Source organism: Arvicanthis niloticus, chromosome 10 (assembly GCF_011762505.2).
Source record: "Arvicanthis niloticus isolate mArvNil1 chromosome 10, mArvNil1.pat.X, whole genome shotgun sequence".
Lineage (NCBI taxonomy): Eukaryota > Metazoa > Chordata > Mammalia > Rodentia > Muridae > Arvicanthis > Arvicanthis niloticus.
The window spans coordinates 64305464-64375575 of NC_047667.1; the positions used below are offsets into that span (position 1 = coordinate 64305464).

General features: G+C 45.7%; 4 protein-coding genes across 8 annotated transcripts in view; 3 read left to right on the forward strand and 1 right to left on the reverse strand.

Annotated features, from left to right (window-relative positions):
- Nucleotides 1–4628: 4628 nt before the first annotated feature.
- On the forward strand, nucleotides 4629–10597 carry Spata45 (spermatogenesis associated 45). The gene is made up of 3 exons (XM_034512751.2): nucleotides 4629–4715; nucleotides 7461–7772; nucleotides 10529–10597. The coding sequence occupies exons 2-3, from the start codon at nucleotides 7499–7501 to the stop codon at nucleotides 10546–10548; spliced, it is 294 nt and encodes a 97-aa protein (XP_034368642.1). The 5' UTR covers nucleotides 4629–4715; nucleotides 7461–7498; the 3' UTR covers nucleotides 10549–10597.
- A 3296-nt stretch (nucleotides 10598–13893) lies between these two features.
- Tatdn3 (TatD DNase domain containing 3) lies at nucleotides 13894–28729 on the reverse strand. 5 transcript variants are annotated; one of them, XM_076941619.1, is made up of 10 exons: nucleotides 28575–28729; nucleotides 26934–26966; nucleotides 25743–25816; nucleotides 24756–24840; nucleotides 22218–22280; nucleotides 21128–21237; nucleotides 20666–20721; nucleotides 18906–19018; nucleotides 17112–17186; nucleotides 13894–14399 (listed from the first exon to the last, which is right to left on the reverse strand). In XM_076941619.1, exons 1-10 carry the CDS (start codon nucleotides 28629–28631, stop codon nucleotides 14256–14258), a joined length of 810 nt encoding a protein of 269 aa, XP_076797734.1. In that variant the 5' UTR covers nucleotides 28632–28729; the 3' UTR covers nucleotides 13894–14255. The 5 variants fall into 5 exon arrangements, with proteins under 5 accessions (XP_076797734.1, XP_034368637.1, XP_034368636.1 ...); XM_034512746.2 differs by having other exon boundaries at nucleotides 17112–17189; XM_034512745.2 differs by having other exon boundaries at nucleotides 17112–17192.
- Nucleotides 28730–28764: 35 nt separating this feature from the next.
- Nucleotides 28765–53024, forward strand: Nsl1 (NSL1 component of MIS12 kinetochore complex). Its single transcript, XM_034512768.2, has 6 exons — nucleotides 28765–29036; nucleotides 30985–31063; nucleotides 35278–35408; nucleotides 36521–36575; nucleotides 49232–49299; nucleotides 50718–53024. The coding sequence occupies exons 1-6, from the start codon at nucleotides 28803–28805 to the stop codon at nucleotides 50994–50996; spliced, it is 846 nt and encodes a 281-aa protein (XP_034368659.1). The 5' UTR covers nucleotides 28765–28802; the 3' UTR covers nucleotides 50997–53024.
- Nucleotides 53025–68458: 15434 nt separating this feature from the next.
- The window catches only part of Batf3 (basic leucine zipper ATF-like transcription factor 3), a 10502-nt gene continuing 8848 nt past the window's right edge, over nucleotides 68459–70112 (forward strand). The window contains exon 1 of the mRNA XM_034513550.2: nucleotides 68459–68691. Coding sequence (XP_034369441.1) covers nucleotides 68623–68691 — 69 coding nt within the window. The 5' untranslated portion in view covers nucleotides 68459–68622. The remainder of the gene's footprint in view (nucleotides 68692–70112) is intronic.

The following is a 70112-nucleotide window of genomic DNA, read 5'->3' on the forward strand; positions in this document are numbered from 1 at the left end:
GAAATCCAGAAATGAAAACCCAGCTGACTGCACTTTCCACACCTCCCTGAGACATTTTAGTCATGTGCATATATATTGCATTCCTAGGATGGCAATCTTAGGATTTTCCCTCCCGTGTGGTTTTTCTTGCTCTTGGTCCTTCACAGCAGTTGAAGTTGTCAGTGATGAGAGCACATTGATCAGTCCGGAGAGATGGCTCAGTGGTTAAGAGCACTGACTACTCTTCCAGAGGTCCTGAGTTCAATTCCCAGCAACCACATGGTGGCTCACAACCATCTGTAATGGGATCTGATGCCCACTTCTAGTGTGTCTGAAGACAGCTACAGTGTACTTGTATATATAATAATAAATAAGTAGTATTTTAAAAAGAGCACATTGATAGTCTAGATCTTTGAGTTACACATCAAATCTGGGGTCAGCCATTCCACACTTGTTTAACCTTGTTGTGAAGGCGACAAGGATTGTTCCAGTTTTATAGTCACCAACCTCAAATTCCCTTAAACATTTTAATTCCATTTTTGGTTAAACATGTGGTTTATATTCTCTGAGAGTTCTTAAGTATACTGTCTGACTTAGGAGACAAACAGTGTTATACTGTACCCAGCTTGCACAGGCTTAGGAGATGCTTCATTCTTCTTGAGGTCTAGTGAGGTCGCTCGTGGTAGATGAAAATTGTCCATCATCAGGTCAGAGAGATGACTCAGCAGTTAAAAGCATTTGTTCTTGAAGAGGACCTGAGTTCCAGGCCCAGTTCTTACAAGGTGGCTCACAACCATCTGTAGTTCTGGTTCCCAGGAATCTGAAACTCTCTTCTGGCCTATGCAGGCACCAGGCATGCATATGGAAAAATAAACCAAGTCAAAACATTTTTAAAAGTTCATAATGGGAGTATTTGTACAATGAAAATGGGAAATGCTGCATTTAACTATTCACTACGAAAAGTCAGTCTGTTATGGTTTGAATCATAAATATCTCCCCAGGTTTTGTGTGTTAAAGGCTTGATCCTCAGCTGGTTGTGCTGGGAGGTGGTGGGACCTTTAGGAGAACATAAAGAGAGTTAAGCCATCTGTAGTGTTAGCAGTTCTGTCTAAGCTCCGCCCCACAGTTACCTAGCAACAGCCAGGCATGCCTGACTCACTATAAAAGGGGCTGCTTGTCCCCCTCCTCTCTCTCTCTCTCTTGCTCTTACTTTCTTGCTCTGTCCTCTCACTCCTTCCCCTCTCTCTCCCCATTCCCTTCCCCCTTTCTCCTTATTCCCCTCCCTTCTCTCTCTACATGTGCTCATGGCCGGCCTCTCTTCCTCCTCCTCCTCCTCCTCTTCATCCTCTTCCTCCTCCTCCTCCTCTTCTTCCTCTCTCTCTCTCTCTCTCTCTCTCTCTCTCTCTCTCTCTCTCTCTCTCTCTGTCACCAGAGTAAACTTTCCCCCTTTAGGTGGATTTTCTCAGGTATATTGCCAGTCATGGAAAACCTGACAAACATATCATTTAAAATACTTAAAATAGTATTTACAAATTTAAACTTAGATCAAAATTATTCTTTTAAACACCAAAATAGGGGCTTGAGAAACACTTCAGCAGTTAAAAGCACTGGTTGCTCTTTCAAAGACCCAGGTTCAATTCCCAGCACCCACAGGACAGCTCACAACTGTCTGTAACTCCAGCTCCAGGGGATTTAACACCCTTACACAGAGTGACATGCAGACACAATGCACTTAAAATACAAATAAATAAACCATTTAAAATAAATAATAAAGGACTGGAGAGATGGCTCAGAGGTTAAAAGCACTGACTGCTCTTTCAGAGGTCCTGAGTTCAATTCCCAGCAACCACACGGTGGCTCACCACCATCTGTAATAGGATCCCATGCCCTCTTCTGGTGTGTCTGAAGACAGCCACAGCGCACTCACATACCTAAAATAAATAAATCTTAATAAACAAACAAACAAGAAAATAACAAATGCTTTTGGGGGGCCAGGAATGTGGCTGACTGGAATTAATCTGGTAAACCCTTGAAGTTTGGTCAGACAAAAATAGACTTTCTAACTTCTTCCCTATCCTTACCCAGTCCAAAGCATGTACTTCCGAGGAATCCCAAGGTTTCGATTTGTGTAGCATTCAGAGAATAAATATTCCCTGGAAGCTGTATGAGAGGGATTGCTGGACAGAGCTGGGCCACAAGACATCTCTTAATTCAAAGAGATCGTGGCAAAAGAAAGAAGCATACCAGTCTCTCCATGGTCCTATCCCATCATTATATCTACAGCACAATGTTTAGCATCAATAATGCATATGGTACATCAAACAATTGTTAGCTCTTTGGGGCAGAAACCATCTAAATCATATTTTTAAAAAAAATTTAAATTACTTTTTAAAATAAAGTTTTTTCACTTTTTTTTTTTTTTTTTTTTTTTTTTTTAAAAAAAAAAACAAGGTATTACTCTGTGGCCCAAACACTCCTCTCTTGTCCCAGCCTCCCAAGTGCTGGGATCACAGGTCTGTACCACCACACGCAACTCAGTTAAGTCATCTCTGAATCTCCTTCCCCAAGCGTTGGTCTAGACAGGCTGTTCAGTAGCAGTTCAGTGGATGAGAACCCCTAACACAGATGGAGATATTTATTAGCCACCCAAATGGGCTAGTTTAAGGTCAACTTGACACAAGATAGAATCATCAGAGAAGAGGGAGAGACAGTTGAGGAAAGGTTTCCAGAAGATCAGGCTGTAGGCAAGCCTGTAGGGCATTTTCTTAATTAGCGGTGATGAGAGAGAACACAGCTCATTGTGGGTTGGATTGTGGGTACATCCCTGGGATGTGGTCCTCATTCTATAAGAAAGCAGGCTGAGCGAGCCATGAGGAGCAAGGTGTTAAGCAGCACTCATCTACAGTCCCAGCATCAGCTCCGGCCTACAGGTTCCTGCCCTGCCTGAGTTCCTATCCTGACGACTCCCAGTGATGAGGAGACATAAGCTGAATAAACCCTTCCCTCCCCTAGTTGATTTGGTCATGGTGTTTCATCACAGCAGTAGTAACTCTAAGACACTACCTTAGCAAGCAAATTCCTCAGGTCCAGACCTGGGAATCTGAGGATGCTGACACACCATCCCTTTGGTCGGATGAGTGAGCGAGCTGGTGTGGCTCAGTGTGCACGCTGGAATAGAATGGTGTAAGACTGTAGTGAGGTTTAGGGTGGTTAGTAAACTGAAATATTTGGAGATTGAGGATCAGCACAGGCTTAAAGTACAACCTGCAGGGAAAGTAATCTCTAAGCAAGGGGAATCTGTAGCTTGGGATGCTCCGGGTTGGGTGACTTATCTGACGAGTTATTGCACTGTAAAATAGTGGGATTTGGGGGCAGCATGCATAACTTTCTGAATTAATGACCTAACCTAATATATATTTTAGGAAAACTAACGTTGAACGTCTTTTCAACTTTCTTAATTCCATCATATACTTAAATTTGTTATCTAATCCCACAAATCCACACTGGCTAGCCAGTCTATAGCTAGGTAAGGCAAGGCTCACAGTGTGAAAATCTTCCTCCAGCTGCCCTAGAAATGAGAGAATCCAGATAGAGCCTGGATTTAAAAATGCTGAGATTGCGCCCAATCGATACGCTTTCTCTTGATAATCCTTCAAATTATCTGTGGCGCCCTAAACAAAACAAAGCTGTTCTCATCCCTCTAAACACTCTGCACTGGTTTCCATGGTTACCATACCCCTGGCTTTTTACACTTGGGCGAGCTAATGTGTGTTTGCTGACTCATATGCTTTATGAACTGATGTGTAAACTTTCAATACTAGTCTTTCCTCTATCACTAACTCCTGCAGGAGGTAAAAGAAATTCTGACTTTTATATTTCTGAAATGTATTTCGTTGGATTTTCCTAAAAAGCAAAAGATACTCCTCTGAAAAAAGTTATCTGAGCTGGGCATAGTGGCTCACACCTTTAGTCCCAGCATCCTGAGGCAGAGGCGCGGGGGGAGGGGTGGGGGTGGGGTGGGGTGGGGGTGGGGGGGGCGGGGGCGGAGCCAGGAAGAGGAAGAGGCAGATGTATCTCTGTGAGTTTGAAGCCAGCCTGGTCTGTACAGTGAGGTCCAGGACAGCCAGAGCTACACAATGAGACTCTAGTTTTGTTTTGTTTTGTTTACAGATATCTCAATAGTCCTCTGTGTGAAATATCAAGGTAATTTTTTTTCCTTTGGAGATGAGATCATGTGATGTTACTTACGTTGGTCCCAAATTCCTAGCCTTAAAATTCCAGTGAGCTCCTAACACGTCTCTTCATGGAAACATGCTCTTGCTAGTCACCATTTTCCTCAGGAGTACCAGGCACAGAGTGAGTGGTCAAGAAATTAAGTCGCAGTGAATGGAAGGCAGACGAAGCTCACGGTTTTACATAGGTGCCTTGTGTAATCCCAGCCCTGCCCTATCGTCTGCCGTATGACTTAATGAGTATCCAACTTAATGAGTTTCCATTTTTACCGGTGACTTAATATCTTACTGATAATAAAAAACAAAGATCAAGTCATTCATCCAAGGACACCAGGTTAGGAAGTAAGTGGACTCTGGCTCAAGACTTCCTCTGTTAGCCCGGGTTCTGAGAACAGAATGGAGCTGAGGTGATGGAGCTCGGAAAATTCTATCACCAGGGCAACTGTCCAGTGGGCTGATCCTCACTGTGGACTTCAGACAGGCTTTGGGTTGGTGTTATTAAAGGTAATTTATAATTAATTTATGTACCTATAGGAATGATAATGCTGTTTCTCTCTGTATACAGTCAATTCCTACTATTATGGTACTTGTATTCATAAAAACCACTGTAAACACGAAACTAGCAAATCCCAGTCTCTTAGATGATTAAGCTCCTATAAACTTTGGTCAGCCAGTCAGTGTGTAAACTGTATGGCTGTAGTTTGTTGTTATGGCATCATACTGTATTGCCCAGTCTGTTCCTGAACTGCTGGGCTCAGATGATCCTCTGACTCAGCCTGGGGGGTGGGGGTGGGGGCATCAGGACACTAAACCTTTGTGCTGCTCTGTGTGCTTGGCTTCCATGGGCTATGAGAGCCACAAAGATTGACCCGGGTTAGCAGATCTTAATGAGGCTGAATAAAATATGGTAAAATATGGGCTTTTACAAATAAAGTCTGCTGTATCATCCTCATGTCTTCAAGCATCTTCAGTATCACAGGTTACACATATAGCTTCTAAAACACTGTGAGAATGAGCTGTGGAAACTGACCCATCCCTGTGTCAGTCACACAGAGGGCCACTTTTCTAGGCTTGCAGACTGTGCAGACTGCTGTTCACCAGGGCCTCAGACATGGCTATGTTCTCTGCTCTCAACCTCCTGAAAGTCTCAACTGATTTTTAAAAACAAGATTCCGGCAGTTTTGGCTTCACTGGATCCCACCGTTTCTCATCAAAACACACGTAAAAGAGATTAGTAATTAAGGAGACCAATATATGCTGTTTACTTATCAGATAGAATAAACCCATTCTTTCAAGGTGCCTAATTATGTGATAGATAGGTGACCATTTGTTGAGGGTGGCAAGAGTAAATTCTTCATAAGTGTCAGCTCATTTAGTCTGTACCATACTCTGACCTGGGCAATGAATGTTTTCACTGACTATGCCAGGAAATTATGGAAACTTTAGCTACACACACAGTAGGTAACATAGCTAGCATATAAACCTGACCCGACCTGCAGGTCCTAGGTTACTCGTGAGGGACAAGGAGGATTACAACCTGGAAGAACGGGAGAGAGAGAGAATGGACTCAAGGAAGCAAATGCTTATCAAGAGTCATATATTTGGGCACAAAGTGCTTATTTATAATACATTTTGCAAAGGGAGGGGTAAGAGGGATTCAGGTGATGGGAAAGTACAGAATCTTTTTGGCCTGTGCCCTGAAACAATGGCGGTCTAACTGCTTATTTCAAAAGATACGGTACACTGCTTTACATCTAAAAATCTATTTGTAACTATTAAGCAGAACCTTGTGGTTGCTAGGGAGATGAAGCTGCAGGGGACATTGTGCAGGTGGGGGGAGAAGTAGGGGGTGAGGATAAGAGGCGATGGTCCTGGCTTCTGACATAAACCCAAATGACCAGAAATCCATGGTTTTACCACTAGACTCTACAGCTGAGTGTTGGGCTCTAACTTATAGGTGATATGAAAGTTTTGATTTTGTGATCTCAGTGAACATTTGCACCGTGGTATATCTTTTGCAGTAGATTTATAAAATGGGCTTCTAACAAAATATAAATCCTATCACCATTTGTGTTTGATACGTACATATCTAGAGGATAGTGAAACTGTTAAAGCCAGGCTGAGAATGTTAGTCAGCGGTATAGTTCTTGCTTCAAATGCGCAATTCCCAGTATCCCCCCAAAAGTATTAAAGGAGATGGAATTTAGAGTTTAATTTCTTATGAATTAGAATCTCTAGTAAGAGAAAATGTGCTGATTAATGAGGTATTTGAGGTAACTGTAGGTTTATTCATAATATTGTTTGTTTAGTTTTGTGTTTTTAATTTAGGGTCTCTGTACATAGCTCTGGCTGTCCTGGAACTCACTATGTAGACAAAGCTGGCCTTAAACTCACAGTGACTCCCCTACCTCTGCCTTCCTAGTACAGGGTATATACCATCACACCCAGATAAATTGTTCTTGATAGTTTTTATGTCGCATTATTAATTGGTACTTAGACTGGTCAATTTTACTAAAGCAACTCAAAATACTCGTTAATTATTCTACAAGACATTTTAAATTCCTTTAAGTAAAAATTGCCAAATCCAATTTTGAGTGGATTTTTCTTTTCTTCTGCAATAGATTTCTAAAGAGATCTATTTAAGTCACTTGACTACCAACAGACTATTTTAGGTAGCTTATATATTACCTTTTATATGTGTTTTTATTATTGTTTTGCTTTCTGAAGCAGGGACTCACTTTAGCCCATGCTGGCCCAGAACTTACTCTGTAACCCAGGCTGGCCTTGAACTCAGTGCGATCCTTCTACCTCAGTCTCCTGAAGGCTGAGATAACAGGTGTGAGCCCAGGTTCAACTGCTTCCTAATGGGCCCCTTCATTATACTGTGTTTAAACCATGGTAGATATTGTAAAAAAAAAAAAAAAAAAAACCACAGCTCTAAGCTCACAGATTTCTCAAAGTGGATATATAAAATGACAAAGGTGGGTCAGTCAGGGAGATAGAAACATACCCTGCTGGTGGGACCATCTTAGATAGGTCACCAGCTAGCATGCCAGGAAAATACAACACGAATTGTTGGTCATTGCTGAATTTTGCAGTATTTGGGGGCAATAATGACCTGAGTTGGTTCTGAACCATGTTTTGGAACACGGTTTTGCAGAAGAGAAAGTCCTGGTAAATGTGGATACGAGGTGAAGCTGTCTTCTGAGTCAGACAGAAGACTAATAAGCATTCGCAATGTATTGGCAGGACGGCACGAATCAGCTGGCAACTGGTGTGGTAATAAAATGACATCCTTCAACAAAGTCAATGAAGTGAAGAGACAGGGAGGGAACAGGAGGCAGCTCCTAGAAGAGCTAAACGAGAAGCGTGAGTCCTACTGTCTGGTGGAAAGAAGCAACCAAGTCAGCCAGCTGAGAGTTCAGAAGAGGCACTTCAGCCAGGCCTACCAGTCCTTAGCTTGCATGCATATCAAAGAACCCGTTCCTGAAAGTGACAGGACCTCCTGGATCAATCAGGATATCTTTGTGCACAAGGAGAAAAGGCACTTCCCGCCAAAAAGTAAGATCATATGGTGAGACTCCTACCAGCCTATAGGAAGGATAAGTGGAGAGAGACTCAACAGACTTTCTGGGTTGAAAGTGGTCGCAAGGGAGTCTTTGAAGGTGATGATGAAGGCAAAAGCAGATTATTTGGGATAAGGCCCACAATAGACCAGAGATTTCTTTTCTTGAGTCTTTAGGAACCAAGCCCCACCACAGGCCAGGTGGTTCAGCAGTTAGCTGTTTGGGCGCTGCAGTCTGCACTCCAGCAGACTGAGGTGGCTCTTAGCTGCTGATGGTCTGACAATTACATTTGAGAGTTGCATTCCGATACCTCCTGTCTCAGAGTTTCTGTGCTTTACAGAGTTTTATGTTCAAAATGAAAGTAAAATGGAGTTTTAATAACAAATGTGACATACAATGTTACAAGAAGCAGTAATAAAAATATGAGGGGAGTGGACAGGGAGAGGGGATTGGGCTTGGGGAGGGGAGTGGGCTGGGGGAGGGGGGTGGGCTGGGGGAGGGGAGTGGTTGTTTTGATATTGTTTAAAATATGGATTGTGAATATCTGTTATGTAGTCAAGGCAGGCAATTGATAATGTTTTTTCATTTATTTGGAGAGAGTGTGCATATGTACTTTTATTCAATATAGCCAATACATTATTAATTTAGTTTACAAAGAATGACCCACATTGGCCTTTATGTAGCTCTGATTTTGCTTTTGGCCAGTGACCTTAGGCAGTGATATAGGGAGGTGATACAGTGTGACATGGAAAGACCAGACACTGCATTGTGATTGTAAGTTAATCTGTAACAATTGTGTTTCTTTTATGAAAACAAACACTAACCATCTTCACAAAAAAACGAATGCTTTGATATTCCTAGTTATAAAAGAAATACTACAGTCCTTCATTCTGCTAAAATTATTGAGACCAATCGTGTGTCAATTCTCAGGACTTTGATGGTGGAGAGAAAATCCACCTCTTTGAACACACATAGGCTACAACTTTAAGGAACATGCATAGTTTCATACAATGCAGAATCTAACACATCTAACTCCATAACTAACTTTCATAGTGTCAAACTGTAAATCGATAACCCCCAATAACGCCCAAATACATTAGAAAGCCCTTTGACTTTGATTTAAGTTTTGATCATCTGAGAAATAAGATGAAGATAAAAAAAAAATTGGCTTTGTTATTGAAAAAAAAAAAATCTTTACTGGAGAAACTCACCGAGAGCAGTCAGGTAGCCAGCCACCTCTTGCTGACCTAAAGAGTGATTACCTATTCCCAGAGCAGGATGGAGATCTGCTGCTCTGGTCTGAGAACAAAGGAGAGCCAGAGCCCTGGAGGCCAGCTGGGGCAGAGAAAGTTCTCATTTGTTAAATTAGGAGCTGGGACATTATGGTTCAAAAAAGGTATTCATTTGGTAGGTTTCAACACATACTATGTTAGACACAACATTTGCTACAAAGTAACAACCTCTTTTCAGGAGACAATGGTCCCCTATGCTCTAAATATTGAAGTATGAGGAGGTACAACACCCACCCTCCTGGGCAGTTCTAAGACAGCCTCATGCAGGCAGCTGGTAGACTTAGTTACTTTCTGTTACTGTGGTAGGGAACTATGACCAAGGCAACTTAGAGAAGGAATTATTTGACATGCAGTTCCAGACGGTTAGTGACTATAATGGCAGAGTAGAACAGCAGGCAGGTGTGGCAGCCAGAGCAGGATGCTGAGTTCACATCTTGAACTTGGAGCACAAGGCAGAGAGCTTTCTGCAAGGAGAGTTAAGTGTTAACTCCTCTAAGTTCACTCCCAGGACACACTTCCTGCAAGACCACACCCTCAACTTCCTCAAACAGCACCATGATCTGGGGACCAAGTGTTCCAATGCTGATGGTGATGTTCTCATTCAAACTTAACTGCTGGGGGACTTACATTTCATCTCTTTTCTGATAACCCCACATTTTAGTATCTGACCTCGCTTCTGACCTTCGGCTATGCGTACGGTCACACTGCCACTTCACTTGAAATCATCTGCGGTTTAGCATTGTTGAGACAAAACCCCTGTTACCAACTACATCTCTTACCATCACCCAGCCTCACCTTCCTGACCTGGGAAAAGTGGCCAAAGACCCGTGTGGAGCTCTGGCCCTCATACTTCTTACTGTGGCCCTGGCCCAGCCTGTAGTCACCGAAGTGGATCAGGAGCCTCAGACTACCCACTTGGCACTCTTCAGCTCCCACATTCACCTCACAGGACTGCCTGAGTGAACTGATCAGAACATGTGTTATGTTACCTGCTACACAAAACTCATCTGTGGTTGCCCACCACACTGAGGATGAAACCCACATTCTCACTCCGTGCTGCATGATTCTCCATGAACAGGCCCGGCCTATCTTTGCACAATCTCCTCTGCTCACCCAGGCTCCTGGGCTTTGTGTTCTTCCTCTTCTGGGACATGTCAGGTTGGCTCCCACCTTGGAAACTTGAGACTTCTCATATCTCTCTCTGTCTTTCTGTCTCTGTCTCTCTGTCTCTGTCTCTCTCTGTGTGTGTCTGTCTGAAATATACAGTGACTACAGTTAATCCCAGCACAAGAAGACAAGGGAAGGAGTAATTGACCCTCTTTGCCCTTCATGTTATCCTAGAAATTGTGCAATAGATTACATACTTAAGTGCATTTCTTTCTGACGTTTTGATTATGAGCCTAGCCTTCAACAGCTGACTCATCTCACCAGCCCAATAAATGTACTTTTTATCTTTCAGATAACGCCATATTTGGATAAAGTACGTCTCCAGAGACACACAAATAAACTCTCTTCCATCAGTCTTCAATGTCTGTGAATTATTTAGAAACATTACTACAAAAGAAACTGGCCCGGTGTCATGGTGAACACCTGTAACCCCAGCACTTAGGGACAGTGAATTCCAGGCCAGGCTGGGCTATGTCTCAGGACCTTGTCCCTAAAAGGCTGGGGACGCGTAATAAAATAAGATTAGAACTAAGTTGTCATTTCCCAACAGTAGATACTTAGCTTCAAGAACCTTGAAGAGCTGGGCACTGATTGGAGACACGAGACCGATGGTTCACAGCCAAAGAACTTAGGTTCCAGCTGTAGGGAACCTACTCTCTCGCTCTCCAGCCCAATGCCTCAGGACTCTCAGAGCTTGGCAAAGCTGCCAGGTAGATACACACAGGCTTGGGCTGCCCAGCAGAGGATCTCTGTTGAGCATAATTGACCTAGCCTTTGCCTGTTAGGAGATATTATCTTTATTATGTGACATAACCAGGCCTACCTCTGCTCCAGAGGGAGCTCCTTATCTCTGTCTTCTGAGGTGCTTACTTGGCCCCAAGGCTATCAGGGCCTCTGTTCCCTGGCTGGATAGAAACATGGGACTGGATCCATAGAGTTTATATCCTAAGCAGCCTAGAGAGGCCAAGGCTCTTAAGATTTAGGAATGAGCTCAGAGCAATGAGTGTCAGGTTACACACAGAGGTCACCTCCCCTCAACCTCCTTTCCCTGACCCCATCCTGATGGTATGCCCCTGCCTTCAAACAACTGGGTGCAGTTCTCCAAACTTGCCTCTGTCTCTTAGTTCCCTTCCCTGCCTGTGATTTAAACGCTATCTCCTCCATACCTTCCTGCAGCCCTGCCCACTAGACATTTCTATTTTGCCCTGTATACCCTAGAGCAGGCTGAAGCTAAAGCCGGAAACTCAGAAGTACAGTTGTATCTGAACTCTGACCCTACCTAAAACAGCGGGCGTGGAGCCTCTCATCTCCCAGGAGTCGGCATGTGGTAACACTTTTCTGCCCTGGTTTTCTGTAGTGTGCACGCTTGTGCACGCAGGATTCCTACTGCTTTCCTGGTCCTCTGGAGAGAACATTAGTGTGGCCGCATTGCCCTTGTAGCCATAGACAGCCAACACTTCCTCCCTAAGCTCCTTCAGATATCCACGCCCTTCCTCAGCTCTGCAATGTGCCGGGAGAGATGGGGTGGCAGAGCTAGAGGCCGATCAGATCCAACAAACCTTGACCTTCTAAGTGGGCCTCTGAACAAGAAGGGCCTGGGTCACGGCAAGGGCTGGGTTTCAATTCGGCATGAATGGGGCTGTGTGAAGAAGAGAGTCCACTTAGGAGCAGAGACCAGTGTGAATCTGCCGTCTCTCCCGGAGATTTTGCTGAAAAGCTCTTTCATATTATGTCCGCCTTTGTAGGTGCTTCTCCCTCCATGACCGTGAGGCAGGCAGCAGAGAACAGTCTGGACCTCAGACATTGTCAGTAGGCTGGAGTGTTGTGATGCGTTTAATCTCAGCACTCAGCAGGCAGAGGCAGGGGCATGTTTGTTAAGTTCAGGGCCAGCTTGGTTGCTGTACATAGTGAGTTCCAGGCCAGATAGGCTTACTGGGGTGGAGAGTGAGAAGCAGGAATGAAAAAAAAAAATAACCAATTACTGTGGCCATATTGGGAAGAAGTCAAGGCCATCACTATGGTACTTGCATGGCCTTTAGATTTAAACATAGGGGCAATTTAAGTGTAACTAAGTTCTCACCCATCACCGTCTAGACTATGCTCTGTCCTGTAAGGTGATCTGGTAGGTTGCTAGAACTGTGTAATCTCTGCTTGGCAGACAAGGTCCTTCTCTAGCTGGCATCAGACTAAAGCCTTTCTTTCCCATGAGGGAAGATTCTAACACCTGAGGCCCATTGCTTTAATAATCTGATAGTCAACAGGAGAGGTGCAGGTGTCTCTTCAGAACAATGGAGGGTCTTGGATATAGGTTCAAGGGGACACAGATTGTTGGGATATTAATGCCATGGATAGACTACAGCATGGCAGGACTTCTGCGGAAAGTTTAGATAACATGGTGTGTGGGGGGGGGGGGGGTAGAGAGATGGCTCAGTGGCTAAGAGCACTGATTGATCTTTCAGAGGTCCTGAGTTCAATTCCCAGCAACCACATGGTGGTTCACAACCATCTGTAATGGGATCTGACACCCTCTTCTGGTGTGTCTAAGACAGCTACAGTATATGCACATACATAAAATAAATAGATCTTTAAAAAAAACACAGTAGGGACTCTGAAGAGAGGAATTGGGACTCCTGTCGAAGAAGTGGGAGTCTTTTCTTACACCTTTCTGAGGACAGTGGAGGTTTCCTCCACAAGCCGGCTGCTGGGCTCTCTGATTCACAGGCAGAGGCAGGGAAGTGTGGGAGCAGGCTACCAATACCCCTGTTGTAACTCACTCCCCTAGATGAGATCCTGGGATGCAGTTCCAAGATCTAGTTTGTTGGTGACAGACACACAGTGTTTTCTGTAGGCCACCTGTCAGTGTCTATGAGAGGGGAGAGCTGCCGAGTGAGATACTGTGACCAGAGCAGCAGATGGATTCTAACATTGATCTTAAAAATACCTTCACTCTTGCCAAGATGTGAGGGCTAGTACAAATATCTCAATCACCCCTCTCAAGTCACCCCTATCTGGGGCAAATGTTGTATATGCTTAAACACAAGAGCTCGGGCTTCCTAATTTCCAGAACCAACTAACAAGCATGTGGACAAGTAGCGCCTGTCTCTCTTCTCCTGTTATGGTCTCCATTAATGAAACCAGCCAAGCATATCACAGGGTTGGAAGCCTGCTCAGTCCCTCAAAGGTATGTCTTTACCATCCAGGTGCTGTGGTGTGAGGCTGCAGCAATGGCTGCTTAGGAGGCTGAGCAATACTGAGCCTAGGAGTTTGGGGCTAGCCTAAGCAACATAGTGATGTTTGTCTCCTTAAGTGGGGCAGGAGATATCTCAGTACTCTCACAACTGCTGTTTCTGGCCAATGATATTATAACCCATACGGGCCCACTGACCAGCAAATCTGAAGCATATCTGCCGTGCACACACCAACTAGTAAGCATTCAAAGACAAAAACCCATGGAGCAGCTTCTATAAGCTAATTGCTAAGTGGGGGAGAGCGGGGGAGGGGCTGTCTTGAGGCTTTCTTCCCTCAAAGGCAGGAACTCCAGAAGCCACTGTGTATGTTTCTCCAGTCTACTCCGGGACTCAGCTATTGAAAGTAGCACACGATTATAGTCTGAACCCAGGGTTTCTGTATCCAAGCCAAATCATTCTTTTTCTAAAATAGAGGTTTTAGAAATCATTATTTTTATTTATGTTAAGTGTGTCTGTGTAGAGATATGCCACATGTGTGCCAGAGAAGCCCAGTGGTGAATCTTCTGAAGCTGGAGGAATTACAGGCAGTTGTGAACCATCCAATGTGGCTGCTGGGAATTGAACGTGAGTCCTTTGGAAGAGCAGCAACTGAGTGCTCTTAACGGCTGAGCCGTCTCTTCAGCCCGCATTTGTTTATAAGAGGAACATTTCTGTAAAACTGTGACTGCTAGCCATATAAAATGGCTTCTTCCTTTCAGACCACTAAAGTGAACCCTTGTTTTCCCCAGTGCTGCCCTGGGCTGACTTGGCTTGCAGGGGTTGATTCTGAAGCTATTTCTGGAGCAGGTTCTGGAGCTTGGGAAACAGTTTGAATGCATTCTGTGTCGTCACTTCTCGGACCTCGTCTACTGAGATCCCTTTCACTTGGGCAATGAACTCTGCTGCGATGGAAATGTTGCAGGGTTCATTCCGTGTCTGGAAGAGAACAGAGCGTGACACTTAGTGTGTAGATGCTTGGAGACTGTAGCTAAGACACACAAGCACACACACACAAGAATGAGCTGCTAAAACACCCGATGAGCTTCTCTCTTACTCTCTGAAGGAGCTGACATTCCTTTATTTATGCTTTTAGAAATGGGGGTGGGGGGAATGAACTTGGCAGGTATAGGCGACTCCAAGTCTATGCTGTTCCAGGAAGAACTCAGAGGCATTTGCAGCCAAAGCCCTAAGCACCCAGCAGGTGAAACAGTGTGCCAACTGAACCCAGGGAGAGCAGCTTGCCTGAAGGATTAACTGTCCTTGTTTGGTTGCATGCATGAGTTCTGGTAAAGGTTACTCCAGTCCGCTTGGCCCCTCACCTCAAAGGCTACCTTCCCAGTGTGGCTTCAAATGCCCCAAGCACTGGAAAGACTGCTCGATTAGCTTCTACCAGCTTGCTGACCTTAAGACACACTACTTTAATACCTGGGAAACAAATAAACATTCTGCTTACATTTAGTGTTGTTTCTTTTTTCTTTTTTAAAAAAATTATTTTATGTACATTGGTGTTTTGTCTGCATGTATATCTGTGTGAGGGTGTCAGATCCTGGAGGTACAGATAGCTGTGAGCTGCCATGTGGGTGCTGGAATTGAACCCAGGTCCTCTTGGAAGAGCAGCCAGGACTCTTAACCTCTGAGTCATCTCTCCAGCCCCCCTCAGTTGTGTTTCTTAATGATTAAAAAAAACAATATTTCTGCAATCAACAGCATTTAGACTTAATGAAAAACATTTCTGTAATTATTAATAAGTGGCTACTTGGGATAGCAATAAGAGGAATAAAATTATTAAGGCAAAAAACCCTTGATAATACAGGCTAAAAAAATAAGAAGTGTTTCAAAGATTTACATTCAAGTCTGTTCATCACAGTGGTTAAAACTCAGACTGGCTGAGAATGGTGGAACACATCTGAATTCCCAGTACCTAGGAGGTAGAGGCAGGATGATCAGGAGTTTAAGGTCAAACCTGGCTACATTCTGAGTTAGAGGTCAGTCTGGCTTTATGAGACCTGTCTCTCTCTCTCTCTCTCTCTCTCTCTCTCTCTCTCAGTCTGGCTTCATGAGATCTCTCTCTCTCTCTCTCTCTCTCTCTCTCTCTCTCTCTCTCTCACACACACACACACAGAGGTACGTATATACATTTATGACATACCAAGTTTTTTTCTTTATTATTTTATGTGTATGTTTTGCCTGCATGTATGTGTGTGCACTGTATGCCTGACTGCTGGCTATAGAGGCCACCAAGGTCATTGAGTTCTCTGGAACTGGAGTTATAAATGGTTATAAGCTATCATGTAGATACTGGGACTAGAACCCAGATCCTCTGGAAGAATAGCCAATGCTCTTGACCACTGAACCATCTCTCCAGTCCCTAACAACAAGTTGTAACAGTGGAACACTGTGTGGTTATTAAATTGAGTTATTAATAACTCAAAGTTATTACTTTGAGTGCTGGAGAGATGGCTCAGTAGTTAAGAGCACTGGCTGCTCTTCCAGAGGACCAAAGTTTAATTCCCAGCACCCACATGGCAGCTAACAACTGTCGATAACTCTAGTTCCAGAGGATTCAAATCTCTCACAGAAATATACATGCAGACAAAACACCAATGCACATAAAACACTTTGGGGAAAAGCACATTTATTAATATATACTAGTGAAAGAAGGTCTGAAAAAATTGTGTTCAGCCGATCCTATTCTAGAGAGATGTGTGAGTGTGTGTTTGTGTGTGTGTGTGACTAGATATAGGCACAAGAGCCAATCCTATCCTAGAGAGATGTGTGCGTGTGTGTGTGTGTCTAAATACAGACACAACACAAGGGCTGATCCTATCGTAGAGAGATGTGTGTGTGTGTGTGTGTGTGTGTCTAGATACAGACACAGAGGTCTAGAAGGACACAAGTCCTTAGTCCTACTGATTTCTCATAAAGAAGGCTTTATTCCCTTCCTGGAATGCCTCATGAACCTCAAATGGTCTCAAATGTCTATGAGAAGACAGTACCCTGTTCACAGGAAAGATGATATCCTAATAAGCTAATGATCTGGGCATGGTGGCACACACCTTTAATCCTAGCACTCAGGAGGCAGAGGCAGGTGGATCTCTGTGAGTTTGAGGCCAGCCTGGTCTACAAAGTGAGTTCCAGGACAGCCAGGGCTAAATGACAGAGGCTGTTCATTCCCACAGTCCAGCCCTAGGGAAGCAGAGGTAAAAGGATCAGGCATTCTACAGTGCGTTGGAGGCCAGCCTGGGCTATGTGAGACCCAGTTTCAATAATGAATGAATGAATAAATGGCTAAGTAGATAAACAGATAAATATAGTTTTGGAGAAATTAAGTAGCTTTCCCAAGGTCAGAGTCTCGAACTCACAGAAAGGATTTGATGGGTACTTTAATGACCCCAGACATGCTGTTATGACACTTACAACTACACAGATGGAGGCATGTTCCCAGACATGCCTTTATGACACAACTACACAGATGGAGGCATGTTCCGAGTCATGTGACATTCTCTGAAGCTCAGCAGTATTCAGAAAAGACCCTCCAGGGAGCATGGCCTCAATTTAGCATTCGAGTACTGCAGTGAGACCCAGCTGAGCCACAATGGCCCAGCTGAAAAGATGCGTCTGCGTTGCCATAGACTACAGATCGCTTACCAGCTTTTCTGGTCCTAGCGCAGGTGAATCCGTTTCTAAGCAGATAGAACTCAGAGGCAGCTGTTTCACAAGCTTCTGCTTCTTAGAGAAAAGACAGAGTACGTTTAAAACAGAGGAAGCGGAATAGCATTAACTCACACGTGAATGACACTTGTCCTGTGGGACACAAACATTCATCTTTATCACTGGAGCTCGCTGGACAGCTACCATGCCCTCGCCAGTCCATTTCTGATGGCCACATGACCACTACAAAATGGGAATATTGCCTAAAATTGCAAAAAAAATTATCCAAAGCTTCCAGGGAGCCAAACACAATCAAGTATATAAGAAACGCCCCATGAGAAATCAACTAAAAAGACAAACAGTTGCTCATAGAGAGATTAAAATTCTTTGGCTGGACTTCCATTCTATATTCTGCACCTACAATACAGATGTGTCTCACAATCGAGAGCGTCACTGATTGTGATCTGTAGCCTTATCCCATAGAGCATGAAAAACGAGTGTCATGGAAATGACCAGATATGGGACGTTAGGGGAGGTTGCCTTTTAAAGATTTTGAACTGTAATTCATATGTCATGATAGTTACTCTTTAAATATATCCAGGCTAGACTAAGGGGACAACTGTCTAACATATATGAGGCTTCATACCTGGCACTGCAATGCATAAGTGTGTGTGTGTGTGTGAATACATATATGTACATAGATAACATTTACACCTCCACCACACTCACTCCACTCCCTTACCAGTCATTGCTCAGCCATCCTCCAGTCACTAGCAAACACACAAAGTAGCATGTTCCTCTTTATGGCTGAGTAGTACTCCACCGTACGGGTATACCATATTTTGTTTATCTGACATCCATCAGTAGACCCACTTCTAGCTTGTCTCTGCTCTGTGACTATCACGCACAATGCCCGTGAGCATCCACGTTGGGTTTGTGGTAAGATATTTTTCCCCTTTGGGAATATCTTACTAGGGTGGAGGTAGTGGGGAGCAGTAACTCTACACTCAGATTTGGCGGGAACTCCTGACTCAGCAGTGTGGAGTAGCGGTGCTCTGCGTTCCCCTGAGGGAGTGACACTGAGGTTCTCTTCAGTTACCTCTTGATTTGTGTTGACTTCTTCAGAGAAGTACTCGCTTCCCGCAGCAGACTTAAATCCTTTGCAGGCTTTGCAGTCAGGCTCCTGTTTTTATCACTGAGCTTGTATCTGCACTTAGACATCTGTACACTGTGCTCTAACTGTATCAGCACTTACACATCTGTACACTATGTTCTAACTGTATCTGCACTTACACATCTGTACACTATGTTCTAACTGTATCAGCACTTACACATCTGTACACTGTGCTCTAACTCTATCTGCACTTACACATCCTGTATACATCTCTAACTGTATGAGCCACCTTGGCCACCATAACTGTAATACTCTCTACTAAGCCACCTCTCCAGTCCCTCACAGGTTCCTTTTTGAGTTAAGTTTTTTGTATGTCTGAGTGGAAACTTAAGACTAACTTTTGAAGCTGGGCAGTGGTGGCGCACGCCTTTAATCCCAGCACTTGGGAGGCAGAGGCAGGCGGACTTCTGAGTTCGAGGCTAGCTTGGTCTAAAGAGTGAGTTCCAGGACAGCCAGGGCTATACAGAGAAACCCTATCTCAAAAAACAAAAAGAAAAACAAAACAAAAAAAGACTAATTTTGAAACGTAACTAGAATAGCATCCCATAGGTTTGTCACAAAGCTTAGGTTAATCATGTTTTACAAAGTGGCTGCTAAGTTTTAACCAAAGACTTTACCTGTCCACTTCGTATGATGGATGGGGGGATCGAGAAGTAATAACCAGCCCTTACTCCTTCCAGGGCTACAGATGGCCGGCCATCAAATGCATGCAGCAGAACCTGCTCTGCACCTGTCAAATCAAACACAAATCATAGTTCCACGTGGTTTCCAACAGAGAGCTTCCCACTAGTCAAATTAAACAGAGATCTAAATTTTAAGTAAATATTTATTATGATGCGAAGATCAGACTCCAGTGCTTCTAAAGTTTCAATAAACAAATAATGTTTAGACAGGAGAAAAATAAGTTTTTAATCTTCAGAATAAAATAGTTGAATAACATTGAAATGCAGTTTTTAAAGCAATCACCTAAACTATCTACACCACTATGTCTTTTCTGTTTGTGAGCTGTCAAATTATTATTCCTAAGAGAAGGGTTTCAGGTAAACACTTTAATTTTCCTAAAAGAAATGCCAGTTTAAAAAAAAAAAACAAGAATTCACAAATTAAATAGGCCAAGGGCTCATAAAACTAACCCCTAATCTGTGTGTGTGCGTGCGTGCGTGCATACATGCGTGTATGTGTGTGGCTGAGGACCACACCCAGAGGCCCTTATACTTATGCTCACACTGGAACATCCTTCTACCACTAAGGTACATCTTTCACAGCAACTCCAGCTCTTATAGGGTAGTTGTTCAGCCTGCATAAATCATGTGTTCAGTGGCTCCAGAGGGCCAGCACTGACAAATCCATCACTGCCACACCTCTGGCTGCAGGGAGTTCCATCACTTCACCATCTGACTTTCAAGTCGTGTGAATATTCATTATGATTGTAAATTTGTTGTACAATCGATTTAGTAGGCCACTCACAACCAATGTGGGTTTTTTGTATACACACAACTGTAGACTAAACACACCTATACAGGTATATGGACTGCTTCTTACACACCTGATAGAACTTTTTAATGCATATAGGAGTCTAAAAGTAAGGTGTATTTCTTACTGAGAATGGCATTTTAACCTTGGGAATAGAATTGTGTTCAGGTTAGGAAAGCCAGAGCAGGTGAGCGTCTTCTAACACACCATGACCTCAATCTGCACAGTAATGTTTGCTTTGTTTATATTAACTCATGGTGTGTATGTGTTTGCACAAGTACCACGAGCCATGGCAGAGGTCAGAGGACACCTCCGCAGAGACTTGGTTCTCTCTTGCTTCTTATGAGATCTGAGAATTGAACTCTGGTCATCAGGTCGGTGGCCTCCAAATCAAAGACAGAAAACAAGCCGACCACAAGCATTGAGTCCCTCTCGCCTTATTTTTTTTCTCTTTTGGAGCCAGGGGCTGGAGAGATGGCTGTGTGATTAAAAGTCACCCACTGCTCTTGCAGAGGACCTGGTAGAGTTCCCAAAACCCACATGGCAGCTCATAGCTGTCTATAACTCTAGTTCCAGAGGACCTGATGCCCTCTTTGGGCCCCTGAGGACACCTGGCAACAGATGCAGTGAGTGTGCATATATACAGGCAAGACACTCAAACGCATAAAATAAAAATGAATAAATAAATCTTTAAGAATACATAGAAATTGAAGCTTCAAGTTCTCCTTTGCCCCAGTCAAGCCAGACGGACACGTGATTGCACAAAATAACGTAAGTGGCACACAAGCTCATGGGGTGGGCTCTCCTCCAGTCTCCATGCACTCCTTGTCTTTAAGGGACCAAAGGGACTGGTGCTTAGACCCTCCACGGAACTGTGATGCTTGAATGTGAGGGATGTAAGTACCTTGTTCACGTAAGAGGTTGATGGTGGGTCTTCCAGCTGAACGTGAGTGCACATTTCTGTTTAACAACAACAAAATTCCTTTGAAGACTTTAGGAATGGAAAAATAGTTTTTTGGTTTTTTTTTTTTTTTGTTTTGTTTTGTTTTTTGTTTTTGCATTAAAATAACTCAGTAGGTCAGAGAAATGAGTCAGTAACTCTCACCAAGGATCAGGATTGTCCCCAGCATCCATGGCTGCAACTGCTTAACAACCCTAACTCCATTCCAGGGCCTACCGTGCCCTCTCCTGGCTTCCACAGGCACTGCACAGCCATGGTCCACAAACACACATGCAGGCAAACCCCCCACACACAGAAAGAATGAATTTTAAAAAGTAACTCAGAGGAAAAGAGATATAGAACTCAAGAGGACCAACTGTTACAGGGTTTGCTGTGTAGTTATGAGTAGAAAGACAATTCACCCACAGAGGCACATTTAGTCTTTTGGCCAGTTGAACTTGTTTGATCAGGACTTGTCTTTGTTCTTCCTTCTCCTCATCAGTGCCTGCATACCTGGGGGAGAAGTCTAGCCCCACCTGCAACAGGAAGACAAAGGAGAATTACACGTTCACATTCAATAAGCCCAAAGAGACCGTGAGGCGGCACACGGACTGCGGACATCGCTACACTGTAGCCTCTTTAGAGTGTTACCCAGCAGATTAACTAACACAATGTACCCCAACTTTTAAGTTGTTTTACACTCCTGGTGGGGTACGACAGCGTTAATACTCACTGCGTATGCCCCGCACCTCAGCTTGGTGCAGCAGCCCTGCTCGCAGGCAGAAGTCAGGCGGGCTCACTTTACTGTGAGCAGCGGAGGTTACAGAAGACCACGCCCACTGCTGCAACCTGGGCGGGTACTCTACGCAGTCCATTCACAATGCATCTTCTTATCTTTTATATTTAATGGGACAAGGTACTTTTATTACTGTGATAAAAATTCTCTAGCATTATTAGTACTTTGAGTGACAGGTCTTTAATCATAAACTTAAGACTAAAGAATGCCTTTATGTTAGCTACGAAGTGTTTTGGTTGTTTTTTTTTTTTTCAATTTTAAAAATTACATTTATTGGGTGGAGGGTGACACATGGAGGCCACAGTGCACATGCGCAGGTCAGAGGACAACTTTCCTCTGACCAGGCTTTGTGGACCAGGCTTGGTGGCAAGTACTTTCTGCTGAACGATTTCACGGCCCTCCCTCTACAGGCTGTCTTAGCTTCTCAGAGCAATGGCCACACTTAAGCAAAAGCGGCGTTTTTAGAAATATTATTACATTATCGTTGTAAATGGAAAATGCATTATGTCACCATTTAGACAAACCTAGAGTAAGGCTTTCTGTTGATCCATTCCCAAGTGGTCTTGATTACCGCTGAAGTACCAAGGTATTGGCAGGCTGAACACGGTGCTGAACCTAACTATCTAAGTCTGTTACAGTCACTAGTACTGAACTAAGGATTATTTCATATATCCCATGGAAGTCTGACTTAGGCATCACGTGACTAGCAAATGGGTTTACCTCTCCAATCGCCAACAACCGATCCTTGTAACTCTCAATAATAGGCAAAGCTACATCCAAATCCTGCAAGAAAAAAACGTAAATTTGTAAGCACCGCGAGGCGAGTAGGAATGCTAGTTCCTCAGCTGGCGTGTGCCTCACACACTGGACTCTTTTACCCAACCTATCCACAGGAATTATCACCTCTGCCACACCAGCAGCTCTAGCTAGAAATCTGAATAGGAGCAGCCACACGTGTTCTAGTTGCCAGGATGTGAAGAGCCCACTTAGACGTGGCCCTCTGCTTAGGAGGAGACATGTCCTCACAGGTCTGATTTGGAGTTCCGTGGTTGTCATGCACATGGCTCTGTCTCCTCCTAAGCAGTGGTTTGTCAGTTTATAATTGTGGCAGAACCATATTCCCTTTGTTCTCTTTGCCTTGATTTGTCTTCATAATCCTGCTTGGTTGATCTTAATTAGAGTCCAGCAATATAAACAATGCATTTCACATATGAGCTTGCTGGGAACTGCTACAGTGCTGGGCTGTTAATTTCAGTGATATTACCGTATGCATTTAAGAGACTTTGGCCTGTGGTGTCTTTCTAAGGTGAAGACAAAGTTTAGAATTACTTGTAGATAAGATTTTAAAGATTTGTTTATTGCTACCTGGGCAGTGGTGGCCTTTAATCCCAGTACTCAGGAAGCAGAGGCAGGCAGATCTCTGTGAGTTCGAGGCCAGCCTGATCTACAGAGTGAGTTCCAGGACAGCCAGGGCTACATAGAGAGAAACCCTGTCTCAAAAAAAAACAAAACAAAAAAATTGTTTATTGTATGTATATATGATATATGTGCTTCAGTGAGTTCCATGTGCCATGTATGTGCAGATGTCTGAGGAGGTCAGAGGGCACCAGAACTAGGTATCTCAGGTGGTTGTCACTCTGATGTAGGTGTTGGGAGTCCAACCTTCGATCTCCACAAGGGTGGCGTGTGCTTACCACTGAGCCATCTCTTCAGCTCCCTGTGGTACATTTAAAAACATTTGGTGGATTGTTTTCAGAATACGTAAACTGTAAAGTTCTTCCACTGGAGAGAATCACAGAAAGGAGGGAAGCAGATGACAAAGGAAGAGGGGATTTATGTTTATGAAGAGAGGGAGGCGGGGCTGAGGGGCAGTAACTTAAGGCCCTAGAGAGAGACAGCAGACTTATCAGGGAGAATTCACACTGTCCTGGAGAGCCAGAGATGTAGGACCCCTAGTGGAGAAGCTGTCTGGCAACAGCTGAGGTAGCTTTCAGATAAGGCCTCTTCCTTAGTGGACACCCAGACTACTCTGCCTCTGGGACCAGGGACCCAGGAAAAGAGGGAGAAATAGCTCACTTACAAAGTCTGAATCAGAAAGGGGCTGAAAGTTAAGGATGGAGATTGGATGCAGAAACTTGCATCTCCCAGAGTGTGTTCTAGTTATGAGAGAATAAACTAAACTCATGGGGAGGCCACTCAAATGTCTGATGAACAAACCAGAAGAACCGGACAAGTCAGGTGATAAACAGAGACTGAGACTATAACCTGACTCACGTTACTTATTTAATGCATACAAATGCACTTCACATGTTTTAAAAACTTGTTTTTATTATTTAAATTGTGTGTATGTAGGTGCCCTCAGAGGCCAGAGGCACTGGGTCTCCTGGAGGTGGAGTTACAGGTAGAGAGGGTGGGAATCGAACTTGGTTCCTCTGCAAAAACAGTATGAATTCTTAACCACTGGGCCATCTCTCTGGGCTTTTAATTTTTTAACTGGGGATTGAATGGAGGACCTCATCTGTGTAGGCAAGCACTCTTCCATTGAGGCCGTCTCTCTGTGTCATTTTTAGTTAAGGCAGTCTTACTTTGAGGCAAGGTGTCTCACTGGGACCTAGGGCTCACAGGCTGGCTGGCCAGTGAGCTCTGAGGATCCTCCTGTCACCACCTCCACAGCACTGAGCTTACTAGTGTGTGCCAACACCCATGGTCATCTTACATGTGGTCTAAGATCACACTCAGGGCCTCACACTTGCACAACAAACACTTATCCACTGAGCCATCTCCCCAGCCCTTCCATCATTCAGGGGGAGGGGCAGGGCGATGGACAAAGCAATGTGACATGGTTAAAAAATATGGAGAGAGTAAATTCATAATTCCACCACATCATTACATCATACAAGCCTGACCCGATCAAAGGTCTTGCTTCCAGTTATTAATTTAGAATACAAATCAGAAGCTGGGTTTGGCAGCACAGGCTGCAGTTCTAACAACTTGGGAACTGGAAACCGGAGGATCATGAGTTCGAGCCCTGCCTGAGCCTGAGTTCAAGGCCAGCATGGATGATTCAGTGAGACCCTTTCTCGGAATAAGACACTTGGCCAAGGTGACATCTCAGTGGCAGAATGTTTACCTGGTGTGTGTGAGGCCCATCCCCCAGCACTCCCATCCCACACCCTAAGGTTAGAACTTGGAAAGCAGTGTGGGGTGAGGGCGGAGTCAGCCACACTCGTTATGTCTCTTATTCTATATGACGTTTACCTTTAATGTCACACTTCTTGGTTTTTCTGGTGAAAGTTCTTGAACTGGGTGAACCCCCAGACACGGCAGGATGAATCCATTATACCTACAAACGTAGAAAGTTAAGGAAGCAACAGTAGGCCAGGAGACCACCTGCCTTTAGGGCTGAGTTGATTTCCCTCCTCCATTTTTTATTTCCTTGGAGACAAAAGTCTTGCTATGTAGCCCTGGCTGGCTTGGAACTCATTTTGTAGACCAGACTGGCCGCAAACTCACAGAGATCCTCCTGCCTCTGTCTCCAGAGAATGGGATTAAAGGTGTGTGCTATCATGCCTGGTTCTCCTCATTCTTTTAACATACAATTCTTTGATACTGTGTGAATCGGACATGACTATCTTTCTTCGTAAGTCTTTAAACCTTCATTAGAGAAGCTGTGGAGTCTATGCTTTGTCTCAGCACTAAGAAGGCTAAGGAGGCAGAGGGATTAATTAAAAGTAGCACCAAAGCTGGAGAGGTGGCTCAACTGATGAAGCTCAAGGGCTGGAGTTCTGCTCCCCAGCTGGCAGCCATGGTGGCTCCCCATAATCTCAGCACTAGGGAAGAAGGAGTGGCGGAGAGGCAAGGCATCCCTACCGTAAGCCAGGATAACTAGACTAACCAAAACCAGTGGCTTTGTGAGTATTCTTGGTTTAGTGAGGAACCCCAAAGAATAAAGAAGAGAGCCCAAAGAATAAAGAAGAGAGCCATCAAAGAAGATACCTAATGTCAGCCTTGGGTGTCCACATGCCCACATATGCATGCACATCTGCATACAGATGTAAACACACACACACCACACACACACACATACACACACACACACCATGCCATACACATACACACAAAAGAAGAAGAGGGAGGAGGAGGAGGAGGAAGAGGAAGAAGAAAAGGAGGGGAAGGAGGAAGGAGGAAGAAGAGGAAGAGGGGGAGGAGGAGGATGTCAGCAACGTCAGCAACAACAACAACAACCTTTCTGAAAGCTGCATGATTCTTTCAAATTCTCCTGCATGTTCAGCAACTGCCACAAGGGCCATGACATTAGCCTAAAACAAAACAAAACAAAACAAAAGAACAGAATATCAAACAATATGCACATTTAATATAAATTAAGGGAAATAAATATTAAATTTTTTATATATTTTATTATTATATTTTAGCCAGGTTCCAGTAATATAATCAAAATGACTACCACTGAATTCTTACTTCAGGCCATAGGTTCAATGAGTATTAACGTCACTTCATTAATTCATTGGACAGAGACAGCATTTTGGAAGAAATCAATGCCCTTAGGCTCATGTGACCCCAAAGCCCACATGACAGTTAAGCTGCCACATGACAGTGTACAAGTCATACTAGAAATAGTTCCAAGATTCCATAATTTTTAATTTTTATTTTTTATTCTCTATGTGTGTGTGCACACACATGTATGTGCAGGTACACACCACAGTAAGCATGGAGAAATCAGAGGACACCTTTCTGGAGTCAGTTCTGTCCTTCCACTGCAGTTCCAGGGATTGAGCTTAGAACATCAGGTTTACAAGTGCTTTTATCCACTGAGACATCTCTCTAGCCATTGATTAACTTTTTCTAGCAAGTCAAAGTGTTTCCAAAGACTTTTGTAATATATCCTAGATCTCCAAAATAATGTGACTTTAAGACTTGAAACACTGACTGTCCCATTTTACAGCACTGCCAAGCATGGTGTACGTGTTTTCAAATCAGACTAGCATGTCTCTATCATTTCACCAGCACGCCTCTGTCCTGTTACTAACCTTTAGACATTAGATTCCTCATCTATCAAGTGGAGAATATATGACTATAAAAGAGAAACTTCTTCAGAATGTGAGACTTTATTGTTTGTTTGTTTGTTTGTTTGTTTTCGAGACAGGGTTTCTCTGTGTAGCCCTGGCTGTCCTGGAACTCATTCTGTAGACCAGGCTGGCCTCGAACCCAGAAATCTGCCTGCCTCTGCCTCCCAAGTGCTGCTTTAAATGATCTAAAGTTCAGTGGGGGGCTTAGCTCTGTGGCTGGCACAGACTGAGAGCTTAAATATACTGTTAACCATGGAAACAGCAGAGTCTGTCTTCATGGACCCTAAAAACAGTATGTCGAATGAAGACAGGAGAGAAACAAAAGGGGGAGTTATGGATTCTAACTTACCTTCCTGGCTTTCTCCAACACATCATCCAGATCCTACAACAAACAGAAGCAACCATGCTTGTTTTACATGAGTAACTGCTCTTGGGCCACATACACTCAGCAGAGGCACCATAAAGGACAATATCGTTAGCAAGGAACAGGGTGGCAGAAAATGAAGTGACCTGCCTCTTGCTTACTCTCACACTCCGTGACACACACTACACCGAAACAGAAACCTCTGCTGCCAAACACACAGGGTCGTACTTTCCTCCTTCACTCTGTCCCTCAGCAGCGTGGGCATTTCCCCCAGGATTTGCTTTCACAGCCTCTATGGTGGTAACTCTTCAGTCTCCTTGACTGATTCTCTGTCCTTTTTGTGACTTCAAACTCTTCTGTTCTCTCTGCACTTGCCTTAAGAAATGTTGTCTTTCTCCGTTGTTTATTTAGCATCCTCGACCACACTAGGTAAGGTCTCTACCACTAAGCTACAGCCTCCTCTTCTCACGGTTTCAGATATCACGCTGAATCTCCAACTTACCGAGTTTTTACTCTCTCCTGGACCCATGTCTCACATTTGAAATGACTATGTAATCTAATCTTTCCACTTGGATGAGATCAGACTTAGCCAATATACTCCCACTAGGGTTTCTATCTGCCTACCTCCCCACTCTGATCCCAAACCTTGCTCTTTCCTTATTTCAGCAAAGGCTATCACCATCTTCCTTACAGTAAGCATACACTAAGAATCTAAATCATGCTCCATTTCTTCCTTCCCTTGCTGTCCACATCCAAGGCTCCTGTATGTATTGTTGGTGTTATTCCTAAAATATGTTGAATGCATCTATGCTGATTCTCATGATATCCTTACTGTACCGGCCTTTACCAACTCTTGTCTGTAAACCGAGACATTTCCTAAATGCCCTAGCTTTCTCTCCTCCTTTTTTCTCTCCTTCTTTTTGCCACTCAGCAGCAAATTTGTCTTCAGAATATTTCTCTCTCTCTCTCTCTCTCTCTCTCTCTCTCTCTCTCTCTCTTAAAATGGGTTTGTCTTTAAACTTTTATGGGTTAAGACTGTGCATCTAATGCAATCCGAATGTCTTACTGACCTTGAACTACCTTTCCCATCTCCTGGAAAATCTCCCGTCTTTGAAAAGTCTCTTTTATTATGTATTTCCAGTTGTTGGTTAACTAAAACAGACCAAATTCTATACTGTATGGGGTCTACAACCTGCCGGTGTTCAGCACTATCATACACTCACACCATAAGCATCACCTCCTAAGAAATAGGCATCCGCTTCTTCCTCTTCATGTTTCCCAACGTAGCAGGTAAAACCTATTTCCACCCCTACACACAGACTCCATCACGTGTTATTATTCCTGTCTGCCCCTTCCCTGTCCAGAACTAGAACCTCTGCTAAGGACTGGGACAGATCAGCACATCTCAGGAGTGGCAGGAGAAAGGGCTGTTGAAACGACAAACTCAAGCTTCGTGGAGATAATCAACCGCTACGTAAGATCAGAAAGAACAATCAGCACGACGACGCAGGTTCAAAGGGTAGCCATAGACTAGGTACGGTCTGAGGATTCGAGGACTAAAAGAAAACTTGCGGGAAAGGACGCGGCCCTCCCGACTCCCGCAAGCCCCAAGTCGCCCTCACATACACTGTCAAAGTCCGAGGCAGAGAGATGGCAGTGACAGTCCACTAACCCCAAACTCATAGCTACTTCTGCAGGCTTTTCGACAGGAAGCTGAGGGCAGAACTCTGGGGGCGCGGAATCCCGGGCGGAACCTTGCGACGGCGGATCGCGTTTAGGGTCGGAGGAGTGCAGGAGAGTTCCAGGGAGGGAACTTCCGGTCTCAGCGAACCCGCCTTAGTTTAAACCGGGAAGATGGCGGGTGTTCCTGAAACAGTGCTTGTATCCGCCCCGCAGGATCAAGATGTCCAGGCTGCCTCAGACTCCCAGGCCACAGCAGCAGCCTCTCCCCTAGAGGACTTCCGAGTGCGCTGCACCTTGAAGAAGGCCGTGGTGGAAGTGATGGAGATGTGCGGTCGCTTCGTACAAGGGCTCGGGGCCGCGCTGCCGGAGGACATCCGCGAGCTCGCGCTGCGGGACGCACAGTGGGTACGGAGCCCTCTTTCCCGGCCCTCACTCCACTCAGCCTGGCTGTGGCTCGGGGCCCGTGTGTCAGGCCTCCGCAGATAGAACGATGCCCCAGACTGGACCTGGGAAATGCCAGGGAAGGCAACAAGATGCTAGTGCCACTTGGGTGCTTCCTGTCCCGGGACATACAGGGTGAACACGTATGTAATCTTAAGAAACAGGAGGTATTAGTGTACCCATATTCTTGAACATGTACAGCACTATACGTATAAACAAGGCATCACATATCGCTTCCATAGTAAACTTTCAAATCTGACGGCGTATGTTTTACAAAACATTTCTTTTGGTACTGGCCATAGTTTAAGTGCTCAGTAAGGACAAAGTGGCTCTCCGATGGACCAGCGCAGCTGTATCGTTTGGTATGAGGAATTCTCCAGGAAATGATAATCCTTGAAGTCAGTCACCTGGCTAGATTTTTGGTCTTTGTTATTGTTTGTTTTTTGTTTTGTTTTGTTTTTATAACATCGTGCGAATGCAGGAAAAACATTTTCTTTTTAAGTCGAAAATAGATGAAGAAGCCGGCTTGGTGTTAAACTTTACCAAGATCTAGTTGAGCCGGTCATGACAATGTATGCCCAGTACTTAGAAGGCAGAGCCATGCAAATCTCTGTGAGTTCCAGACAAACCGGGGCTACATAGAGAGACCCTGTGTGTTCTGACCCCCGCCCCCGATCAGCCCTTAGACCCCACTTTCTCCGATATTTTTCAAACCCCTGAATATGATGGTTTCTGGGGAAAGACACTAGAAGTTGAAGGATTGATAACTCTCAAGCAGATACACAGCCTATATGTAGGGAAAAGTTTTAAACTTGTAACAGCACATTTGTGACCAAATGACAAGAGTGCAGAGTAAATACAGAGGTTATCAGCATCAAAAAACAAAACAGCAGTGGTTAAGTGAAGAGAATAATAGAGAAACCTTTGCGTTGTTATTTTGTATTCCGGTTTTGGGTACAGTAACCCCTACGTTATTCTCTCCTTGAAAGTAAGGCAAGAAGAGAAACCTCTCATAACATTTTTAGTAGTTATTTTGGGAGGTGGCTGTAAATAAGAGGGTTTGTCTGGTTATAAAAAACGCTAAGATAATTAGAACATGTACACGCAGGAAAAGACAAATGCAACTTCACCTCTAATAGCTTGTTGAATGAGATCTTGAAGAGAATTAGAAGTAAAGGTTCCTAGAGAAGCTTTGACTGTTGATAAACATCTAGGTCAAACTGAGAAAACACAGTGACATTCTTAAGTGATTGGTGAAGCAACAATGAGTATTTCAAAGACGATTTGTTTTCTCATTTAGTCCTCCAGAGTTTAGTATAGTTAGAATCTTACCCTATAAAAATAGGGTTGTTTGTTTTGTTTTTTTCCCCTCCTTTAGCGCTGGGACTTGAGTGCAGAGACTTCCTTGCTCATTTGAGCGGTGTTGTTCACTGAACTATATCACAGCCCTTTTGATAAGATACTAGTATAGAATATGTACTATAGCTTATAATTATCAGTCATTTGTTTATACTTTTTTTTTTTAATTATAGAAGTGGTACAGAAGGCATGCCTGTTGAAAACATTTTCAAACAATTTCGTACATTAAGTCCTCATTGACTTCCCCATCTGTCCTGAACCATTTCTGGAAGTAACTTACTGTTTCGGAGAGCATATGGTGGAGCCTAAACTTGCACTTCTTTACAGTTTACCACTGTGTTCTTTGTTGCTTATATGGTTGTGGTGATGGTCTCACAGATAGAGCCAGTGCAGTCACTACTGTGTGTTATGGGTATTTAGCCCCTCTGCTAATAGTTAATTTTTCCACTGTTTGCATTCTAGTTCACAGAGAGTCTGCTATTGTTTTACTAACACGTTTGAGTTCTGTAGTAGAGTCACTTTTGCTGACTTGCCTGCCGTGGATTTATTGCAGACTTTTGAATCGGCTGTGCAGGAGAATGTCAGCATTAATGGACAGGCTTGGGAGGAAGCGACAGATCATTGTTTTATGGGTATGTGATTTAAATGTTTCTTCTGTGGTTAATTTCTGAGGTTGTTTTTATTTTGAATGCTATTTTACAATCCTGTTCTCATTGTCTCTCTGTGGTGTTTGAGTAAGAGTGGCCTCCCTCGCCCATCACTTTGACTTCACAGTCAGTAGGGAATGGCACTGTTGGAGGAGGCGTGGCCTTGTTGGATGAAGTGTGTCTGTCCCTGGGGTGGGCACTGAGGCCTTCCATGCCCTGTCTCAGCTTGTCTCTCCATGTCTCTGCCTAATTCTGTCTGTGTCTGTTTCTCTCTGTCTCGGTCTAACTCTGTCTGTCTTTTTGTCTCTCCCCTTTCTTCCCCATGTGGGTCTCCAATGTCTTGCATGCATGCCACCATGCTCCCCACCATGATGATAATGGACTAAGTTTTTTGAAACTAAGCAAACCCTCAGTTAAATGCTTTCTTTTATAAGAGTTGCCTTAGTCATGGTTGCAAGCCCTTTGAGGTACCAGAGAGTGGACAGGCCCCATCCTACAGAGAAAAAAGCCCACCAATCCCTGACCTTGCCCCCCAAGATTATGCCCCCACATAATACCTTCAATCACAGGCCACCCTAGAAAGCTTTGTGCCTTCCCCCTACAAGAAACCCTACGTAAAGCCTGCTTCCTGCTCAGTTCTTCACTGCTTCCCTCCTGTGTTTTTCCTTTTAAGGAATCTGTTGTGTGTGAGGTCTGTTGTGTGGTGTGACTTTGTGGGATTCCTTACCAGGATACCTCTCTGCAATAACACTTGCAATGGTGTCTATTTGCAGCAACAGAACAGTGACTAAGATACCCACTCTTCTTTTTTAAGCATTCGTTGGGTGGGGATGTACAGCACAGCACAGCTGGAGGTCAGAGGACAGCTTTCAGTTGTTTTGATTTTCCCATGTGGGCTTCAGGGACTTGGGCTTGGTGGCAAGCACTTTTCCTTGCTCAGCCATTTCACGGCCTCTATCATTTATTTGAAAAAACAGTTATTATGGAATAAGAAGAAAGTAATGTAGATTATTGAAGTCATATCCCAAGAGAAACTCAGTGGGCACCTTGATCTACCTTGTATGGTGTATGACTTCCTAAAGGCTTCTCACCTGTCCCTGAGATGCTTTGGGCAGTAGGCTCTTGGAGGGTATTGTACAACTGTCCCTACTTACAGAAATAGGCCCAGAAAAGTTCCTATGTTTCCCTATAAAGCCCGTTATATGTTTGCATTTTTTAGATAATACTTAGAAAGGATAGTGAAGTGTTTTACATTTAAAGTTAAGTTTAAAACCATATGCATATCATGCAGAGGATGCCACAAATTTGTAGATAACTTTTGTTTTAGTGAGAGTTTTACTCCTGTGAACAGATACCATGACCAAGGCAAGTCTTATAAGGACAACAGTTAGAGGTTCCGTCCATTATCATAAAGGCAGGAGCATGGTAGTGTCCAGGCAGACTTGGGGCTAGAAGAGCTGAGAAGTCCACCTTTTGTTCTGAAGGTAGCTAGCAGAAGACTGGCTTCCAGGCAGCTAGGTCAAAGGAAATAAAGCCCACACCCACAGTGACACACTTACTCCAGTAAGGCCACACTAATGGTGCCACTCCCTGGGACAAGCATATACAAACCATCACAGCTTCTTAAGAATGTTTCCTTACTCCAAACAACTGATTGGCTGTTGTGTTGTCGGGCCTGCAGTGCTGTGCAGAGCAGGGTCTCCTGATGAGCCACACATGACACCCATCCTCTATAACATTCATTACTCTGGGTTGACCAAGATCAACACTCACACTTTGTCATCTGAGCTGATTACAGGCCCACCAGCAACTCTCTGTGCTGACAGCTTTTCTTCTCACCCGTGGCAGAGTGCTATGTCCAGAAGATTTTCTTGTCTGTTACTTGGGATTATGTTAGCTGTCTATTCAGAATTACCAAAACTGAGATTTTGGGTTTACAGAATGAAAGGATAAAACCACCAGCCTCAGTTTTGTGAAATAGTTAATTGTTGATTAGTAGTGTATATAGAAGCCAGGAACACTTCCCACACCACACAGCTCTTCAGGGGTTCTTTATCTGAAGCAAAGTGTCAGGGAAAGAGGCACAAGGCAGTGACACGTGTGTGTGTGTGTGTGTGTGTGTGTGTGTGTGTGTGTGAAAGGTGATAAAGTACAAAGAGATGTGTACTTTGTCATGTGCCTTGGAGGGATCACGGGAGTTTTTTTGTTTTTTGGGGGGCTGTTTGGTCTTTTTGGGGTATGTGTGTGTCTCATGCCAGGCGAGTACTGTGTCTGTGCTATCTTACACCCCTGTCTTAGGTGGGAATTGTAAGGAGGTGTGAACAGATTGAATGGCTTTGCTTCTAGGCAGATACATAGAAGCAGAATGGAGGCTTTACAAGAACAAAGGGGTGGATTGGTTTTTGTTGTTTTTTTGAGATGGGGTTTCTCTGTGTAGCCCTGGTGGCCCTGGAACTTGCTCTGTAGAACAGGCTGGTCTTGAACCCCAGAGATTCAACAGCTTCTGCTTCTTGAGCGCTGGTGTTAAAGATGTGTCCCACCAGCGGGCCAGGGGCAGAGGTTTCATTGGTTTTGTTTATTGAGATTTCCAAGTTCCTGCACTCGATAACACTCTGGAAAGAATGAGTAGACTCTGTGAGAGGCAGCCTCTTTCCTCTCATCGTAACTGCTCCGAATGGAAGTTCAGTCAGGCAAAGGTGTAGACGGTTCTGTATCTTTTTAGTAATAGACAACCATCAAGTTTTTGTTCATTTGTTCATACATTTCAGCTTTGCAGATTCTGCCCTGCGGTGGAGCTAAGGAACCTTTTCCTGCATAGAAGGCTGCAGTGTAGCTGAGCTGGCTCAGCAGGGAGTGTGAGCACCTGTAGACGGGAAGGAGAGAGCTGACTCACACCTCTGCATGCAGAGGTGCTGGGATGCACGGGCTCTCCCTCCCCATCACATACAAAAGAACTTTAATAAAATTGTCTGCTGTTCTTTGAAGGCCAGTGATGTCACTTTTCAAATTAACATAGTAAAGCTGAAAGCCCCTTATTTCAGAGAGTAGTGGGAGTTCCATATCTTCCTCAGATAGCCCCCAGAGAAGCCGCTGAGTAGACTCTGAATATTTGCTACGGGAGGGAGAGGCTGCACCTACTGCAGAGCCTTAGTCTAGATGTGACGAGCGAGCGTGTGCTGACATCCGCATACCCGCCAGCAAAGCAACTTTAGCAGTGTCAGTAGAGCTCTGAACCAAAGACTTAGGTCTTCAGTGTTCATAACTATTTCTTTCAGTACTGGGGACTGAGTACGGACCCCTACCAATGCCAGGTAGAGGCTCTCACCACTGAGCTACCTGCCCCATCCCAGTATCTTTACTCTAAAGGGGTTTTTTTTGTTTTGTTTTTTTGTTTGTTTTTTTTTTTTTAATGAGGCCAAATGCATCTGTCTGCAGTCACTTCTTCCAAGGTACTTCATTTCTGTACCCTATCGTAGACCTTCTGAGTCCAGATTTATACACTCGTAAGATTTCTGGGCAATCATTCCTTCTGCTTGAGCCTGAGAACCACTGTCTACAGCCGAGGAAAGATCAGATAAAACAGCTGCCGCTGAAGTCTGAGGACGTCCCCCAGGTCGCCATGTCATTCCTTTCCCTGCCTGTGAGTCAGGTCTCACAGTGGGCGCCCTTCCCATTGCTGTCACAGGTTGGGTTGGCACAAAATCAAGTGAAACCCTGTCCGTGGTATGAGATGCCTTTATGGTTTAATTATGGTGGGGAAGGGCAGAGGACTGGCGGGGCCTCCCCATTCTAAGCACTGCTCTGGCACTGAGTGCACCTCTGCCCCCCTCCCTGTAATCTATCCTGTGCTGTTTGGATCACTTCTGTTTGCAAGGTTCCTCTCCCAAGCTTCCTCTCCCTGAGCGTTTTCATCCAGTGCCTTTGTTCACACCTGATTTCAGACCTAAATGCTGTTTCTTTAAGTCCCACGGATCGTGTTTCCTTGTCCTGTAGCCTTCATCTTTATGCCCCGCTGCATTTATCAGGTGCCTGTTTCTTGGGACCACGCTGCGTGCTTTGTGTTTTCTGGAGGTGCTTGCTGATTGATCAGTGTGGAGATGAGGGGGCTCTATTAGTTTGCCACGTTTGTTTGCCTTAATTATTCTGTGACTTATGCTTATATAATATTTCCATACTAATAATGGACTTTTTTGAAATAGATTCTGACATTAAAGTGCTTGAAGATGAATTTGATGAGCTCATAGTAGATGTGGCGACAAAGCGGAGGCAGTATCCCAGAAGGATCCTGGAGAGTGTCATCAAAACCTTGAAAGCACAGCATGCGAGTCTGGTGAGACCATTATATTAAATCCTTACATGATATTTTACCACAGTAAAGAATTAGTTTACTTATCTTTCATATAGTGCAGGCCAGTCTCGAACTCACGATCTTCCAGCCTCCACCTCTCACGGGCTGGGATCAGTCACCATGTCTATCACATGTCAGTCTGCTCAGATTTATTAACACTGGAACGAATGCAAATGAGTCCTGGGCAGATTAGACCCGAATCATGATGCAGATGACGCAGGTCCACAGGCAGCGAAGACCTGAGTCAAACACTGAGGAGATCGCCGGTGTGCCACTGGCCCACGAAGTGACCACATACAGGCTTTCATTATGCCGTGTCATCTTTGCCTTCAGTTTTTGAGTTAGCAGACTTTTAAGTGTGACTCTCCAGGAGTGTCTCCTCAGTAATGCTTTGGGCCATTAATGGCCTGCACTTGATCTAAACATTAGAGTCCTGATAGGAAAAAGAAACCCTTGAGGGCATTCCCTTTCTCATATATCCGGCCTTAAAGAGAGCCCTTTTCACACTGCAGGGAAAACGGGCAGTGACTGTGTTGTGCCTCCCTCCAGCTGACCTCCATGACTTCCCTAAAGAAAACCTTGCAGCTAGTCAGGCCAAGGTGGAGGGACAGGACTGGAGAGCACTAGCGTACCCTTGTCACTGAGTGAGTAAGAAGGAGCGTTTGCCCTTTGCTTTCGCCTGACTAAGGCATGTCCAGCTGTTGCTGTGTGTCTCAGTGTGGAGAGTAAAGGGCTGCTGTGGCAGTTTAACCACTTTTTAAAAAGTTTCTGTGGAAGTACGAGTTGTGAGTTCCAAATGTTTGTCCTGAGTGTCCATCACACTGCGGTCCTTACCCTGTATTTTAGAACTGCCTTTCCTATTTCCTCTGACCGCCATCTTCATAGTGCTGTTTCTTACTGTGTGCAGCAGATGGCAGTACATAAAAGGTATTCAAACCTAAGGACATTTGCCCAGAGAGTTCAGGATCTAAGAAGAGAAAAACCTTGAGGCCAGCACTGTTGATGTGTATTTGCTCACACTAGCTGAAGTAGATGCTTAGTTATCTGAGGCATTACGTGTCTAAATCAAATGTTTTCATTTGTGCTGTGTTCAGAAGCAGTATCACCCTGTTGTACATCCTCTGGACCTGAAATGTGATCCTGACCCAGGTAAGCCAGTGTGAGCATGTGTTGAAGATGACGCTCCCTCTGTGAGCTCCTCCAGTGTGTCCTCTCCGCCACAGTCGATGCCTCGCACCTGTTTTGAGACTTGACAACAGTCTTCAGCGTTCTGCACAATTTCCCTCTCTCATATACATGCTGGGGTCAGATGGTGCAGAGCCAGTATGGCTGCACAGCTGGGCTGCTCCTCTAGGCACTCGCTTTTCTTTGTTTTGCTGTAGCTTTCTTTGTTGTGTTTTGTTTTCGTGACTTGAGATTTTGCCTTTAATGTGCTCCACCTGATTTTGTACATTTCTTGTCATGGTTATCTTTTTGGGTGCATTGTGTTCAGTACGTTTTGATAAATGCAGTTCCGGCCACAGTTGGTGAGTCCCACTTTGGAAGCAGACCGTAATCTTGCCCTGGAGAACTTGCTTATTTCCTAGCTTCCAATTCCGGTCCTCTGCTGTCAAGCCCTGTCTTTGCTGCCTTCAGTTGTGTGGAGACAGTGCTCTTTAGTCTCTTTTCTGGCTTCTGGTTTGGAAGTGGTGTACTGTGGTTCTATTTCTTTCCTGTCTCCTGTAAAGTGTTACTGCTCTAGTGAGCCTATCACTTTATCCAGTCCTGGGAAACTCTTCCTGAGCAAGAAATAGACCTGTGTGCCCTCTGCCCATTGAGTGAGCACACTGCCACTCCCAGTTTTCTCTGTTTTTACTGTCAATTTTAGTTCTTCTGGTTAAATAGATAAAATTCACCCACTAAGACTTTTATTGTCCTGCTGAGACTAGAACATAGACCCTGTGCTTGCTAGGCAAGTACTCACCACTGAATGGGCTTTTTATTTGTTTTTGTTTTTTGAGGAAGGGCCCACTATGTAGCCCAGGCTATCCTTGAACTCATAATCCTCCTGCCTCCATCTCCCGAGTGCTGAGATTATAGGTATGAGCCCCCGAGTCTTACTCAGTAGCTATTCTTTTATACTTGGTGATTAATTAGATTTATAAATCAAAATTTCAAATTCTGAAAGAACTGTAGTTTTAATTTTAAGCCTTCCTCTGGGTTTACTTCGTGCATGTACTTTCGTAGGTACCTTAGGTAAGGGCTGTGAGGGGCAGCACCTTAGGTAAGGGCTGTGAGGGGCAGCTCCTTAGGTAAGGGCTGTGAGAGGCAGCTCCTTAGGTAAGAACTGTGAGGGGCACCTTAGGTAAGAACTGTGAGGGGCACCTTAGGTAGGGGCTGTGAGGGGCAGCTCTGACTCTCTTTCAACCTTGCTCTTAAACTCTATTTGCTTTCACCATGTTGACTATATTGAACTTGTTATCATTGATCTTTGTATTTCTTTAAAGATTTCTTAATTTATGTTTTAAAATTATGTCTACGTGTGTGCGTATGTGACCATGAATGGATGCCGGAGGAGGCCAGAGGCATTGGATTCCTGGAGCTGTAGTTACAGGTGGCTGTGAGCTGCCCAGTGTGCATTCTGGGACTTGAACTCAGGTGCAGCTGGAGCTCGTAATGCTGCGCTCTCTGCAGGTCCCTATCCTTGTTCTTTGTAAACAGTGATTTCTATTATGATGGAGCTCTCGTGCCCCACATCTCTGCTTGTACTGGTGTTTCACCCCTGTAAACCTTCCTCACACAATCCTAACTTTTACATGCTAGGCACTGCTCTGGGTCATATCAGGCATGTGCTTGGGCCTGTGCCTTTCTTTCATACTTGGTGTGTGAAGCTACTTGCCTGATCCTTTTTCTCACTTAACGTTGTCTTTTCACACTGTCACCTCACTAGAGAGATTGTCCTTGTCAGCCTGTGTCAGGGTCCCTTAGGACCCCCTGGTCAGACCTACCACTCACTGACCATTTGGTCAGACTGGCCAAGGAGCTCCCAGGACCCTGCTGTCCCTGCTTCCCGGTGCTGGTGTTGCAGACAGGTGCTGCTGCACTCAGCTTTTCCCTCAGTGCTGGGATCCGCATGCAGGTGCTCATGCCTGCTTAGTAGTCATTTCACCCATGAGCCATCTCTGCAGCCCTGTGAGGTAAGGCCTGATTTCCTTCAGCTCATGAGGGTTGTCTCTGCAGTAAGCTCCTCTGTCTTACATTAGCTGTACTGATTATCTTCTGGGGCGTTATTTTCTTCACGTATTTAGAATTTGTGTCTGAAAGCTCCCTGGACTATGACTTCCCTTGTGTCCATTGCTCTGCCTCTTCTCTCTCCCTCCTGCCTCCAGTGTGTGCTGCCTTCACCTAGTCAGGAGCAGCCCACAGCGAGGGTCGTACACATGTTGGCAGCAGAGACTGCACACTTGAGATATTGCAGATAGTGCATCTGGCCACAGATGTGGGTAGACACATGGTACAGGCAGAGGCTGAGGCCAAGGCATTACTTCTCTTCCTGCACTTCTAGTGTGGCTTAAAGTACAAGTTGGTCGGTGGCAGTTTTTTCCAGCCTGTTTCAGAGTACGGAGGCTCATCTCAGGCTTTGGTCTTAAGCAGGGAAGCTGATGATTCCACATCCTGGCCTGTTGAGGCATCTCGGCTCCCTCTGTTTCCCAGGGAGTCAGGTTTGTAGCTACCGTTCCCTAGCTGGAGGCTGCATAAGGAAACAGTCCTTGTCAGGTTGTGCTGGTTCGCTGTGACTGAGGGGTCAGTTGTTTGCTCCAGAGCGCAGCGCGGCTCAGTAACTCAGATAGCAGCGTGTAAGTACCACGTTTACTGGATAGGCAGCATGACACTAGGACACTGTGTTCAGGTGGGAGGGCGCTTCTGTGGCGAGAGCAGATAGGTTATGTGGTTACGTTCAAGAGGAAGAACTCTAGAGCAGAGCCCAAGCAGAGCTCCTGAGGAATGACCGAGTCCACAGAACAAAAGAAGTTAGAAGTAAGATCAGACACTTGGCTGAGGCCAGATTAAAAAGTTAGGAGGCTGGCACCATGGTACTGCACGTCATGAGGTGCCAGGGGTCGCAGATCTGTGACCTATTTCTGTCCATCGCAGGAATGCTCATTCCCCTCCTCAGTCCTTAGAAACCAACACAAGCCGGGGTCCCCTGCGCATGTGTGTTTGGTCATGCTCAGGAGCTAGGTTGGACGTAGATGGGAAGCTCCCAGTTGGTGTGTTTCTGCTGAGCTTGCAGGCTTTGGGGGTTCATGGTCCCTCGTTTACTCAGTGCATTGACCCAGAAGCAAAACTGGGCTCCTTGCCCAGGCTTTCGTTTCCACTTTTTCATTTCCCTCTGCCTTGGGGCAGGACTAGGGAAGGAACGGTGTTCTCAGGCTGCTGAACTTCCACATTCTTAAGGGCAGTTCCCCCCACTCCCCACCTACTGATTATTTACCAACAAGGTAAGATGTGTTTCTCATTTGTCAGGGGCAACCTTGAATAGTCATTAGTGTAAAGTCCCCAAAGTGGAGCTCTCTCTCCAGTACTCACATTGAGCAGCAGTGATGGCGGAGGTGTCACTGTTCTATAGTGCACTCCTGAGTTCTGGGCTGGTCCTGCACGCTCAGGCAGCCTGTCGTTTTCTGATAATGCTAGCTGACTTCACACACTGCTGAGCAGTCTGTGTATAGATGACAACAGGTTAGCATCTGTGTCAAGCATATGTGTCTGGGCTATGGGACTTTTACTTTAAGGAGGATAAAAGTTTATTTTGAAGGTAAATATGACTGTGGCTAGGGAATATAGATTTAGGTTACTACAAATTTCATGTTGCGATATGGTAACAATTTCATGGCCTTTTATGGTAACAACAGAAAATCATAAACTGAGATAGACACTTTCAAGGTGCATCAGTGGAAATGTCGGCAGGCCGTTACAGAAAGGCCTCAGATGCTCTCTGATAGGAGAGTCACCGTCGTGGTTGATAGAAACTGAGGTCTGTTTGCACATTTTAAAGGATTTATCTAATGGTCACAAAGATGTTAGTTCACCTTCAAAGGAGGACACACAGGGCTGGGAAGGGCAGGAAAGATGACTCAGATAGTGAGGCTCTGACCTTGAAACACCTTACCCTCCCCACTGTACTCAGTAAGCTAGTCAGCCGCGAGGGGCTCCCTGTGAGCTGTGTGTGCTCCTTTTTGAAATGTTTTGTTGGCATTGCTAAGGGTGGTACACATTGGCATCATACAGATGTTCTTGTTGAGTCTGTGGAGGAGGAGCATAGAGAACGCTTCTGGGGGAGCCCATCCCTGATCCTGCGTGGCCTTAGGGCTCTGTCATGAGCACCGCAAGACCACTGAAGGCCGATCAATGCTCCTGTATCCGGAGTGCTTCTGTGCTCTTCTCAGTTATAAAACATGACAGACTCACTTAGAATCATGGTGAGGAAGGCCACAAGAAGCTTATTGCTTTGCAATTTCTTTAACAAATATTATGGTAATTTCTTTAACAAATGTTTTAACTTAAAAAATTTTACTAGTATATTTATTATGTGCATCTGTGCACATACGTGTGCATGCTACAGCATGTGTGTGCAGGTCAGAGGACAACTTGGAGAAACCAGTTCTCTCTCTCTCTCTCTCTCTCTCTCTCTTTTTTCTGTGTAGCCCTGGCTGTCCTCAGACTCAGAAATCTGCCTGCCTCTGCCTTCCAAGCGCTGGGATTAAAGGCATGCGCCACCACTGCCCTGCTCACTTCTCTCTTTCTATCACATGGATTCCAGGAGTCAAACTCAGGTTGTCCGGATTGGCATCAAGTGCCTTTTCCTGCTCAACTATCTTGCCAGCCAAGAAAATAATTTTTATGTGTATACAGTATATACATGTTTAATGAGTTTTGTTAAGTTTTGCGGTTTGTTTTTGAGACAGGATCTTGCTGTCCAGTGCAGGATGACCTAGAATGTGTGGGCCTCTTGCCCTTGCCTTCTGGGTCCTGTGGTCATGGATGTCTGTCACCTTGCTTGACTTTTAGAGATCATTTTTATGTACGTGTGTTGTCTTCCCCTTTTGTTGTCATTGTTAAAAAAAAGTCTTTGTTTGGGTCTACTCCTAGAATTATTGATAACTTGGGTTTGTTTTGTTTAGTTTTTTATTTTTGTTTTTGAGACACCATGTATCCCTGGCTGGCCTGGACCTCGCTGTGCAGACCAGGCTGACCTCACATGTACAGAGCTCCACCTCTCTGCCTCCCAAGGGCTGGGATCAAAGGTCAGCACCCTGTGCACTACAGATACAGTTTAGGCTTGAATGGGAATGATTGAGCGTACCTAATTAAAAAAGAAGAGGTATTGTAAAGTCATAGACATTTAATTTTAGAATGGTATCTGCATATTTTTTTTTTTTTTATTTCAGGAAGCTTTCATTATGCTGGAGCTAAGTTTTGCCTAAGTGTGACTTACTCTTTCAGGAAGACAGTGTGTGCTCTCTGGCAGAGGGATATTTTAGAGAGTTACATTGAATTCTAAAAGATGTGAATTCTAGTTCTATCCGGTTGCAGTTCCCTTTCCTGGGTTATTTGTAAAAGGAGGCTGTGAGCCTGCTCTGAAATGGACTGAGAACGACAGTGTGTGGTGACCACAGCAGCCCATACAGCAGACTAGGCTTCAGGGCGTGTCTGTCTTTCTGAGTTCTTAAATGCTGTTACAGGCAGGTTCCTCACGAGACTTGTTTGTACCCAGCAGCTTTACCCTTGTTGTGGTTGTTTTGTTTTTGAGACAAGATCTCTATGTAGTCTCAGCTGTCCTGGAGCTCGCAGGCTAGCAGGCTGGACCTCACAGGTCTGCCTGCCTCTGCCTCCCAAGTGCTGAGATTGAAGGCATGTGCCACCCCTACTTGGCTGTCCTGTAGCTTCACTTTTAATCTCCGTTATTCTTGTAGGAAAAAGTCATTGTGTTGAGCCCTCATGTCTTACCCTATGTAAAGTTAGCCACCGTTACTGCATCCCTTCTCATGTGACATTTGCTCCCCACCCCCTCTGTTCTACTCTGTCTTTCTCTGTCTTTCTCCCAGAATTATAAATTCCTGGTGTGGTAAACGCCTGGTGAGGTTATCCATCAGTCTTGTTTCTAACCTTCCATCTTCCTGATCCCGTCTGATCAGCTCCCCTTGCCTACAGCCAACTTTCATCCTGTCTCTGCCCCTTTCACACCATCCTGGGAATTTCCTCACTTCCCCCGCTGGATTCTGCTTCCTGCTTCCTGTTTTCTCCTGTTTCTCATTGATTTCCTTATTTGGATAGAGTGTATCCTGTGCACCTGCCTCCCACCTGGAACTCCCCAGTCCGTTTGGCATCAGATCCCTGTTTAAGGCAGATTCTCCACAATACAGTTCCCCTGTGAGTGATTACGGAAGTGTCGTCTATCATGGCTGTATCCCGTCATAGCTTTTGAGCACCTACTGTAAGGTACTGTGATCACCACCAAAGATTCCAGGATTAGAGAACCAGGTCCTCTTCCCAGGACGTTCTTAGTGCTTAGGGATATTCCAGACTTCTCATTGTTGTCCACACTGCTGCTCTCTAGTGGCCCTTCCAGACAGCTTGGAGGTAAGGGATGATGGGTCTAGCCTGCCATTAAAACATCACACACTTGGGTGTGAAAGTCTGTTTGTAAGTATGCAAGCCTTCAGCCTACCTCCGGTTTTACACACAAGCCCAAACCACTTGTGGGCTTATATGTTCTCACTGTTTGTACAGAAGATGAAAACAGGTATTATTCAGCAATGGGAAAGTAAAGACCAAAAGGTAGAACTTAATCTGTAAGAAGCCTTGAGAACGGGCTCGCAGGTCAAGGACTATAGCTGCTGCTACTAGTAAAGCTACAGTGATGAAGACTGTGGCTGCCTGTTCACACAGAGAAGTACGATTCATTGTTCCATGTGTGTGTTTGTTGCAGAGTAATGTACAATACACAACTTGAAGTTACACATGCATTCATTCATTCATACATACATACATACATACATACATATTAAAAACCTCTATCTAGATATATAAGTGTGAGGGCTAGATACACATGATAAACGTTTTAAACTCTGTTCAAGTGTGTCTTATGTTTTCATGTGAATACAACAGAGTCTTAAGAACATGGAATCCTAAGGAAAATAGTTTATTGTGTCTCCTCAGGTCAACAATTGAGCTTATTTCTTTGTTTTTTTTTTTTTTTTTTTCTTTGTTTTTTTTTTTTCTTTTTTTTCGAGACAGGGTTTCTCTGTATAGCCCTGGCTGTCCTGGAACTCACTCTGTAGACCAGGCTGGCCTCGAACTCAGAAATCCGCCTGCCTCTGCCTCCCGAGTGCTGGGATTAAAGGCGTGCGCCACCACCGCCTGGCGAGCTTATTTCTTTAAGTTCAGAAGTAATTTATCTGGGAGAGTAAAGTGAGGAACAAGATATGTTGGACACATCCCCATAGACCTGAAGACCTCCCAAAAGGCTTGCCTGGTGACCAAGCATTTAACACATTGGCCTTTGGGGAACACTGTAGGTCTATTGGAATGTTCTAGATAGTCACTCATTGAAAATTTTAATTTACACTTAACGACTTACTGATTTGAAATCTAATGTTGGATTTGTTGCCTGTTACTTAGTAACTTATCTTAAAATCTAACAGCTTAAAACAGTAAACACATATTATATCCCTTGTGGTTTCTCAGGTCATTAACCTGGTAGAAGCTTCAGTTCCTCAAAGCCTGAGCCTCTCAGCTTCCTGTCACCTCTCAACTTGTTTCGCCCAGTGTCATGACAGAGAGTGCCCACCCATGAAGGAACTTGTCCTCAAACACCTTCATCTCAGATCTAACATGCTGTTTCTTGAACTTTAAGTTACTGTTCATGCAGAGAAGGAAGGCACCTCGTGCATGGAGTACACACTGAAGCGGACTACTCGTCAGAGCATTGTAAAGCTGGCTGATGCACACAGAGATACTCATGCTTTGCTGCTGTATTAGGAGTCTCTGAGGGGACAGTCAGTGGGATCGGGATGAGAGGGGACCACAGGCTGTGGGTCTGGTAGATTAACTATAGCTGATTCCCAACAGAAAGGCCAAGCTAGCTGTTCAGTGAGTTTCTAATCTGGTGCTAGAATCCTGGAGAATTCTAGAGAGTTGCTGGTATTCAGGCTAAATTGAAATCCCAGAGAAGTAGGTTCTAATAACAATGAAGGAATGCCTTAGTAGCAGGATAGATGAACTTGCCAGCAAGAGTGGAAGCAAACAGGCAAAGAGCAAAAGCTTCCTTTATCTATGTTTTTACGTGGGCTGCCATCAGAAGGTGTGATCCAGATTTAGGGTGGGTCTTCCAACTTCAGGTGATCCAATCAGCAAAATTTCTCACAGACTATTCAAGTTGACAACCAAAATTAGCCATAGTTGTGGAAATACACATAAAACTTAGCATGTTGGACTGGAGAGAGGGCACAACAGTTAAGAGCACTTGCTGCTCTTAGGAGAGGGCTAAAGTTGGGTTCCCAGCAAGCACCCATGTCTACTGGCTCACAACCTCCTCTATCTCCAGCTTCAGGGGCTCTGACAGCCTCCTCTGGCCACTGTGGACATGTTCATATACACACACACAAATAAAAATAGTAATAAAATAAATAAGTTTACCATATTGTGCATTTTAAAGCCCATCATCTACTGGTAGCCAGTGTTGTACATCCCGGGGTTCCACAACAGTTTACTACTCAGCAGAAACTCCACAGCCATCCAGTAGTTCTCTTTCCCTTGCCAGCCCGGGCAAGCACTGGCTGTATTCTGACTGCATGGCTTTGCCTGTGGTGAGTGCAACTCTGTAGTATGCGCTTTCTGTGCCTGCTGGAGTGTTGCCAGTGTCGCCTCCCCTTCCTGTGGCAGTTGAGACCATTGTGTGTGTTCTGGTCTGTCGGCTCCTTGCTGGCAGGTCCAGGCGAGAGGAGAGTGTCCTGGTTCCAGTCTTGCCGGGTCTCTCCAGGGCTGAGTGGGATGGTGATAGTGTTGACAGCCAAAAGAAACACCAGGTCAGGAGTCTTGTCGAAGCAGGAGCTCAACTTTATTGCTTCAGCCTCTCAATTATATAAACTCGGAGCATAGGGAGGGGATTTTTGGTGGGGTGAGATGACTTAGGGGTTGGGAAGGGTGACAGAGGGTATGCAGTGACTGACAGGGCCAATGGCAAAGCTCTACATTAGCAACCAACCATCAGCGAGCCAAACAGGTCTTGCTGAGTCACCCCAATACAGAAGTGACTGAGACAGGTCTCAAAACTTGAGCCAGGCTTGGGTTTGTCCACAAGGCCCAAACCAGGGCCACAATGGGGCTCAGCACTGGTCGGTTCTTATTCTTGACTTAAGCGACCTAGAGTCACCTGGGAAGCGAGCACCTCAATTAAAAGATTGCCCAGATCATGCTGTCAGTGGCCATGACTGTGTGGCCCTGTCTTGATTGTTGATTGCTACGATACAGAAGGGCCCAGGCTTGGTGGATGGTACCATCCCTGGGAAGCTGGCTGTGCATGAGCCAGCGGGAGAACAAGCCAGTGAGCAGCATCCTTCCATGGCCTCTGCCTCGGCTTCCCACCCTGACGGCCCTCAGTGCTGGATGGTGACCTGTAGGTCAGCCAAGGAACCTTTCCTCTCCTAGTTGCTTTTAGTGATTGTCTGAGTTGGGGTTTCTTTTGCTGTGAAGAGACCTCGTGATCACAACAGCTCTTAGTAAGGAAAACATTTTACTGGGGCTGGCTTACAGGTTCAGACGTTTAGTTCATTATCATGATGGGAAGCATGGCGGCATGCAGGCAGATGGTGCTGAAGAAGCTGAGAGTTATGTAGCTGGATCAACAGGCAGCAGGAAGAGAGTGACACTGGGCTTGGCTTGAGCATTTAGCTCATCCCAGTTGATACACTTCCTCCAACAAAGCCTCACCTACTTCAAGGCTACACCTCCAGGTAGTGCCACTCCCTCATGATGGAGCATTCACACGTGAGCTCATGAGGGTTGTTCCTATTCAGACCACCATAAAAATGGTATTTATCAGAGCATCAGAAATCAAACTAGAATAGTGTATTGTTCTGTTTGGTGAAATGTTCTGTACACACGTGTTAGATCTAGTAGAATAGCGTATTGTGTTTGGTGAGGTGTTTGGTAAGGTAAGGTCTAGTAGAATAGTGTACTGTTGTGTTTGGTGAGTTGTCCTGCACACATGTGTTAGGTCTAGTAGAATAGTGTATTGTTGTGTTTGGTGAGTTGTCCTACACACACATGTTAGGTCTAGTAGAGTAACGTATTGTTGTGTTTGGCGAGGTGTTCTGCACACATGTGTTAGGTCTGGCTGGTTGGTGGTGTAGAAAATGGTGATTGCCTTAATTTCTTATTAATATTCTTTAGTCTTTTGTTACAGGTGGGTTTGAAGTCTCCAACTGTTACTGTCAAACTGTTTCTTCAGTTTTGTCAACTCCTTTGTCTTGAACTTTGGGGTTCTGTTTGGTATACCTATGTATACAGTTGTTAGGTTGCCAGGTGTGGTGGTACATGCCTTTAATCTCAGCATTTGGAAGGAAGAGACAGGTGGATCTCTGAAACCAACCAGGTTTAGAATTAAAAGAAGAAGAAGATAGAAGTAAAGCTGATGATCGGATGAGTTGCCCCTTTTATCAGTGTGTTCTCTTGTAACTGAGGTGAGTGCAGCGGGAGGGGTGAGTTATGCCCAGGGCCTTGCACAGTTGCCGAGCAGCAGCCCCAGCTTCAGGAAGTCCTCTGTGGCCCCAGCTGTCCCGTGATGGCTTCTGTGTGGAATGTTCTGGTCTTCCCTTCACTCTCAGCTCTTGCGGGCTGTGCTTATAGGGCGGTCATGGTATGCTCTAATTAGATCATTTGTTTTTATCCAGTTGCCAGCTTCTATTTCTGCCTTTCAATAGCAAAGTAGCTGATAGTGACATTGTGACTGACAGGGGAGGACTTGGCTCCGCCTCAGCATTTGTATTCTGCAGTGCTTTCTGTCCATCACGTCCTTCTGTCTACCACGTCCTGTCCCTCATATCCCCCTGTCCATCATGCCCTCTGTCCACCATGCCCTCTGTCCATCATGTCCTTCTGTCCATCAATCACGTCCTTCTGTCTGTCACATCCTTCATTTCTCCTTTGTTCACTTGATCTTTTTGCAGCATATCACTTTTATTTTCTGAATAATTTTTAGGGCAGTGATTTTCTTAGAGATAACAATTGGTGTGTCAACATTATAGCCATATAATTTTAAACAGCTTTCTTTTCACACTGCATAGGAAGTCTCTTCTGTGTAGGTCTACCCCTCTCCTTTACTGTCATCACCATTACATCATGTGCTGACTGACATAGCTTCATAGAGTGCTTTGTAAATTATGAATGGTATCATGCTGGCTTTTATATCAGCCCATGCGGCTTTACTGGTGTCTTCTTGTGGCTGTAAGGTACTGGTCTAGCATCTGTACTTCAGCCTGAGACTTGCTGCATCAGAAAAGGGCTGGGTGATGCTTGTTGATGAAGTGCTTCGACCTAAATTTGAATTCCTAGAACCTAGGTTAGAAACTGGAGACACAGAGGCAGTAGGAGCCATGGGGCTCGTTAGCCAGTCAGTCTGGCTGAGCCAGTGACACTGAGGAAGCAAGATGGAGGGCGGTAGATCTCGGAAGTCCCCGATGGTGACCTCTGTCCCCCAGTGTACTTGTGCACACGCGCGCGCGCACACGCACACAGAGATGCACACATGCACAGATCACACACACACACTCACACAGATAAACACACACAGATGCACACATGCACAGATCACACACATGCACTCACACAGATAAACACACACAGATGCACATGCACAGATGCACACTCATGTACACATGTACAGATACATGCACACATGCACATGCACACATATACAGATGCACACACATACTCACACTCAAAAAAAGCATCAAGAAAGGAAAAAGAAATTTGTAGTACTAGCAGCCAAAGCTAGAATTTTCCACCAGATATCTGTCTACACATAGCCTTAATACAGAGTGGTTACGTTCTAAGTTTAGATGATGGTTTACTTTAAAAACTTTTTTTTTTTACTCTGTGTGTGTGTGTGTGTGTGTGTGTGTAGTATACACATGATACAGAGTGCACATGAAGGTCAGAACACAACTTTGTGAAATGGGCTCTCTCCTCAAGCCTTGCCTGGGTTCTGGATTGAACTGCTTGCCAGGCCTCCTTGCGACTACCTTTGCCTACTGAGTCATTTCACTGGCCTGTGGTTTACTTTTATAAAATTCAGAATCATATAAAAATCATGTTTTAGTCTTCATTTGTCTTCCCCTCGATGGCATGCAGAGGTGCCAGCTGCAGCAGCCCTTGTATCGTGGGTGTGGGCGCTCACGCTCAGGCGGCTGTCCTAAGTGCATGCCTCTGCATTACACGCCGACGCGCTCCTGCCCTTTTATTTATCTTCATAAATTAAATAGGACATTGACCTTAGTAATTACAAAGTACTGAGGCTGGGGTGGCACACGCCTTTAATACTAGCCAGGGAGTCAGAGGCAGCAGAAATCTGAGTTTGAGGCCAACTTGGTCTACAGAGTAGGTTCCAGGACAGCCACAGCTACACAGAGAAATCCTGTCACAACCAACCAAGCTCTTAGAAAGATTAGAATAAGGTGAGTTGTCCTGATTGATTGCAACTAAGTGTCCTCATGATTGGCTAATTAGATAGAGAACCTAAAATGCTGTCTGGTGGTTTCTTGCAGCTTCTCGTGTGGAAGATTTGAAATGCCGCGGAGAAACCATAGCTAAGGACATGAGTGAGGCCATGAAGGTAAAGCTGTGAGCTGGGAACGGTCGGTGCTGGCCAACAGCATGTTTGGGGCACAGCAGGATGCTCAGGAGTCTGTTATGTGGCTCATGAGTACCTTTGTTAAGCAACAGTAAAATTGAGAGTTCATTTGTCCTACTGTGTGCCACATATTCTGCTTGCAGGTCCTGAAAGCCCTGTGTTCTACCTGGCTTCTCTAGTGAGATCTAGTGAGCTGTGTTGGCAGCTTGTCAGACACTTTGGGATAAGGCTGCTTGTAACCTGTAGGAGCATGTGGTGTCTGTGTACTTGACATTTACTGTCCTGTCCAATCCTCATAATAACCACAGAAGATAGGTGTGTAACCCCAGTTCACAGATGAGAAAACAGAGGCACTAAGAACCTAAATGAGTTGCTCACCCAAGTAACTGAAGCAGAACATCTGGCTTTGGAGCTTGTTTGTGTTGTCTCTGCTTTTGTGCTGGTGTGACCCCAGCTCGGGTGTGTGACCCCAGCTCTGGTGTGTGACCCCAGCTCGGGTGGATGCTTAGTGCACACTGTACCGGAGCTGCTCCCTCGGCATGGGGTTAGCTCTTGATCATTCTTCTTAAACTACTGCTGGAGAGCCTCCAGGTCGTAGTGCCATGGCTTCTAGTGGGACACTGATTTTACCTAAACATCAAAGCAAATTCCTGGTACATGGACATTATTTCAAACTCCAGAACCTTCCCAGCTCTGATGTCTGCCTTTTTTTTTTTTTTTTTTTTTTTTTTTTTTTTTTTTTTTTTTTTGTATCAATTCTATGTTTTCCCGATAATTGATCAACTTAGAACTTTTATCCTATTCTTGATCCAGAATTGGTGGTGAGGCAGGCTGCTGCCTGACCAAATGGAATCATTCATTTCCTTCCTGTCTGTTTCTTTCCTGTTCTGATAGTGGAGTTGAGTTCTTTTAAGGACAGGGCCTCACTGCATTCCACACGCTGGCTTCAAACTGGAACAACATTCATGTTCCACCATGGCTGGCCAAGGTTGAGGTCTTGGGCAGAGTCTCAGACAAAGTATAAAATGCTTACTGTTCCATCCATTATAATCAAAATGTGCCTCTCCCTTCTCTTAATGATCAAGATTCCAAAAGCATGCTCATCAAATAGCAAGATTTCAGACTTTAAATTCTTATCTCTGAGCTTCTCTTACTCCTATCAAATTTAACATTGCTACCAGTTATTGTAGGAGTGAGCCATATCTTCTGAGTCTTAGCTTTTAGTTAAAAATCCCTTTACTTAAAGTGGGATTTTAAAACACAGAGCCAAATATCCATAACTCCTGAAAACAGGGCTTAGCAGTAAACTTGACCTGAGGAATTAAAATGCAGGGTGTCTGTGTCTGTGAAGTGTGCCTGTATCGACATTTACCTTTCAACATGAGATTTTCCTTCCCAAGGCTTTGCCCGTGTTAATTGAACAAGGAGACGGCTTTTCCCAGGTCTTAAAGATGCAGCCTGTCATCCAGCTGCAGAGGATCAACCAGGAAGTCTTCTCCAGCCTTTACAGGAAAGCAGATGCCAAGTCTGACAAATATGTGACACATGTAGAAACCACACCAACTGAGACTGTACCCAGGAAGGCCTCCAACATTGTGCTAAAGAGAAAGCAAGCCCCAGACTGCGCCCAGAGAAAGTGCTACCCGCTGCAGCTGAAGAGAATTAATCTCGATATGTGAGCTCTGGTGGCGACCTGAAAGTCAGTGTTGTCAACATTTGGGTCACAGTCTGATGCCTGGGTGACTTTATTTAAAGTAACTGACTCTGTTCAGGTACAGTGTACTGTTGGGATATCCGGGAATACGGCAGAGGCCTATGCTTCTTCCCTTGAGTCCCTGTGCAGTAGGTGAAATGAATTTCCAGTCCTGCACAGACCTGTTGGTGGCCTCAGATGACAGCAGCTCTTGGCTGCCTTGCAGCTTTCGAGGCGTTCCAGGGATGTGCTCCAGGGGTTTGTGCTGCACAGCTCTCTCTGTGAAGCTCTGAGGTGGTTCCCTGTGGCTTAAGCTGGCATTGGCTCTGCAAGTGCATTTCTAGGCAGTTTATTAGATGGATGCACAGAAAGTGGGCCTGACCTTAGGTTTGTTCCATGGTCATTAATTTGAGGTTTTAGAGTTTTGTAAGATAAATGAGAAGGCTATTATTTGTGCAGGAAATATTCTTAAAAAGGAAACCTGGGGCACAGAGCCGCTATTTCTTGCCTATGTTTTCATTTTCATTTTTCATAAATCTTTGAACATAATTTGACTGGAAGCTGATAGTTTCTTTTAAAGTCCTTATTTCCAAATAGATCCTTCCAGTTCAAAGTACACACTAGGATTGGTTGACATGTCATTTATCACAGATCTAAGCAGAGTACACTGCTCTAGTTATGGACATTTGTATATCCGAGATGGAGTGTCAGACTCAGGCGGTGTCAGCAAACTTACACTGAGATTTGAGCAGTCTCTTACAGCATGCCTGTGTCTCTTACCCAGTGCGTTGTAGACAGGGCCTCCAAGCTTGCCTTTGGGTGATTATACTTTTGTCCATTTTCAGAGGAATTTACTGATCATGACTTGCCAATTCTGTATTGCTTTTGTTCGTTATGTCCCAATGATCGTAAACATCTTGGTTTGTCTGCTTTTCTCAGTTGGGAAAGTTATATGGTGATGCTGTTCTATGGAACTTAGATTCTCTTTTAGTTAAAATTTTATTTGATTTTGTGTTAATAATTGTATGGAGCAGTGTTTGAGTTTTTAAAGTAATGTATAAAGACCAAAATCTCTGCACTGTAGCTTTCCCAGCTAACAGGGCATTCTTGGTACTGGGTTTTGTGGGTGAGCAGGCTGGCGCTCTGCATTTCAGAGTGAACTAGTTCTCGCCCTAAAGCCACTTGGTGACTCCAGAAGGTGACTGTTGGTACTGTGCCTCTCATGGCATTAAAGTACTATGAATGATTTTGCTTGAGAAGTGCCCAAATAGTCAAGGCTAGGACAGCGGGCTGGGAGGCAATATGGTGGGATGCCACTGAACCGAGAGCTATATATAGTAAGATGAGAGAATGAGCTTGGGGGCGTCCCCCTAGGGATCTACAGAGTCAAATCGTGAAAGGCCTCTTTCCACACATGGGCTATGACGTCATGCTCAGAGGAGTTTGGAGTGACTGACACTCCAATACCAGTGTGACTTGAGCCTGTGGCTTAAGCACTCACTTAGTAGTAAGCTCTGAGAGGTGTTTTGTCCTCAGTGTAGAAGCTAGCTGATCAGAGAACCCCAAGGATCCTTGGGGCCCACTTACAACTTGAGTTCTTAATGGGGGTTCTCTTCCCAGCAGGTCTGTGGCAATTGTGAAGATGTTTTTGCCTATCATAACTTAAGGTGTGTGTGTGGGGGGGGAGGTAGAGGTGTATCACTCATCTACTGAATAGATGTCCCGATGGCTGGCATGGCTAGCCATCTGTCCCAAGACCAGTGATGCTGCGGTGGAGGAGCCTGCTGAGGAGGGGACAAACCCACAGCATAATGTGGCGTGGTCATTATAGCTCTCCCAGCCAGGCTGGGAGATGTTGTTTGTCTTGGTTGTATAGTTACTGCTTGTCCACATATCCCACTGTCAGCCTTCATAAGACAAACTGCAATGTATGATCTTACTATATAAAACCAGACTATAGAATACATGTAAAAAAAAATCCACAAATAAAAAAGAAATGTTAATTGTAATTACACTTTTCTTGCGTTTTAGGAAATATGTGTTGATAGAGTTAAATGACATATTTTGGAATTTGCTCTTTAAGCAAAGAAAAGGGATAGATTGATTAAGCAGATGTATAAGAAATATCGATGTTGTTGAACCTCTGTGATTTACTCTGTGTGTGTGTGTGTGTGTGTGTGTGTGTTTGCTTGTGAAGCAGTGGACAGATGAGGCTTGAAGTCTTGTGTAGCCCAGTCTTGCCCTCAAGCACAGAGGTGTAGACCAGCCGTTTGGGGTGGGCCAACACTGATAATAAAGGGCTTACTGCTCCCGAGGCCATGGATTACCAAGATGAAGGTGCTGAAGCTAAAAGACAGTTGGAGCCGACGGGGAGAAATATGTCTCTATTGGGAAAGGAATACTGAATTGGAGACGGTCTTAAAATTCTCTGTGAGGTCCAGAGAGACAGCTCAGCTGTTAGGAGCCCTTGGTGGAGACCCCAGGTTTGATTTCTAGCACCCACACAGTAGCTCACAACTCTCTGTAACTCCAGTGTAGGGGACCTCTTCTGGCTTCCTGGGCACTGCACACATGCGGTTCACAGACATGCAGTCAGAAGGCCCAGACACACTTTTAAAAATTCTCTGTCAGCAAAATTTAAACAAAAGGCCAAATCTAAGTTCTAGAAAGAGAGAGACTCAAGAAGACTGAAGATCCCATAGGCAACAGTTGAGTACTGGTGAGGTGGGTCGGTGTTGGGAGCCGACTTTAAGCAGAAAACGGCTAGAAAGCAGCTATCAACTTTGCAGCCATCTGGAGCCATATACCCTGATAAGAGACTTGTTTTTCAAAAGCCTACAACAGCTGAAGCACACTCTGATAAATATATTGTTTATCCCACATAGCTTGTTTTGCTGTTTAGTGACCCCAGCTGCATGGTGCACGTGGTAAAATGTTTTCACCTGTGTTCTCCTGCTTGTGCTTCTAAATACCCAGGATTTCCTTGTAATTGGTGGTGTAGTAGTAGTAGGGGTGGTGTGTGTGGTAGAGACAGTCAAGGAGACTTGACTACAGATCCTTTGGCTTGTCTCTATTCTTCGAGTCTCTCCCCCTTCTTCCCCCCATTCTCTCTCTCTCTTGCTAGACCCCGACCTGCGGAACAGAGAGGGATGCAACAGGTCAGCATGTGAGGGCACCTGCCACCAAGCCTGCCACCTGGGCCCACATTGCTGGAAGGAGACAACAGATTCTTGCAAGTTGTCCTCTGACCTCTACATGTGCACTGTGTATCATGAGTGGGCTCTCTCTCTGTCTGTCTGTCTATCTATCTGTCTATCTCACAGACACACTTTCATTTTTGAGATGGTCTGGAACTCACTATGTAGACCAGGCTGTCCTCAAATCCTTACACTCAGAGATCCATCTCCTTTTGTCTCCCAAGTACTAGGATTAGAGGCCTGAGTCAGCCATGGGCAGCCATGAAATGTTTTTTAAAGCAGAGGCTATGTTGGCTTCTTGGTGAGGATAGTCAAGCCACCAAGTTGTTCACTCGAAAGGCTGTGGAGTAGGTGGTGGTGCGTGTCTCAAAAGAGGAACATAGAGAAGCAGAAAGAGGGCCAGAGCGCACCAAGGGCTGTGGTATGCGTGTGGGCTGCCCATTCCAATATGATAGGCTGAGAGGTGGTGGGAGGAGTCTTTAGAAGGTCATTAGGTCATGAGGACTCCACGTTCATCCAGGGATGAGTGTGGTTCTTACAGGAGCAGGCTGACTTCCTGGTTCAGTCTCCTGCTTCTTCTCTTGACAGGGCATCTCTCCACAAACCCACTGGCTCTTCTGCTCTTCCAGCCTGCCAGGATAAATACGTGAACGTGGCTTTCACCAGAAGCTGGTGAATGTCCTGCCATGCGCTAAGACTTCCAGAACCCCTAGCAAGATCACAGATTAGGTCGCAAATATAGTAAAAGCAATAGGTAGGTTACTTATCCATGGAAGGAAGTGTAATCATGCCTGCAAATAGGTTATCTAAGAAATAGCGTTTATACAGACAGTACTTTTGATCAGAATTTAATGAAGAATCTGGACAGTTCTATTGAGAGGCTAAAGAGGCTGGGAATTAGCCAGGTACTGAAGAGTCAGACTACATTAATCAAAAACTGAAGTAGCGGGGCTGGAGGGATGGCTCAGTGGTTAAGAGCACTGGCTGCTCTTCCAGAGGTCCTGAGTTCAATTCCCAGCAACCACATGGTGGTCCACAACCATCTGTAATGAGATCTGATGCTCTCTTCTGGTGTGTCTGAAGACAGCCGCAGTGTACTCACATACTCATATAAAATAAAGTAGGTTCTGAACCCTCCTGGACTCTCCCCTCAAAGGGAATAAGTCTATTCTGAAGCCAAATGTGAGCAGAGCCCAGGAACACAGACTCAGGATGGTCCAAGTACTGTGCTCCAGCATGGTGACAGCTGCGGGAAGCTTTTATAGTAACAGAATGAAGAAGTGTGGATGTGATGACCAAGCAGGAAGAGTTTTGAAAAGGTGAGATGAATAAGGAGACGGGCTTCATAGCACATGTCCATAATCCCAGCACTTGGGAGCCAGAGACAGGAGGGTTGAGAGTTTGAGGCCAGCCTGGGATGCCTGTCAATACCTTGTCAACCTCCCCCCCCCCCCCAAGAAGGAGGTAAGACTAATGTGACAAGATGTTAGCTGTTGGTCCTCAATGAACTTTATGTGCTGGGAAGTTGCATAATCATAGTGTGAATGACGTCATATGTTTGCTTTCCTCACACCACATATGCTCACTGGCTCAGCAACAATGGGCCTAGGGGGTGGGTGGAGATCCCCCACCTGTCCAGTGTGCTCCTGTCACGTGACATCTGTGGTAGTTGAGGACCCTTTAGGGAGAAGTAGGAACTGAGGGAGATGGGGAGCCAGAACCCCTTGCACTTTGACCTCTAGAGGGAACATGAGAGTGAAACTCGGCTTTGTCAAGTTCTGTGGAATCAACTGTTTGCAAGAAATGGCTTTGTCTGTTTCCAGAAACTGCAGTGGAACATTAAGATATTCGTAAACAAGCAGCCCCCTGCCTGAGGTGATGGAGTCTGTGTCCCCAGGCTTGCCCTCCTTGGGACACCAGTGACTTCAGGATGGGGGCCTGTGCTGGGTCCTCGACTGGGTGAACCAAGGGCGTGTCAGCTGAGGCAGCAGGGGAACCACCAGCAGCTTCAATCAGTGTCATCTGTGAAAGAGGGTTACCCCACAGAGATCTCAGCTGGAGCTGCATGAGACTGTTAGCACCGCAGACCAGATTTTGAATCCTCAGAAAACATGATTTTTTCCTAAAGAAATTCACTTCCTCTTGTGCCTCCTGGAAGGAAATCTCATTAAAATGTTACAGGAACAGATTTGCTCCGGGGCAGTGGTAGAGTGCTTGCCTAGAATGTTAAGACAATAGCATTGTTTAAAGTAGCATGTAAGGAATTAAGATTATTTACATAGGTCTTGGCTGTGTTGTCTAGGCTGGTCTCTTGTTGTTTTTGTTATTTTTGAGACAGGAGACTGACAGGAAGGTGTCCAGTTTAAGGCCAGCCTGAGCTACATTAGTGAGACCCTGTCTCTTTCTAATTTGTTTCAGAGATCTGTCCAGCTCCTAGTCCCTTACCACCACACCTGGGAATGCTGCAGACTTATTTATTTTTAGTTTTATGTTGCTAGGGATCCAAGCCAAGGTCTTGGGCATAGTGGGCGAGCCTCGTGGGGGAGCGTCTGCCACTGAGTCCATGGCCAGTTTGTACATTTACCAGTGCGCTTGCTAACAGGGACAGCACAGTGCCAGGAGTCCCCACATGCTGCTAAGACCTCCTGAGCTGGGGCGGCATCACCCCAACTGTCTTGATGACCGAGTTGGAGCTGAGAGTGGCTAAGCCCCTTGCTGTCTTCCAGCAGACATCTCAGCAGGCACAAAGAGGCCTGTCTCTCTGCTAAGGCCAAGTCTGGTCTTAGGTGTCCTCAATTTTGTACCTCGGCCTCTTGACTATTCTGTCTTGCTCTCAGCAGCACAAACCAATAAAAGCTGACAAGAAACCTTTCTGAATTTCCCACCCGTCAGGCGTGGCTAATATAGTGAAGTAGAGGCACTTACAGGAAAGGAAACACATGTTTCAAGCAGGTTTCCGCGGGTCGAATGTGCGTTTTGCTTTTTGTGACTCGGGATATTCCAGCCGCCAAAGCCAGGGTGTGAAGAGTGTTTACTACTCAGATACCAGTTACAAGAAATGCTGAATCACTGAACTGATTTAATAAGGTTCCACTGATTTCCTGATAACTTATTAAATCAGTTTTAGAACAACACATGCCATACATTTAATCCACACGTTTTATCCATCCTCTTTTCTCTTTGGAGAAACTAATTTTTTTTAAGATTTATTGTTAATATTATTGTTATTATTATTATTATTTTGTATGTGAGTACATTGTTGCCTTCTTCAGACACACTAGAAGAGGGCATCGGATCCCATTACAGGTGGTTGTGAGCCACCATATGGTTGCTGGGAATTGAACTCAGGACCTCTGGAAGAGCAGTCAGTGCTCTTAACCACTGAGCTGTGTCTCCAGCCTGAGAAACTAAAATTTTAATTGTCATTTTCATGTCCTGCTGATCGTCACATCAGTCTACTGTCTGACCTCACTTCTAGTCTGTTTAAAAATGTGTTTATTTTAATGTGTTTTGCCTACATGTATGCATGTGCATCATGTGTGCCGTACCCACCATGACCAGAAAAGGGAATCACAGCCCCTGAGGCTGGAGCTACAGGTGGTCATGAGCTTTCATGTGGGTGCAGGGAACTAAACCTCGGTCCTATGCAATAAGCACCCAGTGCTCTTAACCACTGAGCCGTCCCTCCAGCCCCACCCTGCTCCATTAATAAAAGCTCACAAGCCAGCTCTGACTCAGAATCGGGTCAGGCAGGGAACCACACAAGGGCACGGGCGCCGAAGAGTGGCTTACCGTTGCTACCAGATTCCCAGTCTTCTGCAACAGCCTCCAAACCTTACACATGGAGACTGGGGCTGGACTGATGGCTCAGGGGCCAAGAGCACCAGCACGGGCTGCTCTTCCAGAGGGTCTGGGCTTAATTCCCAGCACCCACTGGATCACAGCTGTCTGAAACTTCAGTCCCAAGGAACCCACCACCCTTTTCTGACCTCTTTGGGTACCAGGGATGCAAGTGGTACACACATATATGTGCAGGCAGAACACCCATGTGCATAAGATAAAATATTTGAAAAAGCCAACTTAGCACTGCAGTCCTGTCCCTCAGATGCAGGACTCCCAGCACTCAGGTTAGGTCAGGGAGGTCATAAGTTTGAGGCCAGCCTATGCTACCTAGTGAGACTCCGTCTCAAAATAACAAAGCAGCAATCAACACCCCCCCACCACCACCAAAACTTCACTGAGACTACATTGGTGGTACTTAACTGAGCACGTGATTCCTGCTGGTCCCTAAGCGGACACGTGTTGGAGAATCCTGCTGGAGCGCCTGGTGAAGTGCTGCACACATTAAACGGCAGCTCACCAGAAATGCACACGTTCAAGTTTGAAGGGCAAAGCGTCCACAGCTGTTTGTGAAGTCTCGCTGCCCAGAACCCCATAACCAGTTACATGACTCCCGGCTCCGGAGGCATCCCCTAAGATTCCAGCCTTCTTATCTGAGACATGGTGAGCTGCTAGGTCAACTGCAGAGTTTACATTCTGTGGGAAAGGGGGGCGCTCCAGGAGGAGAGAGGCTGATCGCAGTGAGGGGTAAAGAAAGACTTCCTTGAAGAGGTGGCTTCGAGAGCCTCTTGAATGATGGGAGAACACAAAAGCCCACCGTGGGTATGTTGGAAGGAGGTGTGAGCTAGAGAGCAAATTAATGAAGTAAAATAAAGGGCCGAGTGATGAGTGACCCTTTCTACAGGACGGACGGCCACTTTGGGTGAGTATTTTTTTTTTCTCCACATAACACTTTTATAGAATCTCTGGGAGTTTCATATCACAATCTCTTTCCAGTTCCCCCTTGTCACCTCTCCTTGTGAGCTGCAACCCCCCACCAAAAAAAAGAAGTAAAAAAAAAAACCAAATTTACTTTGTGTTTTCTGTACACTCACTGGAGCATGGTCAGACTCTCAGTGGCCTGCCCTTTAAGTAGAATCGAGTCTGTCCCCTCCTGTACCTCCACCAGAAGCCATCAGTTGTGGAGAGCCACACTTCAGCCCTCCTTCACACTTAAGTGCGCTTTGGGGTTCTGCCTTTCCTCTCAGGGTGTAGGGACACTGCAGCACACTGGGCTGGAACGATGGAGTCCAGAATGGACAGGGAGTGGGGGGGCGGGGCAGGAGGAGAAAGAGACAGGGAGGGGGAGAGAGAGACATACTCTGAAGATCTTAGTGTTACAGCTCTTTCAGGCAAAGATAATCTTTAATAAAACAGTTTTCTCAGACAATCTTAACTTGTGCATATACCTTTATTCGGGTAGGTTTATACACAGACACTTTATTCAGGATGAACCAAGGGTTAGATGGTTGGGGGAAGGGATGAGAATGTCCAGGATGCCTCACAGCATGGGGGAAGAGTTCCAGGTACTGGCCTCCAAGACTAATCACCTGGTTGGGTTCGCTGGCTAATGTGCCCCCAAAGGCAGGTGCGGAAACAGAGAGGTAGGTAGTTAGTCCCTCTCCTGCTGTCTCAGAATGAGATTTTAAATCTCGAGTTTTGGGATTGCAGGGGTTTGAACATGCTCTGCCCCAGTACCATGCCAGTCCTCTGGTGGCACAGTTCATGTGGCCCACACTGGAGAGTTCTCTTCCGTGGTTTCAGGTCTAGTCAGATATTTTGAGTGGGGGGCGAGGTTTGTCATAGAAGCCTACCATGTCCCTCTCTGTCCACTCTGTGTCTGCAATCATCGATGTCAGAGCTAAAGAAGCCGCCTTGTTCTCCATGGTCAGCAGGAGCACAGATCATGGCCCTCTACATTATTTCCGGTGACAGGCCATGACCACAGCTCCCCTGCTGCAGTAGGACCAGTGGACCCAAACAAGGCTCTGGGAGGCTGCCCGAACCAGGCACATCTTGTGGCCCACTCCCAATCAGGTGAGTATTTGCAAGAACGATCCAGTCACTTTCTGCAGGTGTTTAGCACCATCAGGTGCCTTGTTACAGTCTGGGCTCCCAGCAGAGGACTCGTCCACACTGTCAGAGCACTGCCAGGGCTTTGTGCACACAGTTCCCAGCCACTCCTGCAGGATTTAGTTTGAGGCACAGAGTACCAGGGCTGTAACTCTCGGCTTCTCTGGTACCCAAGATGTTTGAGCAGTTTCAGTGGCCCTACGTTTAGGAAGTGGCTCGGAAAGAAACGAGGAAGCAGGAGGGAGCAACTTGGGTGAACGGCAACTTCCGGGAGCTTCTAAGCTGCCCCTACGAAACGAGAGCTGCTTTTGGGTGGGGTAGGAGTTCAGGTTAAATTGTATATCCCAAGCTAGCCTGAGACTCATTATATAGCTGAGAATGGCCCAGAAGTCCTGGTTGTGATGGAAGGCAAGGCTGCACCACACCTGGCTTATGCTGTGCTGGGAACTGAGCCCAGGGCTGAGAGCATGCTAGCTGCACTGGTTATTACTTGTCAGCTTGACGCAGGGGAGTCACTTGAGAAGAGAGACCCTGACGGAGGAATGGTCTCCATCAGACTGGCCTGCGGGCAAACCTGTTTGACATTTTCTTGATTAATGATTGACTGGGGAAGACCCAGTCCACTGGCTGGTGCTATTCCTCCACAGGTAGTCCTGGGTGATGTAAGGAAGCAGGCAGAGCAGGCCACAGAAAGCAAGCCAGTAAACAGTGTTCCTCATGGTCTCTGCTTCACTTCCTGACCCCAGGTTCCTGCCTTGGCTTCCCTCAGTGATGGATTACAAAGTGTAAGATGAAATAAGCCCTCTCCTCCCTGGGCTGCTTTGTGTTTCATCAGAGCAATAGAAAGAGGTAATGAGGACACTCGGCAAGCCTTTTCCCATCTGAGCTGTGACCCCAGCTGGTAGCCAGAGGAACATGGTCCTCAGACATGTCCCTTGCTAGGGCACCCATTTCAGGAACATCCGGCTCCTGGCCTGTTCTTTGTAGCCACACTTTCCAGGATGTCCGGAAGGAGCCCTGGCTGGAAACACAGGAAATCTGTACTGTTTTTCCTTCTTGATTCCCCCATTCAGTGAGAAAGTGGCCAGTTCCAGGAACTGTCTGTGTGGCTGTCTCTGACTTTTACTAGGAAGTTCATGCTTCAGTCACAGGCTCTAAGGCTTAGCAAGAACTGGCCACTAGATGATCCAAAGCCAGGTCAGAGGGTTAGCATAAAGTCAGGCCAGAGAGCACGTCCCAAAGCCATGGGATGTGGTTCCTGGCTTTCAGAGAGGTCAATTCCAAATAACCTAGGAAAGTGACTATTAGGAAAACAGTCCACGTAAGGGATGCCTCAGAGTGACAAAAGCAACAGACCCGGGCAACAAGGTCTGTCCAACCAAGGACAGAGCATGGCAGATTGCCCAAGACTGGGCATGCTCAGTTCTGTGAAGGTTCTTGGCAGATAGAAGGGCCAGCCGGCTGGAGCCTTTCTGCCTCCACTGAGGGGAGAGTAAGAGGAAATATATTTGAAGAACATGTGGAGCCAAAAATAATCATTAGAAACTGCAGCATCAGCACTGTAAACTGTAGCCTAGTGGGCATTGACATCTGAGGCACACCTCTGGCTTCCACATACGTGTGCACATGTGAACATACACACGTGAACCACACACACACTCACATGGAATCTGATACTGGGGAAATTTTCTGCTACATATTTGACCTATAATCAGGAAGGAAAGAGAATTAAATTTCATGATCAATCTCGCCAAAATGAATGGAAAGGCAAATTAATATGATCGATGAATAAAAATTTCGCACTTACTAGATAGGAAAAAAATAGATGTAATAAACAGGGCAACAAAATCAGCAAGGATCTCCTTCTGGCAGGACTGATAGACAGACAGCAGCTAAAGGCACTGGCTGCTCTTTCAGAGGGTCCAGGTTTGAGTCACAAGCACATGCATGGTGGCTCACGACTGTCTGTAACTCCAGTTCTGGGTGTGCAATGCCCTCTTCTGGCCATAGGTGTACACCTGGAGCACGTATATACATACAGGCAAAATAAGTCTAAGAAGTTTTAGTATAAGATAAACAAGGCAGAGCTTGTCATACATATAAGGAAAGGACAGATCGCTAAGATGAGGAAACACTGTATCTTTGAACTTCCTGGTGCTTCTGTGCCGATCACTCCGTATACATTTCTAACTAGCTGCTTTGCTGTTTTCAATATGATACTATGGCTCTCTAGTACCTCATTCCAGAGACTAAAAACATAATCCAGCCATGTAAATGCATAGCTTAAGAAACACCCGGCTAATTTTTTTATATTCCATGAGACATTTGTATGTGTGGGGGAGAGGTACTGTCATGTAATTTTTAAGTTGACAGACTTAGAAAAGTCCCTACTAACTTTTTAAAAGGCATCTATGCTGTAATTTTTCAGGACATTTTATGATTTCTTTTCTTGTGATTCATGTTGAAGTTGTTAGAACCCATGGCTTTCAAGCCGGGTTCCAGGTGGCAGCGGGCAGAGCCGAGAGTGCATTTCTGTTTCTGCAGCCCACTCTACCTCATGCCTGGACCATCCAACAATCCAAGCTACACTGATCTGTTCCTCTAACTGAGCCCCTTTCTCTTGCGTCATCTGAGATTCCTCAGGACTGGTTTGTGTCTACACGACATTTCTACTGATTTCTACTGGTTGCAATTCCCGGCAGTTACCTTTTCAACCTTTCCTTGGTTTCACACATTTTTCAATTTTCAGTTCTTTAATATGTAAACAATGTAGAAAGACACAAGCTCCATCCTTCACAAATGGACAAATCAGGAGTTTACCTCTGTTAACTTGCTTACTGAAATATTCTAGTGTGTTTCCAAATAACGGCTGAAATGCCATATTCAAGTGGCCGAAGAGATGACTCATCGGCCAGAGGCGCTGGCTGCTCATCCACAGGACCAAGGTTTGGTTCCTGGCTCACCACCATCTGTGACTCCATGTCCAGAAGATCCAACAACCTGATCTGGTATTCCCGAGCACCAGGCACAGACATACGTGCAGACAGAACACACACACTTGAAATAATAAAAAAAATTTAAGTGATATTCAAGCTATGTTAAAAGTGTTACTCCAATTAACAAGAAACGCACAAGAAGACTCCAAGCTCCACTGACACTTGTGTGTACTGTTTTACATTTAATTCCTGAAGGGAAGAAACTCTGTTTTGAAGAATTATAAACAAGAAGGGACTCAGATGCTTACAGTTCTGCTTGATGACACAGGATTTTCAGACCGGAGGCTTGGGCGTTCAGTTTAGATCTCATTTCCCTTCTACCACCCACATAATTCTGATGCTGGGCTGTGTGGGAGGTGTTTTTGTCTTAGTAGAACATATGCTATTGCATAGTTTAGCACAGATGACAGTGGAAATATTCCTGGAGGTCATACAACTGGCAAAAACCTGTCTCTGCACAAAAGCATCTGTGAAGCACACACAGGTCCCCATGTGTGCATTTCCCAGGTTAAACCTGCCTTTTCTGAGGTCCCTCAAACACTTCCAGTCACCTCAACACTGCTAGACTTGAGGGGTCTACAGAATGATGAACTAAAAAGAGACAATGGCCTTGCCCACTTGTGGTTAAAATATCCCATACATTTCATTAACTATTGAAAATGGTCCCCACAGGCTCCTGTGTGAATGTTTCTCCCAGTAGGTGGCGCTATATTGAGACGCCATGGAGCTTTTAGAAGGTAGGGTCACACTGGTGGTCCCTGCTTCCCGGCCAGTTGTCAGCAGTACACTGCCACAAACTGTCACTATATTTTCTGTGTCATGACCAGCCGAAAACTCTGAAGCCTGTAGTATTTTCTCCCTCTCCCCGACCCATTCCTCTTTCCATTTTCTGGTCTCTGTGTGGTGTGCCTGTGTGTATATGCACATCTCCATGTGTGGAAACAGATGAAGGCCTGAGGCTGAAGTGGAGAATCAAATCTCCATCACTGTTCCAGTGACCGATATGGCTCATCTTACTAGCCTGCTTTCTCTGAGGGTCCCTTGTCTCTGCACACCCATTCTGAATTTACAAGGGTTCTGGGACTCTGAACTCCAGTTCCTTGGCTTGCCTCTCACTTTAACCATTGAGCCATCTCCCAGGTCCCTTCGGTTGTTCTGATAGGGATTTTGTTCACTGTGGCAAAAGCAAACAATGCATTTGCAAACATGTTGCCAGGTGGACACAGGCAAGGCCACTCTGGGTCAGGGTGCACCTGTGGTAGTGAGTCACTGTGAACCTTCCATTCAGAAAGCTCCCAGTAGACTGTCCTAGGCCCTCCAGGTCTTCCCAACTCTACCCCAGGTCTTGTGGATCATGGCCCTCATCTGTGTCTCCTTGTTGCTTTCAATTTGTTGCTAAGACTTAAATATCCCATTGTAAATGTTGCTGTTAGGGTTTGGAAGGGAACCCACTGGCTCCTGTTTCAGATGCTGGGTCTCCAGTAGGTGTTGCTATTTTATGAGGTGACCAACATGACTCCATAGCATCTTAAGATCATGCCAAACCTCTGCTCAGAAGCCTTAGGTTTTCCATCTTATGTCAAATAAAAGGTGGCCCTGAACAAAGGGCTTTCACTCCCTTCTTGGCCTCATCTCTCCCTCAGGCTACTCCAGACCCTGGAGTCCCCTGTAGTTTCTTGAACAGCCAGGCACTCCCACAAGAACATTGCTTCTGTGTTGGTGCAGCATGGACCACATCCTCCAGGTGTCTCCACAGCCCTGCAGAGAAGCCTCACTGAGCTCGCTGTTTGTAAACACCATCTACTTCCCAGCCTTCTCCGGCCATTGCTTTTATGCCCCATCTAGAGACAGACCACATCTAAAGCACTCCAGTGTCTGACTATCTAGACAGTGAACTCCCTGAGGTGTGGCTCTCTTGCCCACAGTGGTTGACACACAGTGGCCAGTTTCTGGTAAGTGCAGTGGTCTCTACCTTTGGCTTTCTCTTCCCTAGCCTCACTAGAGGCCCACAGGACCATCTTCTGAGAAAAGCCATGAGAGGACATTTACCAGAAGACCAGTTTCCTAAAAGAGAACAGCAGGAGTGAACTGCTCACAGGACTTTCAATCATCTAAGCAGTTTGTTATTGGAAAGAACCATCTTCTGGTGAAGTGAATCAGCAAAGCATTGGACCACTAAACTCTGAACCTACTGCGTCTCCTCACCGAGCCCTGAACCTATAGTGCATCCCCCGCCCTCAGAGATGGGATTCAGGGTCATTGTGGTTTAAATAGGAACCTGACAAATCATACCAGATCTCTTCCCAGTTCAAGGGGAAACACATTAAGAGAAAACAGAGATTTGAAGCCTGTTTTGCTTTTCTCTCATTTGTCTGTTTTGTGTTTTTGAGACAGAACTCACTATGTAGACCAGGCTGGCCTTAAACTCAAAGAAATCTGTCTCTGCCTCTGTGCTGACATTAAAGGTGTGTGTCACCGAACACTGTTTACTCTGTCTGTCTATCTATCTATCTATCTATCTATCTATCTATCTATCTATCTACCTGGGTCTCACTATGTAATTTTGACTTGCCTGGAACTTGATATCTGGCTGTCTGTCTGTCTATCAATCTCTCTATATCTATCTGTCTGTCTGTCTGTCTGTCTGTCTATCTATCTATCTATCTATCTATATTTATCTATCTACTTGGGTCTCATTAAATACTTTTGACTTGCCTGGAACTTGATGTCTGTCTGTCTGTCTGTCTGTCTATCCTATCTATCTATCTATCTATCTATCTATCTATCTATCTTTATCTACCTGGGTCTCACTATGTGATTTTGACTTGCCTGGAACTTGATGTCTGTCTGTCTATCTATCTATCTATCTATCTATTTATCTATCTATCTGGGTCTCATTACATACTTCTGACTTGCCTGGAACTTGCTATATAGACCAAGCTGGCATTCATCTTGGCATTCTAGTGTGGCATACGAACTTAGCAGTATACTATAATAGTATTATGGGGATATTAAAATTAAATAGAATGTTATCTTATAAACGTGGAATGTGTAAAGAAGCCAGCAGCAACCTTCTCAAGAAGTTTAAGAAAGCATGCAAGAGAGATGACAATTCTAAGAGCTGGAAAGATGGCTGGGGTTTGGGGAAGAGCACTGACTGCTCTTGGAGAGGACCCGGGTTCCATTTCGGTACCCATGTAGTGACTCACCATTAACTAACTATCCAGAGCTCCATTGCCCTCTTCTGGGACACTCATGTGCTATACACACTTATATGAAGGGAAAGAAACCATTCTATGCTGGGCATGGTGACACACACCTTTAAGTGGATCTCTGAGAGTTCAAGGCCAGCCTGGTCTACAAAGTGAGTTTCATGACATCCAGGGCCGAACACAAAGAACCCCTGCCTTGAAAAACCCAAGGTGTGTATGAGTGTGGAAAAAGAAAGGAAAAGAAAAAAAGAAATCCCGTAAGTAGACTAAACCAATGTAAGTCTGCTACTGGCCCTGGCCCCAGGCTCTGTGAGGAGGAGCCCAGAGGACTTAGAATGTGGTATTGCTTATCAAGAGCAGGAAAGGAGCCCCCTAGAATGACACACTGGGGTGCACTGGTTTATGTCGAGGATTTCCCTCCATTCTTAAACATATGAGGAGGAAACGTCTAAAAGTTATAATCATTTGTCCCAAAAGTTGCTCATTTTGCTGGTCTTTGGTTCTTTTGAGATCTTGTCCTGCTATGTAGCTCTCTAGCTAGCCTGGAGGTTATTGTATAGCCCAAGCTACACAGTGGAACTCGTGGAAATCCTGCTCAACCTTGTGAGTGGAGAAACGGTGGGCTTAGGCCACCACATCTGTTAACAGAGTCCTTTAATTTTCAAGAACAGGTCCTGGGCTGACCTACACCAAGTGCTGAATGCTGTGCTGTGCAGTCCTGTGTACCGTGAGATGTAATTGTCTCTGTCTCCTCTCTTTTCTTCTCTCTCTCTCTCTGTCTCTCTGTCTCTCTGTCTCTCTCTCTCTCTCTCTCTCTCTGTCTCTCTGTCTCTCTCTCTGTCTCTCTCTCTGTCTCTCTCTGTCTCTCTCTCTCTCTCTCACACACACACACACACACACACACACACAGAGTATGCACGCATGCACACACATTATGTTGCTGATAGAAGAGGGTTAGAACTAAAATTTGGGCGGAAGCCTAGCATGGAAAGGCTCTGCTGGTAATGTGTGGTACCTGGACACTGGCTATGCCATGACCTACGAGCACACATGACCTCCTCTCCTCGTGCCTGAAGTCCCGCAGACAGGTTCAAACAAGTTCCTCTCTCCAGGCTTACATCTTAAATCCTGGCACAGAGCCATGCACACTGGGTGGGGACTCAGAAAGGCCACCTCTCCCACTGCCCAGAGATCAGTAGGCCAAAATGAACACGCGAGACAGGCTCCTCTTGTCTGCCTCCCACCGGCCCCCCAGTTCGCGGTTAGCTTTCCTTCCCTATGTACAGACCACAAACCTGCAGCCACTAGGGTTTTTTGGGGTTTTGTTTGCTTGTTTTGTTTTGTTTTTCTTTGCTGGGCACAGTCATCTTGACTTTGTATTTTAAAACCTGGCAGACAAGTGAAGAGGGATGAGGTATGTCTCTACCTAGTCTGGCATAAACACAGCAACCATGTATTTTAGTTTTTAGTAGGTATCACCTTAATCTTGAAGAAGCAAAAGCATCCCGCCCATGGGACCCTAAGGCCCATGATCTCTGAATGGGTGAGGATGGACGTCTAGCGTGGCAGATACTTTTCACGGTTTCAGCTCACAACCTCCTTTTACCGCTCCCCACCCCCAACCCCCGCCACCCCCCATCAGAATTCGCTCTCCGAGTCACCTCGCCCCCTCCCTCCCACTGCGGTGGAAAAGCATTGAGGCTTCCGCCGCCCTGGTAGCTCGGACGGTCTCCGCCGTGGTCCCTGCCCACTGGCGCCACCGATCCAGATGCCGCCTCGCGCGAAGGAAATCCCCCCCATCGCCGATGACCCTTCATCGGGGGCGCGAAGGGACAGTGAAGCCACCGAGCCACACACTGGTGCTTCTCACCCGAACTTCCCAGGAGCGGCCGGAGGACCGTCCAAGGCGGCGCAGCGCCAGCATCCCGTCCCCACCCACTCGGGGGTCTGCTTCGTGGGTGGGCTTCGGTGCTGCCACGTGACTTCCACGAAGAGCGGGGCCCTTAGTGGAAAGCAGCGACTTGGGTGGGATCCTGGACCCCGAGGTGCGCCGAGAGGGCGGGGAGGAGGAAGCAGGGGCGGGGTGGGAGCAGGGGGCGGGGACGGGCCGAGACTGGACGCGGGTTGTGGAGGCGGGCACCGCGGAGCCGGGAGAGCGGGAATCGGCGGGGCGGGGCGGCAAGTGCGGGGATGCGGGCGGAGCGCGGGTAGCAGAGCCCCCACGTTCAGGGCGCCCCGTGTGGCGAGCGCGCGGCATGTCGCAAGGGCCCCCCGCGGGCAGCGTGCTGCAGAGGAGCGTGGCTGTGCCTGGAAACCGGCCGCAGGTAGTTGACACGCGGGCCGGGTGCGGGGACCGGGTGAGGGTGAGGGCAGAACTCCAGGTGAGTCCCCGCTTGCGCCTCGATTGCTTGGGAAGGTTGCATCCCCTCCGGACTCGGTGCCAGACACGTGAATCCGCGCTGCTGGGGGCCGCTGCATCCTTGCCTCCTGTGGGCGCTGGAGGGAGGGGGCCCGGAGCTCCGATACTATGAATTCAGCCCAAGGGGGCGGTTCGTCCCTGCATCCAACCCACTGGCTAAGATCCGCATGGGGAACGATGGACCGGTCAGCCTGCGGGTGTGGGGTTGTCTCTCTGGTGGGTAGACTCCACCCCCAGGACGGGTGGAAACTCCTCGCCCCTAAACGATCAGTTTCTTCTGCTGTCCCCAACTTTCAAAGCTGCAGTCACAAGAAGCTGAGACCAAATAGAGACCACTGTTGGAACACTTCTTGGCCACCTGGTTGCTTTATCAGGAGACCAGGTCTTATCTTTCTTAGTCAATCCCACCCCCCAACCCCACCCCCACCCCCGCTCCCAACACTCTGCTTGATGTAGTGTCCCAGAATGACCCTGGAAGTTTGAGCCAAGTAATTGGAGTGGCCTTGTACTATTGGCTTCGACTAGCCGAGCTTCAGTTTCCCCATCTTTAGTATCTCCTGAGGATGTTTGCACAGGTCATGTGAGCGATGGATGATTTGTAGAGCGATGGGTGATTTCTGCTGAGTGGGAAGGTGTGATCATTTGTGATAGGTGGTAGGGCCAGTTCAGTGACAGCTCTCAGAGGACAGGAGGTCCGCTGCCCCTTGCCCTGAGACTTGTTGGCTTTGGAGAATAAAGAGACATTGTTTCCTGTCAAGCATGAGTGGGGATCCAGTGAGGTCAAATCTCAAGTTAACCTGACTGACCACTGCTGGGGGCAGCTGTCCCCAGCGCCTAGCGGAGTTCCGAGTACAGGGCAGGATCTTAGTTATTATGTAGTTGAAAGAGTGGGTGGCTCGTGTTTCTAATAGGGTTTGTGAGGGTAAAGCTGAAGTTACATTGTTTATATGGCGTGTCCCCCTGGATGCTCCACGTATGTTTTGGGTGTAGTGATGGAGGACCTTTTGGGTGTAGTGATGGAGGAGTGCAATCCCAGAGCTAGGGAGGAAAGGGAAGGGCCAACCTGGGCTACATGAGACTCTGTTGAAGAAGGGAGGGAGAGGGAGGAGGGGGACTTCTGGAAGACACGTTTTGACACCTGTGTTCTGAACAGTGTCTCCATGCCACTCCCAGTGCTGGGTTTGCTCTCTCTTCTTCCCTATGCTGGGGATTCTTGGCTGAAGCCCTGAGTTTGTACACCAGCCTCTGGGGTTTCCCATGCCTTGGGATTATACCCCGAGCCTCACCAGGTCAGGCAAGAACCGATCACTAAGCTCCCTCCCCATC

Excerpts from the sequence above, each read along its gene's own strand:
- Spata45 (XM_034512751.2), top strand. The coding sequence starts at position 7,499 with ATGACATCCTTCAACAAAGTCAATGAAGTGAAGAGACAGGGAGGGAAC. Across the intron at positions 7,773-10,528 it reads AAGGCACTTCCCGCCAAAAA|ATAACGCCATATTTGGATAA; the intron begins GTAAGATCATAT and ends TTTATCTTTCAG.
- Tatdn3 (XM_034512745.2), bottom strand. The coding sequence starts at position 28,631 with ATGAGTTTGGGGTTAGTGGACTGTCACTGCCATCTCTCTGCCTCGGAC. Across the intron at positions 25,817-26,933 it reads TGTTGGAGAAAGCCAGGAAG|GCTAATGTCATGGCCCTTGT; the intron begins GTAAGTTAGAAT and ends GTTTTGTTTTAG. Across the intron at positions 20,722-21,127 it reads AAAAGACTAAATGTGCCTCT|AAATGTGCACTCACGTTCAG; the intron begins GTGGGTGAATTG and ends GTTGTTAAACAG.
- Nsl1 (XM_034512768.2), top strand. The coding sequence starts at position 28,803 with ATGGCGGGTGTTCCTGAAACAGTGCTTGTATCCGCCCCGCAGGATCAA. Across the intron at positions 36,576-49,231 it reads GAAATGTGATCCTGACCCAG|CTTCTCGTGTGGAAGATTTG; the intron begins GTAAGCCAGTGT and ends GGTTTCTTGCAG. Across the intron at positions 49,300-50,717 it reads ACATGAGTGAGGCCATGAAG|GCTTTGCCCGTGTTAATTGA; the intron begins GTAAAGCTGTGA and ends TTCCTTCCCAAG.